The following is a 64,025-nucleotide window of genomic DNA, read 5'->3' on the forward strand; positions in this document are numbered from 1 at the left end:
CCATTTACCTTCGGGACCATCACCACATTGGATATCCACTCCGGCTATTGGATCTCGTGGATGAACTGGGCCTTCAGCAACTTCTCTGCTTCTTCATCTATTTTTTGCTGCCTTTCGGGGGTTAAAGTCCTCTTCTTCTGTTGCACCGGCTTCTTTACCGGGTTGACATTTAGATGATGCTCTATTACCTCTCGATCTATTCCAAGCATGTCTAAAGCCGACCAGGTGAAGACGTCAGAGTTGTTTCGGAGGAATGAGATGAGTTTTTCTCGTTGTTGCCTTGGCATTATAGCCCCGATCTGGAATTGCCGAGTGTTATCCCCCTCTTAGGCCTCAACTTGTACCAGATCCTCAGCTGGTTCCCCCCGTTGATAACTGGCGTCATTGCGTAGATCTTCTATCGGGAGCGCCTCGCCTGCCTTTTCTCTTCCCCACAAGGTAGTGGCGTAGCACCTCCAGGATGCCCCCTGATCGCCTTAATATTCACCGACACCGTTCTTGGTTGGGAATTTCATCTTGAGATGGGGTGGGGAGACGACAGCCTTTAGTAGGTTCAAACCAACCCTCCCTAGTATGGCGTTGTATGCCGAGGTAATGCCTACTACTAGGAAGTTGATCATGACTGTTACTTGGTGATCTCCGGTGCCGGCTCTTATTGGCAACTCAATCAATCCCTCCACTTTTACTGGGACGCTAGAGAATCCCTACAATAGGTGTTCGACTTTCTTCAACTTTCCCTCGTCCAGGCCCATCTTCTAGAAAGCCTCAAGGAACAAGATATCAGCTGAGCTGTCGTTATCCACTAAGATCCTCTTCACTCTGCAATCCACTATAGTTATGGTGACTACCAAGGCATCATCGTGCGGAGTGTGCACCCCTTCCAGATCGTCGTCTGAGAAGGAAATAACCATCCTCGTCCTCACCTTCTTGTTCGACCATTCAGCCACATGTACGCTTCTCGCATAAGCTTTTGCTTTCCTGACCGAGTCTGAACTTTATCCAGCTGCTAGGCCTCCACAGATTGTCGCTATAACCCTAGTTGGGCTCTTATTCTCATCCCAGAGGCGATGGTCAGCTTCCTCGGGTGTCCAGTCCCTTTGTCATTCTTGATTGCCTCTGCGGGCTGGCCCCCTTCTTTCATAGTGGCCTCTGCCATCTCTCCGACGGTTGTCCCTATGGTCATTACTGTCTTGGGCATCCTCCTTTTCGCGGTCCACAAATCGGCCTAGATATCCTCTTTGGACCATTCCTTCTATTTCTCCCTTGAGGTGCCAACAATCTTTGGTGTCGTGGCCGTGGTCCCTGTGGAAGTGGCAATATCTGTCTATATTTCATCTCTAGGGTGTCGTCTTATCTTCCCTGTCCACTTCATGGCTCTAGCATCCGGGGAGTCCTTTATCTGTATTAGTACATCCGTTCGTCTCCGGTTCAGGGGCGCGTATTTCTCGAACTTCCTTGGTGGACTGGGTGCCATACCACGCTCGGGCTTTCGTCTTTTGCTTTCTTCGGAAGGTTTGTCGTCGCCCCTTGAGATCCTTTTCCTTCCCGTCTTCCTTTCAGCTTCTTTATCGGCTTGAAGGGTTTCTTCCATCTGGATGTACTTATCGCACCGAGCTCTCAACTCGGCCAGGTTCCTCGGTGTATGCTTCGCCAAAGACCTTTTCAGCTCCTTATCCTTGACGCCTCCCAGCAAGGCTGTGAACTCTTCTTTCGGGTCCAGACCTCTGATCATGATCTTCTCTTGTTGGAAGCGCTTCATGTAGTTTCGCAGTGATTCTCCTTCATATTGCTTGACGTTGGTCAAGTTCAACTTGGTCTTCTGAAGGGGTTGGCTACTGGAGAATCCCTTTACGAAGAAGTAACTTAGATCGCTAAAGCTATGGATCGACTTCGTAGGCAAACGGTTGTACCATAGTCTTGCCGCTCCTTTGAACGTCAATGGCAGGGCGCTACACATGATGTTTTTCGAGACTCGATGGAACTGCATAGCGACCTTGAAGCCTTCCAGATGATCGATGGGGTCCCCAGACCCATCGTAGGTGTCATACTTTGGCAGGCGAAAGCCGATCGGGAGTGGGTCCCTCATGACCTCATCAGCTAGAGTCGTATCATTAGTGAGGTCTGGCTCAGGAGCTCCTGTCTGATTTTCTACCACCTTCTTGATCTCATCTTTCAGGTCCAGGATCATCTGCTTCAACCCTGAGTCCTCGTGTCTCTGTTCGTCTCCTTGGCGTGGTTCCCCATGTCGGTCCCCGGTGGCACACCGCGTCCTTCCCCTGGGTGCAGGACTTTCCCTCATTGCTCTGTTTCGAAGATTATGACCAGACCTTATCGATCCTGTACTGCTCCGGTCCTAGTTCGAGCTCTCTCGGGCTGGATATGGGGGCCTCGTGGTGTTCCACCGATCTTCTGAGAGACAGCTTTGGAGACCTCCTTCATTGCCTCGGCCATTCGGTCATAATTCTCCTGGAGGGCTTCGAACTGCTCCCTTGTCACATACTCCTGCACTCCAGGAGGGGGTGGAGGATTACTATCTCCGTGCATCGAATATCCGACCAAACGCTGGTACCTCACGGAACCTTCCTGATCATCGTTTCCCCTTGCTCCGATTTTCGTCGAGGGAGGGAGCCCTCCTAAAGGTTCCTCCTCCCCCATGTTTATATTCGACGCTGCTCTAGTGTTCTTACGATAGTAGGTTCTCCCCACCATTATTGTCGTCCCCACAGACGGCGCCATTCTGTTGTTGTTGAAAATTTGTATGAGCTGATCCTGAACAAATACAGAAGGCAGAAGCCTGGATGTTTATTCGGGGTTAGTCCTCCGACGCCCAAGTTAGAGATCGGCCGCACAGCTTTTCACAAGGGTAATGGTGTGGGTTTTTCTGCATACCTTTTTTTCTCTGTTCCGGCCCTCTCTTATAGTTCTTAGGGTTTAGGGTTTCTCTTTTCCTTGGAGGAGTCCTCCTCGGGTCCGCCTCTTTTTCTCTTCGAGTCCTACTCGAATACGTCTTATCCCCTTCGTGGAGAATATTATCTTCACACGGATGACGCGGTCAGACTCCTTGCAGCCTCTAACAGGTGAGCGATACGTGTCCTCTCCTTAGATACCACGTGTTCTTACCCTACTGGGTAATCAATTTGGTTGTATCACTATGTAAACAATTTATCAGATCCTATGACAAAACATTTGTCACAAAATGTATTTGAAAGACATGTTGAGAACATGGGACTAAAATACATAGGTAATTGGATTTGATGTCCAAGTGGGAAATTGTTGGAAATATATTCGTCAAATTTCTAAAGAAATTGTATATTTGTAATTTTGATTGCATGACATTGACAGGCTGTGGTTGTCCATAGGTTTTCACTTTAAATATTTTAATGACTAGGGGCAGAACTGGGTAGTCTATTCATATGATCATCATATTGTGTGTGCTCATAAATATTTAGGGACACAAATATGAGTGTACATTACGTGTACATTGAATTTGATCAAATAGGAATCTTGAATGAAATATTATTAGTTGTTGAAGGATAAGATTCTTTTTAGTAGTTTTTTATTGGTCTATAGACCTGAGAGGACCTTATCGTTGTAGGTAGGTATTATGAGTTTTGGTGCATCAACGATTGATGTCCTTCAGACTATATATCAGTACACTGGATTCGTAGTGTTTGACTATGGATGAAAGAGATGCTTAACACAAGATCCACTCCCATTTATTTGAGGAATACCAAGAGAGAGTATCTGGACTTGATTGGATGAATTTCCGGATCCGGTTCACATTTCATAAAATGTTTACAAATCTTTCTCTAAATTATTAATACATATTAATATTTAATTTAAAAATGTTTTCAAAACATTTTAAGATAACCAATCGGATGTCCAGATTCTCTGTGCGACATTCGGACAAACCTGGGCCATGACAGTTTTATTTCCATGTCTAGAGGTTTGCCATATGATATTGCTAAGTGGAGAGATTGGATCAATACTTGACTATCATAACTTTGGGAGGAGTAGAAATTATATTCACTGATATTGTACTTGTTGGTATATGTCTTTAACTGATATTTATTGACATTATTTGATCGGTAATTTTAGTGGATTTTTTCCATTGGAATCATACCTCTTCCCAGCACTGGTGGCCGAAAATTGTACGTACGGTGATTTCATTGTTTATAAGAAATTTATTAATTGTTTGATATATATATATATATATATAATGATAATAATAATTAATAATAGATATCGATGAAGATAAGCTAATTCAGTGGCTGAAGCCGTAAGTCAGTGAGAGAGTAACATTGCATTACTCATCTTATTTTAAGGACACCTCAACATGAGGTGTCATCATTAGCTTTTATTAAAAAAAAAAAGGTAAAAACGTTTTGCTCGCTGGTTTTTCTAAGTTTCTCAAAACAGAGCACTGCATGGGCTTACGGTATTGCTTTTGGAAGTTTTGTTTTCTCTCTATAAGAAAATAATAAATCAGTTTGAATTTAAAGAGTTGAACCTATTACAGACCGTTACGTGTCTTGGCCACAGTATTAGAGAAGGGCTAACCACTGACTCCTTTCTCTCCCATGACATCGGCTCTGCGATATCGATTGTTTTTGTTGATTAAAATCCTACTCCCACATATTCTACTGCCCAAAGTGCTTAGATACAACGGCCTTTAATTCGTGGTACATCTTAGCAAATTAAGAGGCAATACGTTGCCTGGCACGGCTAGCGACACAGAGTCACACATAAGCAAGGATTCCCATTGCACGGCCGAGATCAAACACTCTTTATGTTGACATTTGTCGAATTGTACAATCGTTTTTTTAAGTACCTTTTTGAAGATTCCAAATGAAGAAATCTTTTGACTTCCGTGTTTCGGTGCTTCATGGGTACAACATAGACCCTTTTAAAATTCCTTCTGAAGGCTTCTGATTGGCTAGAATTAAAATTTGAATATCTCCCTCAATACAAGTCTGTTTTGGGTGATTCAAAGTCTATGAGAAAATCTGTGTAAATTAGAGGAGAAGTTCCCCTCTCCTTGTGTGCACTCAATGAATGTAGTTACATCAAGAGAAGTTGTGTAGATCCATTAATGGACGAAAATGTTGGGTTTGTGTGTTTTTGTCTATTTATTGAAGCAGAAAGCCTCTCGTGGAATTGAAGTGGCTCCGTCTACTCCAAGCAAGATACACACGGTCCATTGATGATTATTAAGCTTGGTAGTGGAGGTGTTGTAGCTTTGCATTGAAAGAAAAGCAAAGAAAGTACAAGGGGAAAAAAAAAATAAAGAGGAAGAAAGGGTTTGCTTGTTTGGTTCCCCCCAAGCCTATGTTCACTTGAAAGCTTAAGTTCGCTAGTAAGGTGGGGTCGAAAGTTCCAATGACCAGTGGAGAATCACAAATTGATTTTGGGTTTCTCAGACACATCTTTGAGTATCTCATACAAGGGTTGTAAGCATTTTCTCCCTGTATTTATTTTCATATATCATTTGGATACATGTATGTATGCTAAATATATGAAGTTCATATAGTAGATCTATGCTAGCCTATGGAAAATTGTAGGGCAATTTGGAAAAACCCTTATTTGATTTCATTGTCTGACTAGGAGTGTATGCTCCCAGATAGTGGGTGTTGTCACTTGTAATTGACACTGTAAGTGTCCTCTCAGTTCTATACTGAGTAAAGATTGAAGAAGTCTTTCATGAAGATCAAGATTGTCAAGTTTAATTTTGATATATCTATAGAATATTGATGTTAATTCCACCCATAAAAGTCATAAAAGAACATAAACATATATAACTAAGAAACTAGGTAGTTTGACTCGAGAAAACTTGACTTTTTTATGACGGTCTTCCGCGACTAGTTGCTGTTATTCGAGCTTCATTAAAAATATTCTAAGTTAAGCTAACGGACTTATGGACGGTCATTGATGGATCTTTCATTGAAACAGAAGCAGTGGGTTTTTAGTCCCCTGTTTCACGTTTGTCCGTGGTGACATGTTATCTTTCATGAAAAGAAGCATTTAATGATCTGTACTTAGCAGGTTTGAATCATTTATTGATATTTAAATATGGGACTAGACTCTAACCAACGATGGGGATCTCTACGCATCTTAAATGATGTTTATGAGGAAAAAAATCGTCTGTAATTCCGATCTCATACAATTCCGTGAAATATCACCTTCAGGAGGTGACACGTGTATTGATACTAATGCAATGGTCCAGATCTGATTTAAATGTCTTTTCACTGATTTAATGTTTTATTAGTTGTACCAGATCTGGGCCATTGTATTGGTATCAATACACGTGTCACCGCCTGAAGGTGGTATTGTACGGAATTGTACGAGATCGGAATTGCAGACGATTTCAACCCTGTTTATGAGCTCCAAGAATGAGTTTTCTTGGAACCTAAATTATCTTGGTAATATGAAATGTTTAAATGCTTTCTATTATGATCAAACTCAACCGTTTTGAACTTGAATTTGAATATCTTTTGGTAAGCTCGACTTTAAATGGCTAGTTTATTGCTAAAAAGGGAATGAAGATGGCTTAAAAATAATCCTCAGAGAAATGAATTTTATTAAAAGAAGAATGAGCTTCAGTGAACATATATATCAGTTTGGAAATGACAGAGTAAACTTGTGAGACTCATGTTGAGCTTCAATGAAGAAGTCATCTTACTGCAAAATGTGTGAACTTGGAGTAGTTTACAATTGTTTTGATGAACAAGAAGGAAATCCTTGACCGATGGCCTGGGTACTCAATCCGATGGACTTTAATTTTGTATGAAATCCATAGCCTAGTGTGGCTTGGGTGCTCAATCCGATAGTTGTGAATAAGTTGAAGAAATCCTTGGCCTGATAGTTTGGGTGCCAATCCGATGGACTGTGGTTGGTTTTTATAAGGTTTGATTCTTGCCATTTGGAAAAGAATCCCTATAGTGGAAGAAGAAATCCTTAATCCGATGGACTTGGGTAATGGATGTTGTTGGCAGGAATCCACTCATGTAGCGGAAGGGATTGGATTGGGATCTTTTGCATTCGAAATCACTATACAAAAATTAACTACATGGGAATGAAACAGTTTACCTTAGAACCGCAATTGAAGTTTCTCCTCCAGATAATAGTTCTTTCACACTTGAGCAACAGTAGGGATCGATCTCAACACTCTGAAACTATGATCCACGTTCAATTGGAGAAGAGCAATCCACCATTAAAGCTTTCTCCTTCACACACACACTCACTTACAAAGGAGAGAAGGAAGGGAGAGAGAAAACATGAGAGAGAAGAGAGCAAGTTCCAAAAAAAATAAAATCTCTCTCTTCTTTGTCCCTTATATAATAAAACACCTCTTAGGGTTTTCTTTTTTAGTCAAATATTTGTTTCCTAAACAAAGAAAGCCAAATCTTGGTGGTAGAGAATAGTTTCCAGAATTGAACAACTACTTTGCTTCTAAAGTGGGAAGAGGTAGAATCTAAAAGGGATTGTTATCTTTCTTATCATGGGTGACAAATGTAATCAAATTATATTTTATCCACTACCATAAATAAAAAGAGAGTTAACCATTTAATATTCCCTAATCTTGTCATGCAATATTAACTCTTTAATTTATATATAAGACCTTCAAATTTTCAATATCCCATAATGAGCTATAGGACATTTAATTTAATACTGCTAACCCCAACTCATTATATATGTCTGCTTTAGAGATTCTATGAACATGATCGGACATTGAAAACGACACTGGAATATCGAGGAGAGAGAACGTCTGTGCTTGATCGGACAAAAATTTGGTACCAATGTCATTTTTGTAAATTTTTTACAAAATTATTTTTAATATAAAAAATAAAATATATTATAATGTGGGACCACATGTCCAACGTATCGGTATATAGTCCATTGGACGTCAACCATTGGTTTATTAAAACATGTGATACAACATTACAACAAATAGGATCCCTCAAGTCAAAGGTCAAGTGATAGGTATGAATCTCGTCGTCACACAACTGACAGTAATACATGTGAGATTCTTACTAGATTCTTTTTCTATACACACAGAGTATGTGTACTTACATTTATGCACTGGATTCACATCCCTGGTAACATATAATGTAACGAGCATATGAACAGGATGTCCAGTCCTATCCCTAACTGAGAATAATTTTTTGTGAAAACCCATGGAACAACTTACAAGCCCAATAAATAAATGACATGCATAAATGAAATTAAACCGTCTTATTCATAAACCAAGTTTGATGGACACACATATCCAACAAATGTAAGATCTTGGATTTGAATCACTCTAAATATTTGTCTTCTATTGTCTCTTACTCTATCTCTCACCTCTCCTCTACTTGCTTCTTTTATGGAAACTTGCTTTTGTAGACCTCACCTTTTGTTTGCAAGTAATTGAAACAAAGAGATAATCATGTCTCTGGCTTAAACCCTCCAAGAAGCTAAAACCTAGAGCCAAGTTAGTTTGTGGCCAAATCTTGTTAAGTCAATAACTTCCTTGAAAGACAACAAGTTTATGCCTCATTGCTTCCACGAAGATGAAGTTCAACATCCCTTGATCAAATCACACCTAGATATGCATTGTTTAAACCCTCCAAGAAGCTAAAACTGGAAGCCAAGACAAATCACGAGTAATTGAAACCAAGAGATAATCATGTGTGTGGCTTAAACCCTCCAAAAAGCTAAACCGGGACCCAAGTTAGTTTGTGGCCAAATCTTGTTAGGTCAATAACTTCCTTGAAGACCAACAAGTTATGCCTCATTGCTTCCATGAAGATGAAGTTCAACATCCCTTGTTGAAAGACAAATCACACATAGATATGCATGGTTTTAGTGTTGGACGATATCGTATTGATCGATATGTATCAATATCATTAGATGCGGATACAACACTAATTGTTTCGGTCCAATTTTTTTTTAATAGTGAAGTGTATCAATATGTATCAGTCGATGCACACTGATAATCACTGATACATACCGATACTCAAGATACATATCTACCAAATCAATTTCACTTTCAAAATAAAACCTATTCTTCTCTATGGCGATACTTACCAAAATTTGAAACACAACAATCAATCTCCCTTTCATTTATTGGACTTAGGGCTTTGAATCATTCATATAAAATGATAATATATATATATATATATCAACAATTAAATTGCTGTTTAAGAATTGAATAATAAAAAAATATCATCCATTGAAGCCAAACATAGTGCGAGGCACCTAGGTAAGTTGAAAAAAAAAAGAAGCAATATTTTATTTTGCATATAGGTAAAACAAATTAAAACATTGCATTAATTGCATCAATTTGTTAATAGATTTTCTAGAAAAACAATTGTGATCGAGTAGGGAATTAAGCATAATTATTGCATCAATTTGTTCATAAATTTGAAAATTTTCAAAAAAGTCGAAAAGTGTTTAAAAAACAATTGATATCAAGTTGGAAAACTTATATACATATATTATATATATCAGTATATGTAAGATACATCATCCTTTATAATATTAAACTTATACACATATATTATATATCAGAATATGTAAGATACCTAATCCTTTATAATATTTCAATTGAATGCACCTGTCGTATATATAAAGTATATCAATGTGTAAGATACCTCATCCTTATAATATTTCCATTGAATGCATCTATCTCGTTCTGCTACGTTCTCCATTTTAATGTTTATATGTGATACATGTTATATATTACTTATTTATAGTGTTTTTTTTTTCTTTGTCCAAAAGTATATTCCTATACATATGTTGATCATTTCTATGCGTATCTTACGTATCTCTAATACAGTATCTCTTAAAATCATCCCTCTGATCTGATACCCAATACTGATAAATCCTTGATATGTTTTCTGTCCCCTCAATACAATACCATACCTTTATCCTTGTTGGTATGTTTTCATATGTTTTCAACCCAAAAAGACAAATAGGCTAACCGTATACATCCAAACTAATAGAGTTCGCTAATCACAATGAAAGGAATTAGCTTGAAAAAGCTCACCCCCAATTCACTCCACTCTCGGGCGTTTCCATTCGATCCAACACAACCTAACCCACAAACTATGTGCCTATCAAGAGCGTAAGTGAACCTGTTCATCCAAAAAAAAAAAAAAAAAAAGGACTTAGAGAGCCAGGGCCCCACCCCTTTTATTTTTTGGTGGGGGTTGGAGGGTATGTGGGTTTGCAACACTGCTCATCTAGCACAATATAATAATTACCAAAAATAAATCAAAACAAAAGTCAAGTTCAAGAGGGCATCAACACCCCCACATGATCTATTTAGAATCATAGGCTTCAGATGGTAGCACAAAACTCCATGATCCTGAGCTAGTAGAAGGCTATCATTATTATGAGTTACAGCAAGTTATTACTTACAGTAAAATTTAGATGTGTAAACAGAAAATTGTCTTTACAGATTCACACACCACCACTTGTGTTACTGTAAACTGTGTTACACAACACAAGTGGCTTAAAAAAATGAAACCACGTTCTCAACCAGAGAGGTTCCTTTGTCTTCTAACGTGTAAACTTTGATGTTGGTTTACCTGTGACAATTGTTAATTTCATTTCAGTTCGTTCGATTCATGTAAAGAGAAAGAGTAGAATACCAAGAGCAAAGCTACAAGTAGATGCTTACCCAGAGCTGCTATTAGCAGGTCCCCCTTTTCTTTGATCGATATGAGCAGGTTCCCTCCAATTTGACAAGAAACGGACAACAACACAAGTAATGTTATCTGCACTTCCTCTCTGGTATGCTTCCTGCATCAGCCTTTTGGCAGCCTCTTCCGGATCCTCTATGGACTTGATCATAGAAACAGCCTCCTGAAATATTTCAAGGACCAAAAGTGTGGAGTCAGCTTTTGGATTAAGCAGCAAAATATTTGCATGTGACAGAAAAACGAAAGCGACCTTAATCTCAGTTCATATTTGTGGCAAGTATTTGGCCATGTTTTTATTGTGGCACATCCATCTATTAACCAAGATCATTCAAAGGTGCTCCAAGGTAGAACATAGCCTAAGTCCAGATTCTTAGCACATTGCCTCGCAAGATCTCCACATAACCATGCATTTTTCACAAGGCAACATAAAGCTTGAAAAAGTAGTTGAAAAATCAACTTTGACAACATTGGTTCAATGGCTGAAAATGCAAGGGTAGAAGTTCGAAATATTGTGGAACATAGTGTTGAGGATCAGACTACAAACTCGTCGTAAGATTTAACCCAACAGTACCTCATTTGTGACGACATCCCACAGTCCATCACTTGCAAGAATAAGAAATTCAAGGGAACTGTCAATTGCTTCTTCCTGCCAATTCCGTAGCAACAAAATTCATCAAATTAAACACCCAAAGTTTCAATCCCTACTAGAGGATTGACAGCATTCCTACATTTTCAGTAAAACCTATGCTAGATAACTTGGGAGTGACAGTATCCTATATGGTCACCAGGTGCCAGAAAATTTTTCTTGCAAGTCTGACAGGTGATTACCAATACAAGCATAACAATTTAAGTTCAATAAAAAATGGTATTTAAAAATATTAAAAACCAATTTATCAAAATAGTGAAACGAAAGGGATGATAAATACAGGAAATTCCCAGCATAAGCTAAGAAATTCATTCCCAGGACACCCCCACCCCCACCACCAAAAAAATGAACAATCTAATAAATTAATAATTGTAAAACAAGTAACTTTGGAATCCTAGAAACAGAATGACATTCCTGGTACAGTAGGCTTTTGTAGCTTTTCTTTAATATATCTAAATTGCAACATCTCCACATCTATACTATCCTAAATCTTTTCTCTACTACTAAAGTTGGTCAAACTCCTATTCAAAGTTTCAGTAAAATTACCAAATGGCATCAAATGGATATGAATATAAATTACAAAATGGCCTCTTTTTAAATTTTAGCTACTTTTTCTACTCATTTTAAGCTGAAATTGTACCGATGAGATGCTTGCCTGGTCCTCTATCACATGGACTAACCCATTCACTACCATGTGGCAAATAGTGAAGCGTTATACTTCACTAGGCATAGTGACGGGAAGGAAAACCCTATATTTTATTACAATTCATTTTCATAGCCAACTAAAAATAAGCATCAGTTTACTTCTCATGTAAACATTTCCTTATTTAGTTCTCAGTTGCTAAATTCTCTCAGGGGAAGAATCCCCCAGTAAGAACACTCCTACAGATGGAAGAGGCCAAGTGTATGACACTTATTCCAATCCAATATTTTAGTGAGAGAACTCACAGAGGGGAACTACTATTACCAACTTTCAATGTTCTAAAACCCAACTCACCTGGTGACCCGTTAAAGTATGCTACACAGTAGGTTATCTGTACAACGGACCACGTCAAAAGGGACAAGATGGATTTTATTTTTAATGGAAAAAAAAAAAAACAAGGAACACACTGCTAGCGTCAATGACTATTTTAGGTGTTCAAACCCACTAAAATATCAGAAACAAAAATTGTTTATTTTATTATTATAATAAATAAATTATATTTGAAAAATGTTTCAATTGTTTTTGGGTCCAATCTATATTCATGACATCTCCTACTTAAACGCAATGGATTCATATCATGGCGGTGATTTTTATTCCATGGTTAGGAGGCCCATTGCAAATGTTGGTAGTGTGGGGGAGAAAGTGTAACGAAAATACTTACCATTGGTGGTTTTCAGGTTACGTCTTTTGTAGTATCATCCCTTTCTTTGTACAATTAAAAACAACTTAAAGGATACCCTTTAGGATCACACCATTTGGCGTGATTTAGACTGTTAGATTGTAATCTCCTAACTTAGCTTTTCTATTTAAAGAGATGCTTTGAGTGAAACCTAATTTGCACTACTCATAATTCAAAGCTTGCCATTGGAGCTGCCATCTATCATATTGGATGGAGCACAATCTCAAAAAATGGACCCATAGTTCTATTTCCAGCAGATTTGGGACTATATATATTTTGATGTTCGTAGTAAGGCTTCTGTGGTCTGCTCTAGGTGTGTTGACACCCCAAGGAACATGCTTATTGGTTTCTCCTTGGGTCTCCCTCTCTCCTTGCTTCAGCAAACCTCACCCCCTTTCTGAGGTTTGGGCCTGGGTGTTTCTTTCCTGAAAATTCTTTTATTTTTCCCAGTTTTAATGGGGGCCTTGTATCATTCTATCCTTTTGGTAATGAATTTTTTATTCACCCAAAAAACAGATAAAAGAGAATAGTAGAAGAAATAGTAGGCAGCTAGGAAATCAAACCAACAATGTCACCATGGTGCTACGCCGGGAACAAAGCAATAACGATGGAGAAATTTCCCACATTCTTACTCCAAACCCACTCAACAGCACAAATAAGCTTGTTTACAGCCCTATTTATAGCCTCAAAGACAAAATCCTAAAACAACTAGGAAACTGAATCTTTTTCATAATAAGACTCCTAATTATTAGTAACACAATCAGGCAGCATCAATACTGTTCTGACAATTATAGGTTCAATCATAACCCCTCTCCCCTAACCACAGCCTCCCCTGATGTCTGCTTCGCCGGCGGCCTCCACCATCAGCATCCCTCCCTAATCCCCTTCCTCCTCCTCACCCACCCTTCCCTAGCAATGTGCTTACCCCTGCCTGCTCTCCCTCCCATCCCTCCCTTCTACCTCACCTGCTACCTCTGGCCCGTATCACCTCCCCCCACCCCCCGGCTCCAAATCTTGGGCAAATATTGCCTCCTCTCACTCCCATCCTTTCAGTGAGGGCTCCCACTCTCCTTCATTCCCCCATTCCCTACCGTGATTCACTGATTGGCTTCTCCCTGGATTCCGAGATTGCGAAATGGAAGAATTCATCATTGGTCATTTCTTAGGCAAGCGTCCTCCATTCCCCATCGTCAAGGCATCTCTTCTCAGGAATGGAGGGCATCAGGCATGCTGTCTATGGTCCTACTGGATAATGGAATCTTCATTTTTAACTTTACTCATGAAGAAGACAAAAATTACACCCGGGAAGGTGGTCCCCGGTTGGTTGGGAAGAAATCCATCTTCCTTAGACAAGGAACCAGCATCTCTCCCTTAACAAGATTGACTTCAAAACCATCCCAGTTTGGGTTTCCCCGCCAAATCTGCCCCTTCACTTCTGGTGTGCGCAAGGGCTAAGCATTCTGTGTTTGGTAATTGGTAAACCACTTTATTCGGATCACAGAACCAAACTCCTAGATCGACTGGCATTTGCCAGAATTTGTATAGAAATATCTGCTGAAGTGGATCCTCCAAGCTCTATTGCGATACATGCTGATGACGGCCTCTCCTTCTATCAAGCCGTTCACTATGACTGGCTGCCACCATAGTGAACTTACTGCAAATCCTTTGGCCATAAGCTCAGCTGCCTGCGCCCCCAAGAATTCCCCTCTGTCTGAGGCACCTGCTCCTCTAGTCGCCCTCGACACTGAGGCTACTACAGTTGGCCTGATCCTGCTGATTCTTCAGTAAACCATGGTGCCGATGCTTCTTCATTAGACCCTGATGCCGCTGCTTTGCCGATAAAGTCCCACGTTCGTGGTAGATCTCACCGCTGCATCCCCATCGGAATCGTAGTCTCATGGCGCTGCCCAGTCACTCTGCCAACCCCAGCTCCGCTGCTTACAGACCTAAGTCCCTTGATCCAATAGACTACTCCCCTTTACCTGTTGGTCACAACAGATTCAAGCTTCTTTCTATCCACTCCTGCTCTGATGCTGGAAGCCTATCCCCTCGAACCTGCCATTCGGCAGATCTTGCCGATCTCCCTGCCATTTCTGGTTCTGTCCCTCGATAGCCCCACTCTCCCTATCTTGTCGCCTTCTCTACTCCATTTCCTCCTTCCTCTGACATTTCTAGCTGCCTCTCTCCCCTCCTCTTTCTAACCTTTTATCCTCCCATTGTTCTGACCATATTGCCCTCACCAATCATTCTCTTCCTCCCCCTTCTCCCCCTTCCCTCTTCTGATCCTTTCCCCTTGCAGTCTTCCTTAGACCAGAACCAAATCCGTTTTTTGGAGCCTGACCCGTTCTCTCCTTCTCCTATCCGACGACCCTTATCCAGCCGCCCATTGACCCATCCTTCTCCGCCTTAGACCTTCCCCCTGACCCGGATCTTCTCTTCCTTGCCTTGACCCGTCATCTCCCTTACCCTACTACCCTGTCCCCTGTTATGACAACCCTCTTGTCCTGTTGCCCCTGCTCCTCCTCCCTTGGCCTCCCCTGTCAATCCCTGAGTCCCTCTGATGGTTCTCACGCCTCGGAAGGCATCAGATCCAACCCTCCTCACCCTGCTACTGCTGCCTGCATCTCCACCACTTCGCCGCCCATCCCTGCTATTCTTGCGGTCGCCTGTACTGGCCCTTCTGCCTGAGCATTCTGCTCCCCACGCCTTGGAAGGCGTCAGCACCAACACTTCCGTTGCCATCCGATATGTTGACTCTCCTCCTGACCCTCCGTCAGGCCTTATCAACACGAGTGATACTGTCCGAACTTCCAATCCTCCTCCTAGTCTTCCGCCAGGCCTTATCATCACGTCCCCTGCCTCCTTAGGCCTAGTCGAAGCCTGCTCAAGCAAGAATACAACCACCGCCACAGTTTCTCCTCCAGCTGAAGCCCGTTCTCCCAGCCTTCTGCTGGGGAATAGAACTTCCCACTTGCCTGCTTCTCAGTCAAAGAATCCTGCTGCCAACCTTCGGCACTCGAAGACCAGATCATCCCAAGCTTCTCCTGAGATCCTCCCAGCTGTTCTCCACAGGTTTGGGCAGGCTCCTCCTGCCCCTCCCCGAAGAGCTGCTAAGAACCCTGTTGATCACTATAAAGGCTCCCCTATCCCTGCTGCTGATCCTCTTGGCTCACACCTGGCTGCTGTCACTAACACTGTTACTGTCACCAACTCTGATCTACCCCCCCCCCCCAAAAAAAAAATTCTGATGAACCCCAGAACCAGCAAACCATCCCAGATTGCTACCTCTTCCTTCTTGTCCTCCCCACTTTTGGAATATCATCAAAGGCCGAAAAAGTCCTCCACCCGCTAGCCCCGTAGTCTCCGCTCCTCAGAGCATTCTGTGCCAAAATTCCCCCCCAAATGACCACGTGGAGTTTATGGAATGTGTGTAATCTTAATTGTCCCACCCAGCATGCTTCCATCCGATCTTCTCTCCGTTCTTCCCATGCATCTCTCTGTTGTCTCCTTGAAACCCGAGTTCTCGAGCCAAATGCCCCCCGTATAGCCTCCTCCATAGCCGCTTCGTGGTCCTTTCTCTCTAACTATGCCCATTCCCCAAATGGGCGCATCTGGATTCTTTAAAATCCCCTCCTGCTCAACATTTCTATCATCTCCTCTTCTTCTCAAACCATCCACCTTTCCGTCTCCTCTCCCTCCAATCCCTCTCCTTTCTTCTTCACGATCATCTATGCTCATAATTGTGCCCGTGACAGACTTTCCCTTTGGTCGTCCCTCCGAGCGATGGCCTCCTCCACTGCCCCCCTCCCTTGGGGTTTGGCAGGTGACTGCAATGTTGTCAGAGCTAGCCATGAAAAGGTTGGAGGATCCCCCATAGATCTTTCTTTAGTCGTCTCCTTCAATGATTGCATTAATGACATTGCCATGAACGACCTTAGATTGTTTGGTGCCAAATTCACTTGGCAAAACTGGAGGAGCAACTCTCTGCTAGAGTTGCTTGTAAGCTTGACCGGGTGGTTGTAAATGAGGCATGTTTTCACTCCTTTCCCTCCTCCCATGCTTGTTTTAACCTTCCTGGTATCTCTGATGACTGCCCCATCTCTCCTTATTCACCCTTTTTTCTCGTTTGGTCCTAAGCCCTTCAAATTCTTTGACATGTGGACCCTTCATAATGGCTTCCTCCCTATCATCCAGGATGCTTGGGTAATCCCCATCTATGCTTTATCCTCGCCCCTTGTTGTCTCGCGAGAAAGCTAAAAAATTTCAAATCTTCCCTTAAGATCTGAAACTCCAATTCCTTTGGAAGCATCACTTCTAGAGTCTCCTCCTGTAGAGACAAGCTGGATATTATCCAATCTCGCCGTCAAGCTGGATATTATCAAATCTCGTCGTCATCAGGATCTCCTCAACTTCTCCCATGCTGAAGAGAGAAAATCTATTTCTGAAAAGCTTTCCATTCTCTTGGCCCAAGAAGAAAGCTTCTTTAGGCAAAAATCCTATATCAAATGGTTGGAGCTTGGTGACTCCATTTCTTCTTTCTTCCATAGGTCCCTCAAAGCCAAAACGAATGCAAATTCAATCTCCAAGATCATTTCTAGAGATGGATCCCCCCTCTGCCACCCTGAAGATATTAAAGATGAGACTACCTTATTCTTTTTCCGATCTTCTTCACCCTCTTCCTTAACCCCTGCTCCTCCCATCCCCCTAACCTCCTTAATAAATTTGTCCCCCCCCCCCTAGATCTTCTCCTCTCCCTTTAGGCCATTCCTTCCAAGGAAGAAATCCTAGCTCTTGTTCTCTCCCACAAATCCAACAAAGCCCCTGAGTCGGATGGCTTCAGCATGAGATTCTTCTCCGCCTGCTGGAACATCATCCGTTCTGACCTCATCCTTGCCATTAGAAGCTTCTTTCTTAAACCCAGCCAGATTTAGAGGATCAACCACACCTTCCTCTGTCTCATCCCCAAGAAGAGGGGGTTGAATCCTTGTCTGATTTCAGGCCCATCTCTCTTTGTAATCTTTTGTACAAATTCACTGCTAAAATTTTGGCTAATAGAATCCAGAGAGTCATCGACTCCCTTATTAATCCCAATCAATCTGCCTTCATCGCGGGAAGGAGCATTGCTAATAATATCATTCTCTGCCAGAAGATTGTCAGAGGTTTTGATTGAAAATCCCATTCCTCTGCTGCCCTACTTAAGATTGACATCCATAAAGCTTTTGACTCTATCCATTGGGACTACATCTCTCGAGTCTTACTCCAGATGTCCTTTCCGCCCTATTTTGTCCATTGGGTCCTCTCTAGCATCTCCTCCCCCTCCTTTTCTGTCCTCATCAATTGCATCCCGGCTGGTTACTTCCCCTCCTCGGTTGGTATCATATAAGGTTGCCCCCTCTCCCCTTTCCTTTTCTCCATTGCCCTCGAGGTTCTCTCCGCTCTATCCAATCCTCCATTGATCTTCATGGCTTCATCTCATCTCCCCCATCCCCAAATGCAAACCCCTCCTCCTCACTCACCTTTCCTTTGCCGATGATCTCATGATCTTCTACAAGGAGGATCCCACCTCCATCTCTTCCATTATGTCCTCCCTCCATTTCTTCCAATCCCTCTCTAGCCTCCTATCAATTTGCATAAATCCAGCCTCTTTCACTCTGGTGTTTTGGATTCCACCCTCCTCCAAATTACTGGATTCTCCCTTGGCTCCTTCCCTATCAAATATCTTGGTCTCCCTCTTATCACCTCTAGGCTCTCTACCAATGTCTGCTCCCTTATCCTTGACCAACTGAGGAAAAGGCTCCAACTCTGGAAGCCAAACTCCTCTCCTATGATGGTCGTCTCGTGCTTATCCGCTCCGTTCTCTAATCCATCTATCTTTATAGGATTGGTATCTTTGTGCTTCCGTCCTCCGTCACCAAATCCATAGAGAATCTCCTTTGCTCCTTCCTTTGGAAAGGAGCTGAAGCCTCCAAATTCCTTCACCCTATGACCTAGGACCAAGTTTGTCTTCCCAAATCTGAAGGTGGACTTGGCCTTAGGAGAATTAAAGACGTCAACAATGCTGGCATTCTCAAGCACATTTGGAAGATTGACTCCAAGGGCAGCAGTATCTGGGTGTCTTGGGTCTACTCCACCCTCCTTAAAAACAACTCAATCAGGTCTCTCTCTCCTCCCCCCGATTCCTCTTGGATCTGGTGTAAAATTCTCTCCTCTAGGCCTATTGCCATGGTCGCTATCTCTTGCTCCATTGGCAAAGATACCACACCTTCCTCTAGATTGACCCCTGGCACCCTTCTGGTATCCTCCTTCCTCTGGTCTGTCCTAGGATTATCTACTCCTTTGGTCTGACCCGGTCTGACCCGGTCTGACACTAAAGGCATTTGAACTCCCCCTCTTACTGATCTCTAGGCCTCCCTCCCCCCATTCCCCCGGGCCATAGAGGTAGAGACAATCTTGTCCTCGAGACCCCATACTCTTTGGTGCAGTTCTCGTTGGCGTCTGCCTGGGACCTCATTCGGCTCAAAGCTCCTCTCATCACTTGGAGAAATATCGTCTAGTTTAAAGGTCACATCCTCGGCCACAGCTTCACTGCATGGCGTCCCTCTCTACTACCTCCCCACGCAGTCCTTCCTCCCCCAACGTCACATCCAGGTCCCCTGTGCCTACTCTTTGTTGGAATGGCATTGAAGATGTCGACCATCTTTTCTTCTCCTTCCTCTTCTCCTCCACCATCTGGAAGAAAGTCCTTAGTTCTTGGCCCTGCAGGAGACATATTCTCCCTCTTCATAGGGAATGGATTTAGATTGACATGACTTTTGGGGGCCCCACTATCTGTGACACTGTTGGCAAGCTTGCATTTTGCGCCACTATTAACCATATTTGGATGGAACGAAACCTTCATAGATGGACTTCCAATTCCCGCTCCTTCGACACGATTTGGAATGCCGTCTATTTTAAAGTTAGTTCTAAGCTAAAGATGATCTCTCCCCGGCCAATTAGGGACTCCCCCAAGAACAGCCTCATTGTTGTCTCCTGACCTCCCCCCTTCTATTATCTCTCTTCCCCCCCCCCCTTCTAATTAGTTTGTTGGCCTTTGTTCCTTGTTTTTTCTTTTTCTTTTCCCCCTAGGGGATGTATATTCCTTCTCTCTCTTCTTTGGTAATGAATTTTTTATTCACCCAAAAGAACTAATTATAAGGACATTTAAACTACATTAGAAATTACATAAAAATCATAATCTTATTAAACTTCCTAAAATAGAATCTTCTCGCTGATCAACACCCCATCAGTAAACTGATCATAACTCTTGTGATACAAGTGGGACTTGCAAGATCTTAATCTTGTTGGATGGGTAACTCAATAACCTAACAACCAACACCAATTTCATGTAAAATAGAGAAGTTTTGACCATCCAAAAAATACTCTTCAAGAACAGTCGCAGAAATAATACAATTTCCTGTGATATGATGCTCCCAAAAACTAATCGATGGCTTGTGGAGCATCAAAACCACTCAAGCAGGGCACTGGGGTGCTCCCCCAATCAATACCCTGTAGTTTTAGTGGTTAAAATGCACCCTGCTCAAATGGTTCTCCCTCAGCTCCTCTTTCCTTTCTTCTTCTTCTTCTTCTTCTTCATTCTCAAAGAGATTGTTCATAGGCACTTCTCACAGCACCATAACAGTATCTTCATTTTATCCTTTCCCTATTTTCTTTGACTTCTTTAAACCTTAATTAATCAATATCCCTTTTCCTACATCAGACAGCTTAAGCAGATGGTTGTCATCATAGTCATCAGACCTGAACAGACAGTTGTAAACTAATTGAGTATTCAACCACTTCATGGACAAGCTAATTCACACATCAACCCTTATTTATTTATTTTTGTCTGTGGATGGTTCGGGGATGTGTGGAGAATAGGATGATCTGGTTTCCATTGAGATGACATCAGTTTACAAATCAGGCTTAATCAATTCCCCAGCCATCAAAGCAGATCAATGCCCGGATCATGTCTAACAACTGACTTTAGCAAGCTGCCATATGGGCGTCTGGACTACCTATCATACAGCTGAAGTATCAGCATAGAGACTATGATATGTTAAATGTTTATAGGAAAATTTAAACCACTTGGCACTAATATCTTTGGCATCATATAAGTGACATCCTACCCCACCCCACCTTCACCTTTATTTTTTTTCTGTGTTGACTGTGAGTGAATTGCTTATTTAACAGACATAGACGATACTTGGAAACAAGCAGCTAAACATAAAAATAATGTGCTGATTACAGCATTTTTTGCCAATTCTAGAAATTAGGTGCATATGAAATTGAAACTCCTGAATAAATCTATCAATGGAAAAAAAAAAAAAATAGTATCAATAATATATATGTTTTTTCAGACCTGAATTTCAGGGTCAGCAACAACATACTGCTTCAAGAGCCTATCACCGAATGCCCTAGAGACAGCAAGAACACCGCCCACTCTCCAAGTGCCTGCATTAGCACTTTCGAATCACAGACATAACTCACAAAATAGATGCTAATAAGATTATTTCTCACCAGCCCACATCACAAATCCTCCAGCATCTTCAATCCGCTGCCGTTCATCAGTTTGATCTGGCTTGTGATCTCGTGACACAGCTATGGCTGCATGAAATTCAGTGGTGCTTTTATTATATGTGCATTCAAGGAAACAACTAAAGGACAAAAGAAAAGTGAAAAACCTATGGACATTCCCCCTTCAAAGAGGGTCAGCGAATCCACATAGCAGTGGCATGAAGATTTTAAGAGGGGAAGGGAAGAATATAAAATGAATGAAGATAAAAACCTAACGTCCGTCCTTAAAATTCATGTGGATAATCTGGTATACATAGTTGCTGCCAAGCCCAAATCATATGGCAGCTGAATTTTTAATTCAGTCATTACTACTTATAATCTACTAATTTACAAAACAGTAAAGGTAAATAACCTCTCCTAAAGCACCTAACCAACCAAGACAGTCCTACCAGCTATCAAAACTAAAAATAAACTACAGAATAAATTAAAATCCCCAAAACACCCCTTTTACCATATTACAAAACTACCACTGAAACTAAATTAAAGTTTGATGGACCATAATTACTTCCACTACAACTCAGACAGAACTTTTACAGGCCATGAGTTTTAATCTAACTGACCTATAAAAAAACTGTTTTAGCCCCTACTATTACTACATATTTAAGCATGAACAATTTCTATTGAAATAAACTTTGTTAAATGAAGTAATGACTTGTGTCTAACATGACACTATCCCTTTTTATTTATAATAATGGAGAAAATGTTCTAGGATATTACAAGGACCAATAAACCCTAAAGAACTTAAGGACCTGTTTGGATTCTAATATCATCCCTAAAACCCATTATTAGAACACTCCCTCCTAAAGCTGGTGCATAGATATCATATATGCCAACTTGCAGATAATAGGATGAAACATCTTATTGCTAAGACCTTTAGTAAATACATCAGACAGTTGTTCACTACTGAGAACAAAAGGCATTAAGTCTCATATCCAGTTTCTCTCTGATAAAGTGTCAATCGATCTTCACATGTTTGGTTCGATCATGCTGGATAGGGTTCAGAGCAATGTTGATGGCTGTTTTGCTGTCACAAAATAGCTTCATAGGAAGGGTAACAAGGACAGCCAAATTTGTAAGAAGACCATGAAGCCATAGAAGCTCATAAATGCCATGAGCCATAATACGGAACTCTGCTTCAGTACTTGACCGGGCAACCATAGCTTGCTTCTTGCTTCGTCACATAACAAGGTTACTATAAACAAAGGTGCCATAACTAGTCGTAGACCTTCGATTGTCAAAAGAACCTGCCCAATCAGCATTTGTGAAGGCCTCAACCCTAAGGTGATCATGAGGAGAAATAAGGATGTCACATCCTGAAGCAGATTTCAAGTAACGGATAATGCACAACACAACTTCCATGTGTGTCGAGTAAGGATCATGCATGTACTGACTAACAAGACTGACGACATAAGCTATGTCAAGGTGCAAAAGAAAGATAGATCAAACATCCAACTAATTTCTGATCTCCCCTTGTCCACAGAATCGCCTTCCTTGCTAACCAGGTGACCATTAGCGTCAATAAAAGTATCTGCTAGCTTGCACCCCAACATACCTGTCTCAGAAAGAAGATCAAGCATATACTTTTGTTGAGACAAGTAGATTCCATGAGAAGACCTAGCAACTTCAGTGCCAAGGAAGTAATGAAGCCGTCCTAGATCTTTAATGTCGAATTCCTCACCCAGGTATTTCTTGAGGGGAGAAATATCTGTCAGATAATAATACCCAGTAAACAATATCATCTATATAGACGATCACGATAGCAATCTTTCCACCATATCTTGATGAACAGAGTGTGGTTAACATTACTTTGAGAGAATTCTATAGCAATCATAGCCTTGTGAAACCGCCCAAACCAAGCATGAGGGGATTGCTTCAGCCCATATAATGCACGCTTCAATTTGCGCACCTTCCTTTGAATTTAGAGCAAGTGAGCCCAGGAGGAATGTCTATATACACATCCTCCTCATGTTCCCCATAAAGGAATGCATTCTTCATGTCCAATTGTTAAAGATCCCAACCTAGGTTAACAGAACAGGATAAGATGACAAGGATTGTGTTCATCTTAGCCACTGGAGCAAACTTCTCCTGGAAGTTAATCCCATAAGTCTAAGTGAAGTCCTAACAAGTCTAGCCTCGTAACGATCCATTGTCCCACCAGCTTTCTGTTTAACTGTGAAGACCCACTTACAACTGACTATCTACTTATGTGGGGGAAGACACACTAGGTCCCACATGTCTTTCTTCCTTAGAGTCTGCATCTCCTCAACTATAGCTGCCTACCATTGTGAGTCTACACTTGCTTCTTGCCAAGTATAGAGAATAGACATAAAGGACAAAGAGGACACAAAACTATAGTAGGCGGGAGAAAGTGAGTCATAAGAAAAAGTTTTAGTAATAAGATGTAAAGTACAAGACCTAGTGCCTTTGTGAACAACAATAGCAACTCAAGAGGGGAGTCTTCACCAACAACTAAAACATCAATAGGAGGGGAAAGAGAATTACCTGGGTCCAAGGGGACTTGATCAGGTTGAAGAGGAGATAATTGATGTGGTAGGGTAGGTGATGGATGTGCAGTGGCTTGGGTCTGCTATCCATGACCATTTACACACATCTCTGGCCAAGCTGGAGTGGAAGCATTAGTCTCCCCCTTAAAAGGAACATCGGAAAGGATAACAAATGGCAGAGTAGCAAGTTCAAGAGGTAGCACATCTTCTATTGTGGAAGAAGACTCCCCCTGAAGAGGTGGTGTAGTGTAGTAAGATGTAGATTCATGAAAGACAACATCCATAGTCACAAGCCAACGTCGAGTAGGAGGATGAAAACACCGATGGCATTTCTGAGTGCGAGAGTACCCTAGAAAAATGCACCGGATACCACGAGGATTAAACTTATTTTGAGGATGATGATCACGACTCCACAAGCATAATAGACATAGACGAACACCTTGGAAGGAACATGAAAAACAAAAGAGCCTTGGAGAAGATCTGATGCGGATCCGAGTTCCAAAAGCCAAAATCGGACTGCTTAGGGCCCACAATAATAACAAAAAAATCTCAATTTAATGCTTTAGTGGAATTCTTGTAATTTCAATAGCAATCATGTGCATTACTAATAGCATAACATGTGACAAGGACAACTGAGACAGAAAATTAGGAAAGGGGGTATTATGTAATTGCTACAGTAAGGGAGGAAATAACAAAACACACTTTTTAGGACAGGGGGTTTTCCTGTAATAACCACAAATTCAACTCTCTCAGCAATATAATAACCTACCATCTTCTTCCCTATAGAAAACAGGGTCAAGACGGTAGACTAGGGAGCAACTCTAACAACAAATCTCGATCTTTAGGGCTATTTGCGATCTGAGATTTCAGGTAATGAATCGCAGCAGGAGGACAGTTATGATCCAGCTTCGAAAAGCCTCAATGGTTCCCAAATCAGATCATTTGTGAAACCTACAACTGAATTTGGCGCTAGGTTGGGTTCAACTTTGTTGCAAGTTGATACGGCTAAACTAATTGCCTAGTCAGGTAAGAACACGTGGTATCCAAGGGAAGGGCATGTGCCACTCACCTGATAGAGGCCGCAAGGATTCTAACCACGTAAACCACGTGAAAAGAATATTCCCCACGAAGGGGATTGGACGTATCCGAGTAGGACTCAGAAAGGGTAAAAGGCGGACCCGAGGGGGACTCCCAAAAGAAAACCCTAAACCCCAAGGGCTATAAGAGGGAGCTGGAGAGGAGAGGAGAGGTAAGTAAATAGACCCACACCATTACTCTTGTAAAAAACTGTTCTGCCGGTCTCTAACTTGGGCGTCGGAGGACTAATCCCGGAGATACCTCCGGGCCTCTGCCTTCGGTGCTTGTGCAGGATCAGCTCATACTGATTTTCGACAGCAGCACAGGTCTTGTTCCTCACCACTGGAGAAAGGCTGAAACTCTAGGGTTCCGGTCGTCTAGGATAGAGGTTCTCACGCCCTAAACCTCTGGCTCATCTGAGGGTTATAAATGGCGATCGACTTCAACAATCGGGGCTGTTGGAGCTGCCCAGAAACAAGGAAGGTTAAGAAGAACAGAAACTAATAAGGATGAAGAAGAATAAGAAATAAAGAGGAAGTAGGAGAATGGAAGGGAAGAAATGAGAAAATTTCAGAGAGAGGCAGGAAGGGGGGAAGCATTCACGGCAGCCATGGTTTCACCAAAATACTCTTTCAATTTCATTCAATTCCAAGTTCTCAGTTGGGTACAATAACTCTATTTAAAGATTCAAAGTAGACCTACTTTCCTATTTGAAACTGAAACAAATATTGCATCTGATATAAAATAGAAATAAAATCTCACTCAAAGAAGACTACTACCAAACTAAATTCTGACTCTGAAAAAGAAAGCAAAGAAGGAATCAAATCAAAAGACATTTTAAACCCAACGCCCAATTGCATCAGCTCTCCCAGTCTTAAAAGAACTTGACTCCGTCAAGTTAGGTCGTGCTCCCAAGATACCCTAGTAAATCAACCAGAAATGAGGTGGGATGTATCTTGAAGCAAATAATGGGAACGTAACTCCGTGAAGAGGGAGAGTAGGTTAACGTGTCACTGGAGCAGGAGTCAATTGCCGACATGGCATGTCTAATAATGCGTTTGGCATCATTAAGTACGTACGGCCTCTTTGCTTTACCTTGATGGTGTTCCATGCACCATCATAGAGAATACAAGCATGTCGTTGCCAAGGTCACCCTAAAAGAATGTCGCAGTGCACCAATTAGGTGACAAAGCAAGATACATGGCATTGTAACAGCCCAAACTATAGATGTACTCGAACACCTGTAGCGGCCTCTTCAAGAGTTGTGGTTCCAAAACCTTGCAAGTGAATCTTCTTGAAAAGTTGCTTTTATGGAAGGTTGTGTGCTCGAACAAATTCAGCAGAGATAAAGTTTGCTTCTACCCCGGTATCAACAAGTGTATGAATATCCATAGGATCGGAACCGTGCAGGAGAGTACCCTTTTGTCTGAAAAGAGGAGCTTTATCAACTAGTCAATTGAAGAAGGATGTAAGACTAGCGGAATAAGCTTCGACATCATCATCATTATAGTCAATATCATCGGCATCGAGGGGACAAGGATGTAAATTAGGATCAACATCATCACTCTTCTCTATCGGTTGCTTCTCTGCTGCATTCACAGAACGAGTCCTATTGGGTCACTTGTTGGAGCAGTGATCTTCTCGCCACAATTATGGCATTTGATGTTCTTCACGCAATCACTATCCTTGTTGAATTCTAACCTTTTTCCTTCAACTCTGCGAGATCCAAGCTTCTTTTCCTCCATACGTGGTGGAGGTCTATAAACTGAAGGAGTCTTGATCATGCTCTTCCAATAAATGGACTTCTCTTCAGCTGTCATGGAATGAGCTACTACCACATCAACGGACCTAAAATCAGTGTTAGCCAATTCGAGTCGGATCTCAGTACTTAGCCCATTGATATATCGCATCACCCATTGCTGGTCTATTTCCTAAAGTCGACACCTTAAAGATAGTTTCTGGAATTCGAGGGTATAGGTATCCACATCCTTGTTGCCTTGTCAAAAATTAAGCAATTTATGAAACATCACCTTCTCATAATTAAGAGGAACAAATTTCTCAGTCAGAATCTACTTCATGACCTCCCAATTGGTAACAGGTCCAAGTCGCCTAACAAACCTTATATGCAGTACATCATCCCACCATGAACATGCATACCAATAAACTTAGTGAGGATGAGTTCACACTTCTTCTCGTTCGGAAGAGATTTATAAGTAAAAATTCTCTCTAATTTGGTAAGCCAGTCAAAAAATTCTTCAGGTCCCTTTTCACCACTGAACTCTAAAACCTCAAACTTTGATGCCATAATCCCTGTCAGAAAATTGTCAGGTAGCATCTTGGGGTCTAACTAGATCACGTTGTTGTCTGTGAGGTGTATCTTCAATCTATAAGGTATGAAACTGAGGAGGTGATGCAGATGGTCCTTCGTCAACTCGTGTTTCAAACCTCTACATAAAGGCAGAATCTTAGTGAGGGCACCTTGTGTCTCGCCCATGAGCTTGTCATATTTTACCTTTTTCTTCTCAACCTTGGCATTAGCTTTCTGTTGATTCTTAAGTACTTCAAGATACAATTTATACAACTCAGCATTGGTGATGTGACCGGTAATGGTTAGAAAATTTGCTCTGATACCACTTGATATGGATCCGGCTTCCAAAAGCTGAAATCGGATCGCTCAGGGCCCACAATAATGACAAGAATCTCAATTTAATGGTTTAGTGGCATTCTTGTAATTTCAGTAACAATCATGTGCACTACTTATAGCATAACAAATGAAAAGGACAACTGAGATAGGAAATTATAAGAGGGGGTATTCTGTAAGGGAGGAAAGAACAGAACACAATTTTCAGGATAGGGGGTTTTCTTGTAATAACCACAAATTCAACTCTCTACGCAATATAATAACTTACCATCTTCTTCCCGATAGAAACCAAGGCTAAAACGGTAGACCAGGGAGCACTTCTAACAACAAATCTCGATCTCCAAGGTTGGTCTCGATCTGAGATTTCAGGTAATGAATCACAGCAGCAGGACAGTTATAGATCCAACTTCGACAAGCCTCAACAGTTCCCAAATCAGATCTTTTGTGAAACCTGCAACTGAATCTGGCACTAGGTTTGGGTTCAACTTTGTTGCAGGTCTTGCTCCTCACCACTAGAAAGATCATTGGGGCTGAAACTTTAGGGTTCAAGTCACCTAGGATAGAGGTTCTCACGCCCTAAACCTCAGGCTCATCTGAGGGTTATCAATGGAGATCGATCTCAACAGTCGGGGGTGCTGGAGCTGCCCAGAAACAAGGAAGGTTAAGAAGAACAGAAACTAATAAGGATGAAGAAGAAGAAGAAATAAAGAGGAAGTACGAGAATGGAAGGGAAGAGATGAGAAAACTATAGAGAGAGGCAGGGAAGGGGTAGCATTCACGGTAGCCATCGTTTCACCAAAATACTCTTTCAATTTCATTTAATTCCAAGCTCTCAATGTGTACAATAACTCTATTTAAAGACTGAAAGTAAACCTACTTTGCTATTTGAAACTGAAACAAATATTGCATCTAATCTAAAACAGAAATAAAATCTCACTCAAATAGGCTACCAAACTAAATTCTAACTCCAAAAAAGATAGCAAAGAAGGAATCAAATCAAAAGATATTTTAAACCCAACGCCCAACTGCATCAAGATCCAGAGGGGAGCTGAAGCCAAGGACCATAGAAGGCATTTGGTTGATCAGAAAAGCGACAATGAGAACAACGTCACTCTAATATTGGGAGGGAACATGCATCTCAAACATGAGAGAGCGTGCTACTTCACACAAATGGCAATTCTTCCGCTCAGCAACACCATTTTGAGCCGGAGTATTAACACAATTGGTCTAATGGACCATCCCATAAGCAAAAAGATAAATTTGAAAAGACCCTTCGAAAACTAATGGCCATTGTCACTTCGAAGAATCTTAATAGTAGCATTAAATTGGGTCTGCACCATACAGTGAAACTGCTGAAAGCAATGAAAGATCTCACCCTTGCATGGTTTTAAGTATCGGTACGTACCATACCGTATCAGCCCTTACTGATATGATGCACATCGATATGATACATGGATTTCGTATCAATATGTATCCTACGATACATATCGATATGCACCGATACACCACTGATATACACCAATACGATACGATACGATACGCATCGATACGTACCAATACTCTATGAAAAAAATAAAATCGAGTGGAATGGACGTTTCAGTATGTTTCGGTACGTATCGGTGCGTATTAGTATGTATCGGTATGTATCGATCGATACATACCAATACGATATGATACATTCCAATACAATGCGCTACGGTCATATAATGGCCAAGTTGGATCATTTTTCAGAAAAAAAACTATTTTTTTAGGCGTCTTTGTTCCAAAGTTGCTGCCAACCATATTTCTCTATAACTAAAGTGGAAATCAAGGTTGGGAACAAGGATTTTACATTTATGGGACAACTGCAAACCTTGAATTCTTAGTATGATACCCTCAATTTAGTGTTTATCCATAATACATGTTATCAATTGCTTTTTTTAACAATTTTTTATGCAAAAGTGTATAAAAAAGTGTTTCCTATCCATTTATGTGTGTATCTTTAGCGTATCTTAATGTATCTCCGATACAATATGATACATATCTTAATTTTGGCCGACCGATATAGCGACCGATACCGATACTTTAATCCTTGAACCCTTGGCACACATCATATAAATACAAGTGGCTCGAGAATGATAGTGAATAAAAGAGACAAACCACCAAAAACTATTAACAGACACATAACGGGATGGACCCCAAATATCAAAATGTATCAATGAAAAAGGAGTGGCACTCTTATTACCAGAAACATTTGATTCAAGTCTGTTTGGCCAATACCCATGCCTCATAAAATAGCTGACTCGAATTACAATGGTCAAAAGAAGGAAAAGCCTAGCTAAAGTCCCCAAAGGACGATGTCCTAAACAACGGTGCCCCTGTACTAATTCAGAGATGGGAGGTGATGTAGAAGATATTTGTAGAGCCTGACCAAAGACAGAAGATTAGTCATCATCACATAGATTCTTCTTGTGGTTGCAATGTTGGTGCCACCTTTCAGTTAGTAGATCCATGAAGAACAAATTTCTTATGCAGTGGAAGGGTTGGATGGTGCACAAATTATCATCACGATCAAAAATTCCATTTTTTTGTTCCAACCAACATCGACCCAATTTAATAATGTGTTGAGGGGAATCAAACAATTCACAAAAAGCATCGTCAAAATATTGAGAAACAAAGAACTCAACGAATACATCATCCTCTAACTCAAAAATAATCTTATCGGTCTTTGACAACATATCTACAACAAATCTCAAGATGAAATTGTCGTGTTGCCTCTCGTAAATCAACAAAGTAGCAAGTTTTCCATTGGGCATTCAAACTCTGAATTTGAACATAAAGATTCCATGGCCAGATTTGAATTCCGAATTTCTATGGACCTTGCACAAATAAGATAACTCCACTAGGCAAGTGGGTGGCAGAATTGTAATGGAGGTTCAATTTTTTTTCTTTTTTTAAGGATGGCAGAATCGTAAATACTTGAGTGGATTAGAACGCAAAATGGAAATGTAAAGGGGGGATGGGAAAATTTGGAAGAAAATAACATATGGGAGCAAAAGGGAATAAAAGAGATGCGTAGGGCATTGTTGGAATAACAAAAAATTATTAAAAAGAAAAGAAAAAGGAATTGTTGGGGTTGGAGTTGTATCGGGTCGACTAAGGAAAGGTTTCTTATTGAGAGACGGAACTACCGGATCAGGGGAATTCAAATGTTGATGGGGAAGCAGCGAGCTTCCAGCAAAGGCAAGACTCCAAGGGTACAGCAGAAGACCAGGAGATTTGATGGTGGAAGTCGGCATCAAGGAGGTTGATTCTAGAGGTTATGGGAAGAGGTCGAGTGCGAACCACGTAGGAGGCATTGGCATTTGTAACCTTCGACAGAGAATGGAACCAATAGGAGGATGCGTCTTCAGCTGAAGAAGTGATCTGTAGCAAAAGGGTCGAACCAGGTATGATTTCTCTTCCCTTTTCTTCTGTTCTATGTCTCACTCTTTCTTCTCTTCTTCTTTCTGTTCAGATCAAGCTCTCTCGTTTCTCTTTCTTTTTTATTTGGCCGCTGATAGAACCTAGAAAGGAGGAGATGGGTTGATTGAAGTGGTTAACGAAAGGTGAGGACGGTGGGGTGAAACAGAAGGGATTTTTATTTTTAATGGTTTCTGTTGAAACCCTAGGAAGAAGGGAGTGTTCCGATCTAGGGTCAGTGGAATGGGTCAATGTAGAGTTTATGTAATAGGGGTAGTGTAGGAATATTGTCCTAAGTTGTATTTTTCCTTTTTCCCTTTTCACCTCCCTAGGGAGGTCTATGTAATATTCCCAAGACTTGTGTGAACATAATATATGTGGGAAAGAGCAAGAAGCCTTACCCATGTTTGCTCTCATTTTCCCTTCCCTTCTCTCATCTTCTCTCCTTCTTCCTTCCTCTCTTCTCTATTCTTCCCTCATCTCTAACCCTAGTCCTTATTTCTAACTCAATGGGAGTTGTGCTTGAAGAGGCACAGGGGTGGGGTTAGCCGGTCAGGGTTCAACAGGTCTTTTTCATTTTTTCTACTCCTCTGTTAGTAAATAGAGTCGATGCTCTTTTTCTTTTTTTCTTTTTTCTTTTTTTTTTTGGTTCAAACTCAGTTCTCAGCAAAAGCCAGAATAACATAATGGAAAGGAAAGGAAGAAGGTTGATGGGGAAGGAAGAGAAGGATAGAGGATCCTTCGGCTCTGATATCAAGTTGATTGAGGGTCGGTAGGGAAGGGAAGAGATGGGTCTCAAAGTTGTAGAGGAGAGGGAGAAATCGCACTAAGAAAAGGGAGGGGAAAGAAGAATTGCACATGCACGCAGGATCCACAAACATTCAACTCAATTCATATTTTCTATTCTCTGATTTGTCCAATGGTTATAATCATTATATAGGGAAAATAAAGACAAAAAAAGGGAATCAACTGAAATAGAAAGCTACCATAAATAAGCAAACCGACTCTACTAAGACTCTAAATTCTACGTGAACCCAACTTGCTATAATAAAATAAATCAAATCAAATCAAAGACAATTTTTCTAAATAAAGTAAATTCCTAAAATCCTACTAGACCCAAAACCAATATGGATTTGTCCATCTCTATCTGGAAACCCAAATGGGTATGGAATGGTTCATGGGTGTGCATCTGCATCATAGTTATGAAGGCGGGAAGGCGACGGAGGTGTTTGAGGGGCTTATGAAGCGCTTTGGTTATAGGGCAGGCATAAGTCGTCGCCTTATCAAATAAAGTGTTCTAATGTAGGTTTTATTTATTTTTTATTTTTTTTATGTAACCATTTTATTTGACACAAATAGCATATTAAAAAATATATAATTCTACTTATATGCTAAATAAAGGTTAAAGATTCATACCAATGCAGGATATTCATAAAAAAAGCAAATCAATAAAGTGAATAAACTAAGTTCATCTTTATCATAATAGCATATAATATAACTATGAAATAACATTATAAATATAAAGAAAAAAAGGCTGTTAAAATATGTAAGTATTTATTATACTTACCTCTATGATGCGAAAATGAGTGCCTAAGGTCATCTACTATATTTCTACTCCTGACAGTCTAATTAGGGCTGCAACTAAAGTCAGTGTCGCTGGAATTGGAAAAGAAAACCAGGAAAGAAGAATAAGAATGAAAGAAGAGAAGGGAAGTCTTGTTGGAATGGGAAGAAGAAGAATGAAGGAAGAGAAGAAGGGATTAAGGGAAGAGGAATAGAAAGAAAGAAGAAGAAAAAACAGATGAGAAAGAGATCTCCGCTCAGTAACAGAGAACTGGAAAAAGAAGAAGAAGAAAATAAGTAAAAAAGTACATTGCTGGAGTCGGAATGGCTTGAGGAAGACTCGCCGGAGGAAGACTCACCGTAGGAGAGTCACCAGAGCTGGAATCGACGGAGGAAGGAACACCGATGCCCAAGTTCTCCCAAACAAAGAAGAAAATAGCCAAAAGGGTTTCTCGATTTGTGATTTGTTCAACCAAAGTGTGGTTTTTTTACTTTATATAGACTTGATCCCATAGTTCTCAAGTGTGCAGAATTCCCATAAACTTGCCAATCATAACAAAGATATGGAATCTATGGTAATACATTAAAAATAAATAAATAAATAACAAACAAAAACATAAAAGTTGCCTGCCTTGGTCGTAAGGCACAGTAAGGCATCACCTTAGCCATTAAGGCACTCACCTTACGTGAAACCCATAAAGCGCAAGACTGCCGTAGTTCGCCTTAGGACCGCCTTGGCGACGCCTTAATAACTATGATCTGCATCAAGACGAGGACTCTCTTGCCACATAGACTCATGGGTGTGCATCCGCATCAGGACAAGGACTCTCTCGCCGCAGTCTATGCTTGAAGTATCCTTAACTGACTTAAACTCTAAGAGAAATAATAAAATAAAACCCAAATTGTGAAGGAGACTTTCTTGCACAGACCATACTTGGATGTCCTAGACTGACCATAAAACTGATTAAAATAAACAACTATGGCTGGACTCATAGAGTCCCTAATCCAGCCAGCTACTAATACTTCAATAGCAATTAAAATATATATATAAAAAAAAAAAAAAAAAAAGACTAGAAACAGCCCACAAGTTGGAACTTCTTGGGTAAACCAGATCTGAACCAATACTGAACCACATCAGGAACAGCAAGACCAAAACAAATCCTGGTCTTCACGCAGCCGCAGGAGCTCTTCAATCTCTCCTTTCATCTGTTGGAATTCTGCATCAGAAAATGGGTTGAATTTTTCATGAAACTTATGTGGATAAGGTCTACGATCCTACATAATTTCGAGTAATTTCTAGAATATTTATGTTTTTCTAATTGTTTGACTATTTTCGGCAAGGGGGAAAAAAGAAGGGTGGAAATTATATGAAAATGGGTTGGATATTTTTATGAAAATTATGTGGAGGATGAGATGTATATCATGGATAAAATCCATGTCTTTGAAAAATCTATGTTTTTATTTTTTGAAATTATTTAAAAATAAAATATTTGATGAAAATTTTGGTTATTTTATGAAAATAAGCTTTAATTATGGGGGTTTCTTAGTACATTCCATACTGCACTCGCGAATTGTCAGTAGCCAACTAACCATTGAAGTTTAAGAAAGATGCCAACAAAAGAGAGACAGCAAGACAATAATTGGCAACATTGTGAGAAAATAAGGGGCAACAGTTTACAAGATGCAACTTCTGTATTAATGCACATTGTGAAGGCAAAGTAATGAGAGTAACGAGACAGAAGGAATACATGGCATGAGGTATCCAAATGCACATCTAAGTAATGACACAGAAACAATACATGAGATGTGTATAAAGTGTCCTCCTGAATTGAGCACTACCATGAGAAAGCAAATGAAGAAGCTAAGAAGAGACAGAAGGGGAAGCAAAAAGCTTTCACACAGAATTTGATGAATGGGATCAGAACTGCAGAGAGTATGAAGAAGCAGAAATGGTAGGAGATGTAGAAGTTGACAATGACAAGGAAGAGGAATGTTCGTATGAAATACATGAATCGTGACATGAAGAAAGAGTCAAAGAGTGGAATAAGGAACAACTGAGAAGACTCCACTCTGCTTTACCACAAATTCAAGGTTCACACCTTGAAGTTGGTGGCTCATCCCCATCCATAGATAGGGAAGAGCAATGGTAAAACGAAGGCTGGGTTTGGTCAATCATCGAGTATTTGGGAAATGTGGGACCGATTTGGTAGCATCGAGAAGAATAAGAAGAAGAGCCAAGGCATCTGTGACATTGATCCAACTACGTATCGAGAGAGGGATGAAGACCTAATAGAGAATAGAGGAGAGCTTTCAGCCTAGACTCTTGAGTAAAAGAATAGGAAGAGCAACCACCAAATGCTTCCGTAGCTCAATGATTCCGGCCAACAAGGTCAAAGATCCACCATCAACGCCATGGTATGAGAGATGCAACAATGTGGGTTTCAGTAAATCCACTAATAGCATATGAGATTGCAAGGCCTTATGTAGATGACATTGTGCAAGATGCATGGATTAAAGTATCGGAAGGTTAAATTTAAGATACGTATCGGAGGGTATTGTATCGTATCGGAGATACGCTAAGATATGCTAAAGATCAAGGATTAAAGTATCGGTATCGGTCGACTAAATTTAAGATATGTATCGGAAGGTACCGTATCGGTATCGGTATCGAAAATAGGTTCATGGGACCATAGTCACTCCATATGGGGGTCAATTCTTGAATCCCTCAATATACTCATTTACTTCTTGCCATGTAAACGAGAATATTGAGGGGTTCAAGAAGTGACCCCAATATGGAGTGACTATGGTCCCATGATATTGCCCATCATCAACTTCCTTATATTTTGTGATGGCAGGACAATATTCCACAACCCTGTTAATGCATCCAATGCATCCAACCAGATAAAGGACTTTGCATACTTGAATAAGCTGAATGATGTGGCGGAGATTACGAAAGAATGTAATTCAGATAATCACTGATAATATGACAACTTACAAGATGGCCAGTCAGGCTGATGCAATCCGGGTCGGAATAAACTTTATTGAATCACCTCTGGGGCCACCCAAACAAGGAAACACTCAAGTCAAAAGTTAAGTGCCAAAACAGTAAATAAATCAATGAGTACATAGAGGGTGGCAATTCCATAAATAGGTTGAAGTTTATAAGAGAGTGGCAGGGTTGTAATTTATTAGAACATCAAAACACAAATGGATTGTAAAATGCTATTAGAAGGGATAAACTAGGAAGATGAGTTAAAATAAGGACAGAATAGGGGTTGATAGCAATATAGAGGGGCAATCCTAGAAATAAAATTAAAATAAAGGACAGAACTGAATAATGACATACGGGAGGGCAGTATGGTTAAAGAACCCCAAAAACATGTCTATCATGAAAGGATCTGTCCTCTTCCTTCAAATTCGACCAGAGGTCTAGAACCCAACAGAGGTTGTTTCAATCCCATGTGAGGAATCTCACTGCTTTGGCCATGGATTGATCTGAAATTTCAGAGGGAGAATCGCTGGACAGAACTCTCTTGAATGCTGACATCAATCAACTCAAGTAAGGCATGAAAAAGGAGATGCAACTTCTGCAACATGTTCCAGCGGTAGAACAGTGACCAGACTTGGTCCCATGTTGGATAATCCACCTGAAAGGAGGATCGGGGGCCAGTACTCCAGGCTTTGGGTCGCCCTAGAGTGATAATCCAACCCTATAATTTTCAGGTCATACCAACTCCCCACTTGAGAGTTCAAAATAGTTCTTTAAGAACTGGCATTACCTCCCATTCTAGAGCAGGGGAGGGTGGAAGGTGATACCACAGAAATAAAGGCTAAGAAGATGAAATATAATAGGGGAGAATATGGGAAAACAAAGTCATTAACCGAAGTACTTACCTTGGGAAGAAGAAGAGAGAATGGAGGAAGAACAACACACAACTGGTTACTAAGAGCAAGAAACAACTGTGGTTGCCAGGTCCAGTGCAAAGACAGAATTTAGAACAATGTAATACAGAGTTCATGAACACTTATGGTTAACAAAGTTTGTTCAGGAATTGGGAGTTGATACTAATGGCTCTATGAGATTACATCGTAATAACAAGGCTTCATCAACATAGCCCAAAACCCATGCAACATGATTGCACAAAGCACATGGAGGTTCACCGACACTTCATAAAGGAGAAGGTCTGATGGTGACATCAAGACGTATAGCCGAAGGAAGAAGAAGACCCAACCTTCTTTGTGGTTGGAGGATTAGAAGAAGGAAGAAGAAGAAAGAAGAAGAAGAAAGGAAGGCTCGATCCAGCCTTCCCAGTGCTGGATCGAGTCCTCTCCTTCCAAAATTTGCCAAGATTGTGTGGCCCCACCAAATCTGATAGTTTAGTAGTTTTATTTCCTAGGATTTTGTTTATTTGAGTCTTTAAGTTAATTAGGAAACTAAGTGATTATCCTATTGATTTCTTTTTAGAAAGCTTCTTTGTTTATGAAATAGCACTCCTAGAATAATCTTTTCTTTTTAGTAATTAATCTCTTATTTATGTAAGGCCATTGGCCACGGTTCTAATTAATGAATGAGAATTGAAAAACAGCCAAGGAGCAAACCCCCCACCCCTCTCACGATTCTCTCTCTTTCAATCTCGTCTTTCTCACTCACTTTCTCGCCTTTTCTCTATTTATTCTCTCGGTTCTCTCTGCTCTCTTCTCTCGCCTCCCTCTCTCTCTTCCAATTCCCTTTTACTGCTACTATTTACTGTCCACTGCTGTTGAATGTTCTCTGCTGCTGCTGCTGTTTACTGTCTACTACTGTTGGATGTTCTCTGTTGCTGCTGTTATTCTCGGTTACTACTGCTGCACTATTGCAGCCTCTGTTTGCAACAACTGAAGGCCATACTACGTGGATAGATCATCACCTGGGCTGCTACTGATCTCCTTTCAATGAACGGATTACTGCTGGGCACCATCTTCAAATCTGGGCTGTCTTCTTTACTCTCAGACTTGGGCAGCAGATAAGTATAGAATAAACCCTCCCATTCCCTCCATTATCCCCTCATTATTTACTCTGTTACTTCCATTAAAACCCACCCCCCTTTTAGCCATTGCTTAACCTTTTTATTTACCACATTGTTTGCCTTAAGTATTACTGGTCTTCTTATTACTAGTATAACTGATCTTAGAGCATAAAGCATGGGATTTCTATATACTTTTGATGCTTAATAAACTAGTGCTATAACCTAATTTTGATTGCTGCCATGTTCCCTACCCCATGTTTCCTCTTGAAGCTTGAGTGAGTTTATGTGTTTTTCTTCCTAGATTATTATTGTTTTTTGCTACTTTGTCTATTAGTCTCATTCTATGTTGCATGTTAAATCTTGTTTGCTGAGTTTCTTTTGTCCTGTTTACCCAAGTCCCTTGAGTTAACCCTACCTAGTTAGTTAATCTTGTAGGAAACCTAGTCACCTAGGAACCCCCTACATCAAGGTCGCCTTTGGGGTATCTACACATCCTTTGTGAAGACAGCAAATCAATTAGCTGATGTTCTAACAAAAGGACTCAACTCCTCAATGTTTAAAAGGCTTTTGAGCAAGTTGGGCATCTACAATTGTTGTAATAATGGGTTCTATAGGTTATTCTAGAGTCTAAACGAACAGGTCCAAAGTCCATTAAGGTTTTATGGTCCTTACAATATTCTAGAATATTCTCTTCACCATTATACTATGAGACACAAGCTCAAATTCCCAAATCAACATGGCATCAAAGCCATGAAGAAACCCTATACTATCCTACCCTAGCTGCTGCCACCTACACCGCTCGCCTACCACCACTGCCATCGACCAGCACCTCTCTCCATCACCACAAGCACCAGCATCTCTTGCCACTGCCAGTGCCTCCCACCGCCGCCGCTAGCGTCTCGTGCCTCTTTTGTATTGCGCCGCCTTTCTCCCTCAATGGTTGAAAGTGATTTTTCGACCAAGGGCTGTTCATCTTGTTGTCTCTCTATGAGATGATCTGCGCCAGGAGTCTGTTGTGTGCTAGGAGTCTTCTCTTTAGTTGTTGAAGATTAGTGCTATTCTAGGGACGTTGTCCAAGACCCACTTTCTGATTAGCAAACATGTCTAAGATTACTACTACATCACAAGATCTGAAGGGACTACCCCTTTGCATGTCCCTTCAACCCTCCCTAGCTCCATTAAACTTTATGGGAGCAACTATCTGATGTGGTCTCATTCATGCTTCTTAGCTATTGGAACTCGTCTGGCTGCACAATTGATGCTATGAAAAAGCCTATTGTTGCTGATCAAACTCAAACCAAATGAAAGAAAAACAACTTTCTCATTACACCATACCTCATCAATTTCATGGATCCAACTATTGCTCAGAACTATCTCTTATTGGATACTACTACAAAGATCTAGAAGGCTGCCAAGACACCTATTCTTCTCAGGTTGGCAATGATGCCTAGTGTTACGAGTTAAGGAAACGGATTCTTGAAACCAAACAGAAGGAACTCTCTCCTTCATAGTATGACTTTACTCTCAAAGGTATGTGGCAAGAGTTGGATTTTTATGATGACATTGCTCTTACATGCGAAACTGATGTTGTTATCGTTGCACAGGAAGAAGATAAGATTTTTGTGCATGTGTTTCTTGCTAGCCTCAATACCGAGTTTGATCAGACTTGAGCCCATATTTTGAGTAGGGGTTTCATTTCCCACTCTAGCACAAGCTTATGCCCTAATTCAATCTAAGGATACTCGTCGCGCTTCTATGCTTTCAACTGATATACATGATCGCGCTACTCTTTACTCTGGTTCAGAGAATCACACTAGGGATGCCCCTCCAAGACCCACCGAGAAAGAGGTTGTAAAGTATGATTATTGTGGAAAGGAACGTCACACTAGGGAGTCAGGGACCGTTAATGGAAGTTACATAGTAAACCAGCCAATACCTATGTTTATGGATAAGGGCAGTCCAATGTTATTTCCAATCAGGCTTTTGATGACACTCCCACGAAATCCTCTGTCTCCTAGTAAGTGTTACAGACCTTACGCCAACTGATGACCAAACTCGACACTGCTTCGTCCTCTGTGAGCTTTAGCTACTTCCCTACCAACTTCCTCTGGCCCTACTTCGAACAAAGGTATTCCTTTTGGTGGCCATTGTGCTTTGATTGAATGCCCTTCTTGGATTATCGACTCAATTGCCACGGACCATATTACTAGCTCAAGTGCCACTGACCACTGCTGGTTTGTGACTTTTATTGATTGCTTTACTCGTACCACTTGGGTTTATTTATTGCGTCAGAAGCGCGATGTATTTCCTTGCTTCAAGCAGTTTCACAAGATGGTTCAGACATAATTTGATGCAAAGGTCCGGATACTTCACATTGATAATGGCACGATGGGGAGTTCCAAGTGTACTTGGCTGATCAAGGGATTATCCATCAAACAAATTGTGTGGATATTTCTGCTTAGAATGGAGTTGCAGAGAGGAAGAATTGCCACCTGTTGGAGGTGGCCCAGTGCCTAATATTTGAGACTCATGTTCCCCCACAGTGTTGTAGTGATGTTGTACTTTCTGCCTCTTACCTCATTAATCGGTTGCCCTCTCGAGTATTGGCATCTCGTTGCTCTGTTGAGGTCCTGAAAGGTTCTACTCCTTTTGTTGTGCCTCCTAAAGTGTTTGGGTGCATTGCCTTTGCACAAAACCATCAACAACATGGGAAGTTTGACCCCCGTGGACACTGTTGTATCTTCCTTGGGTATTCTCCCACTCAGAAGGGGTATCACTGTTACCATCCTCCCACAAGGAAATTCTACTTGGCCATGGATGTTGTGTTCCATGAATTTAGTGCCTATGATCCTGTACCTCTTTAGGTAGAGTCTCCTAGAGCGAAAGATGTGCCACTGATTGCTCCATTGGAAATAATAGAAGATGTGTATTTGGAAGAAGGTGTCACAAGTCAGGAACAACAGTGACCCATTTCCAGCAAGGGGGAGCAAGAAGCCAAGAATTGATTACTGTTCAAGGGAAGCCGACCAAGTTACTCCAAGTGTATGATCTTCAACCTCGTAAGCGAACTCACCTACCACCACTGCACCAAGCCAGTTGCATGCTCAAGAACCAAGTCCTACTAGTGAGTCCCTTCCATCTGATCCATCTTTTGATTTACCAATAGTAGTTTTGTCTCAAAGGGAATGTACTAAACCCCCCATTTCTAATGTTTTTTCCTCTGAACGTCTGTCTCCTTCTATTTCTTTGTTTACTTCCTGACGTTTGTTTTTGTTCCCCATAACTTGCAGAAAGGTTTTGCTGATCCAAAGTTGAAAGAAGCAATACATGAGGAAACGAGGAGCGTTTGAGAAGAACAATACATGGGATCTAGTTCATCGTCCTTCAGGGAAGAAAACTGTTGGCAACAAATTGATCTTCCTGATGAAACAGTCTGCAGATGGATCTGTAGACAGATATAAGGCATGACTGATTGCAAGAGGGTTCACTCAAACATATGGCATTGACTACCAGGAATCATTTACACTAGTGGCTAGGATGAACACCGTATGAATTATCATATCATGTGCCGTCATCCACGGCTGGGATTTACAACAGTTTGATGTGAAGAATGCCTTTCTTTATGGTGAACTGAAAGATGAGGTATATATGGATGTTCCTAATGGTTTTACCACTCAGCATACTCAGGTTAAAGCGGGCTATATATGGATTGAAGCAGTCTCCACAAGCCTGCTTTTACCGGTTCCACAAGGCAATGATTGTCATAGGCTACAAACTGAGTAATGTAAACCATACTATGTTCATCAAGAAGTTAGGAGAGCACATTACTATACTTATAGTGTATGTGGATGACATAGAAGTTGTTGGCAGTGACACACTGGAAATTGCACATCTCAAATCTTATTTAGGAACTGAGTTTGGAAGCTTAGATATTTTTTGGATATTGAAGTAGCCTATTCAGCTCAGGGTATCTTTCTTTCCCAACGAAAGTATACTCTTGACTTCTTTTCTGATACAGGTTTATTAGGATGTAAGGCTAGTGACACTCCATTAGAGCCTAATTCTCAACTTAAAGAGAAGGATGGAGAACTAATTGACACGAGTAGTTATCAGAGGCTAGTTGGTCGTCTCATATCTCTCCCACACTCGCGATAGCATGTGGTTTCAGTCTGCTAAGTCAATATATGCATGATCCATATTCCACTCATTTGGAGGTAGCATGTCGCATCCTGAGATACTTAAAGTCAGCTTTAGGGCAAGGGGTTCTATTCTCTCTTCATGGTCACTTGCATGTGTAGGCATTCACTGATGCAAACTAGACTGACTGTCCTGATGATAGGAGATCTACATCTAGGTATTATACCATAGTAGGAGGTAATCTTATTACATGGCGAACCAAGAAGCAAGCAATGGTTGCAAGATCTAGTGCTAAAGTAGAGTTTCGAGCCATGGCAGAAGGCATATGTGAGCCTACTATGGCTCCAGGGTCTTTACAGGATTTATATATCTCTATTGATTTGCCTAAGAGACTCTATTGCGACAACGAGTCTGCTATCAATATTGCCCATAATCATGTTCAACATGATCATACAAAACATGTAGAGTTCATTAAGGAGAAGCTAGAGCAGGGCACGATCTGCATTCTGTTTGTACCTTCCGAGACTCAGTTAGCTGATATATTCACTAAGAGCCTCAGTAGTAAATTGTTTAGTACTATTGTTGAAAGTTGAAAGTTGGGCATGTTTGATATGTATGCGCTAACTTGAGGGGATTGTTTAAATAATGGGTTTATGGGTTATTCTAGAGTTCCCAAAAAAAAAAAAAGATCCTAAGTCCATTAAGGTTTTATGGTCCTTGTAATATTCTAGACGAAACGGTGGAAGGAATTCCCAATTACTATTGAGCTACTCCAAGGATCGGATCTAAGTCTGTATTAGTTTGTGATCATAATAGATGACATAACCAAGCACTTACAAAACCTGGTTCCATTGTGTATGCTCTTTGCAGATGATATTGTTCTGATAGACGAAACGATGGAAGGAATTAATACTAAAGTGGAGCTATGGAGATCAAACTTGGAATCAAGAGGTTTTAAGATAAGCAGAATGAAGACAGAGTATATGATGTGCTCCTTCAATCAGACTAGAGGAGGGGAAGGAGTGGTGAAGCTTGGGGAATGGGAGCTACCCCAGAGTGACGGTTTCAAATACCTGGGGTCCATCTTTAACAAAGAGGGGGATATAGAGGATGATGTTGCCCATAGAATTAAAGTGGGATGGATGAAATGGAGAGGTGCGTCAGGAGTAATATGTGACAAAAGAATGCCTACTAAACTTAAGGGAAAATTCTACAAGACAGTAGTACGACCAGCTATGACATATAGAGCGGAGTGTTGGGCAATTAAAAAGAGTGATTTGACCAAACTGAGTGTAGTTGAGATGAGAATGCTAAGGGACTGTGCGACAAGACCAAGAGAAATAGAGTAAGGAATGATTGTATAAGAAACAATTTGGGGGTTGCACCAATCCAAGACAAGCTCTGCGAGAACCGGTTGAGATGGTATGGTCATGTGTAACGGAGACCTATAGATGCTCTAGTAAGGAAGATTGAGTAGATTCATTTGGAGGGAACCAAAAGAGGTAGGGGTAGGCCTAAAATGACTACTACTGAAGTGGTGAGAAAAGACATGCATATGGTGGGGCTTGATTTTAGTATGACCATGGATAGAGTTTTGTGGAGGACGAGGATCCAAGTAGCAGACCCCATGTAAGGGATGATCATGTGATGCATCTTTGATTTCTTCCTTATCTGATTCTCTTAGTCCCTTTTCACTTATTTTTCCTTATTTTGTTGCTTCTTGATTCTCTTTTTTTCATATCAGATCCATGCAGCCGACCCCATTTGGTTGAGATAAGGTTTTGTTTGTTGTTGTTGTTGTTGTTGTTGTAATATTCTAGAATATTTTCTCCTCCATTATAAATAAAGAGGGGTTGGTCCCTATGAGACAAGCTCAAATTCCCAAATCAACAACAATATCTACTCCCCAGCTTGAGGGGGAGTGTTAGAATAAGGGTATTTTGGGGAATATATTTAATGCTGTTTTATGGGGGAATACTTAAGACTATAAAGGTATTTCTGGTGTTTGAGTTTAAAAGAGTTTTCAAGTAAAAAGGCTGAGGAGATCATCATTCACTTAAGTCTTCTGAAACCCTCTATTGTTTCTCTCTCTTCTATTCCTCTTCTACTTTCCCTAAGAAGTGCTCCTTTTGTGATTCACAACTTAAATAACATTACAGGGACATTCACCTATCATACCCTGGGGATGAGACCAAGTTTTATAAGATATTTGAGAGAGGACGTAATCTATTTCTCCTTCAGTGTTGAACTGAGAGTATGAACCTATTCATGTTCAGATACTAGGGAACAGTCCCCTCCCATCTTTAGAGATCCCAACAAGTTTCCTTGGTGGAGCCATAGCCTGTCTTCGGCCAGCAGCAGAGTTAGAAATATTTCCAGTCTTAAATAGAACTGGCTAATAAGGACCCCAGACATAATATTTCAAACAGGAGGTACCCCAAACATGGTTTTCTTAAACATTGGGTACCTCAGCTGCAATTTACCCTAAAAAAAAAAAAAAAAAAAAAGAGATCACAAAATGAGCCGGAGTAGCGCATAGTTGTCACTGTCAAAATAAAGCCTAAACAACCACTGATCAAGTAATTAACTATAATAATCAGATCAATAGTTCTATCAGTCTTAGTTAATCCTGTCTTCTCTTGTTTATGCATGCCTTAATGAAAGAGATAACTGAAACTTTCAAAATTAAACAGAAAAATAAGAAGTAATTGTGAATAAAAGGTTCCAAAATATTTTGGAAAGACCTCATAGAACACATGTTCCATGAGTTGTTAATGTAGCAATCTAAATTTCTAGCAACCGGTAAAACTGGCAACTGGTCTCTTTTGAACCTGTTAGTAAGTGTCCACCACGGCCACAAAAGGATAGGGTTAAAAGGAACAAAGGGAAGGAAACTTTCCCAATTCTGGTAATAATAAACAGTACATCCAGAGGGAACAAAACCTGAAAAATGGATTTTTGGAAATCACAAGTCAGTACGTGCTTTATACAAAAATCGGAAAAAAGGTCTTATGGGAATAAGAAAAAACTAATTTTTTGAGGCTCACCATTTCCACCCCTACAAACAACAGCTCTGGAGTCACCAACATTTGCAACTAACAAACGATCACCAACCAGAACAGCAGTGGAAGCTGTTGAGCCAGCATCTCTATTCTGATTATTTTCTGATTTGAGAAATTCTGAGTCTGTATGATTGTAGGCATCAGCTGCAGAAAAAATGAGCGATCAGAAAAACCTAAAAGCAGCTTCTTCTTTGAGCATTAGATTAATATAATTTTACTATACACATGTAACAAAACCAGGAAAAGCACCTATAGCTGACTTGGTATCAGAGATGAACTTTGGATGCCTGATCAAATTACTAAAGAGGTTTTGTTTAACGTATTCTGCAGCTCGAGCACCCCCATGACCTAAAACAATTACATACATATGCAGAAATTTAGCTATTTTCAGCAAGACATGTCCAGGGTGCAAATTTAAATATTATTCAACTGGACTGTTATTAAATTCAAATGTATTTTCAAGCAATAATAAAGCGAAAATTAATAGCACCAGAAATTTTATGGGCTGAAGGCATTCATGCATTACAAATGTATTCTTGTTGTATATTTTGTGATTTTAATGTATTCAAATGTACTTATTACCACAGAAAATAATAAAATATGATGATAATGACAAGAACAATGATATTGATAACAAAGATTATGAAGACAAATATTTCATACCATCAAATACTCCGAACAGTCCAACTATCTCCCCGTCAACACCATCAATTCTGGTCTCGTAAAAGTCTTCCATTGAAGACCTTTTTCCAGGAGAACTTGCATATCCATAGCTGAATTTTCCATTCTGACTATTGCAAGAAAACAGGTATCAAGTTATTACTGGAGTCAACCTGTGATATGACATGTAAAACCAACAAAACTTCCAATGGGTACCTAAAACAATTAAGATTATTAAGTCCTCATGATCAAGTCTCTAAAATCAGATTATATGAAAACAATATTGCACTGATCATTAGATGATCTCAACCAATGCAATTCTTTATATTAGGAAGGTGGAAGAACGTGAACAAACACTTGGTACAATAAATAACTCACTCTGTGTCACATACTAAATTTCCTACTATATAAGTCGTGGTGGTTACGAACCGAGGATATTGGAGAGCATACAAGTACCATAGGTTTTTTTGTGTACTTGGTTAACAAGAATGTTGCTCAAATGGCACCAATTTTACAAAAAGTGTTCGCTACTGTTTCACCAAAAAGCTCGACTTGTTAGTGAAAGGAAGAATCAATGTATACATTAGCACTCCCCCATCACATGCAGGCCAAGATCCCATGGCCCTTGCATATGGAGCTCACACGGCATTTCTTCACATGGCACCGAGGGAAGTATCGGCCCTTACCCAATTTTTGCACTTCCTATTTTAAGTTAGCTTCCCTTTTTAGTTTGTTCCTAGATTGTAAGGCTGTGCCTAGCCAATTTAAAGAGACTTTTATAATCAATTTTAGGAGATTGGATGAAGAATGATTTAGAGATGGCTTATTCTATTGTGTTGCGGGATGCAATTGGGTGAGAGACCCTAGATGAGATGCCTAAACTTGAGGGGTGAGATACCCGAATCCTATCCTCCTCCTTCCTCCTCAACCCTCCATCGGTTTCTTTTTTCTTCTTTCTTATTTTCTGTAATGTAGGACTAGATTTGATAAGTCAAACTAGACCCAAACTGCAGGAAAGTTTAAACCAAAGAACAACCAATAACCACCCAATACCAGACAGCAACAACAGTCCAGAAGTAATCAGTCAACAGTCTTTGAAAAACCAGAATTGTCAAGTCCAGAATCTGGAATTTCTGAAAACAGAGTCTACACCTACAAGTAGACTATCCAGCAATAGAAATAGAGTATTGAATAAGGTACGATCAGAATCAAAACATCACAGGAACAGATAAACCAAATCAGAACTCGATTCTGGACAGCAGGTTCTGAAATCTGGCAATCGATCCTAATAACTTCAGGAACTTCAATAGCAGATTATTAAGGAACAAGTAAACAAATCTAATTTCAAATCAGAAGGTCCAATCCATCGGGAAATAAAGGCAGCAATCAACATCAATAGGCATCACAGATTAGACAACAATTTCTGGGCAGGAAGGACTATAGGCCAGCACTGAAGAAAATTCCTTTCAAACAAATCCATGGTCTGATCAGCATCAAGTTGGGATTGAGTCCCCTTCTGGTTCATCCTAACACTCGACCAAAATCATAGGGCCATCGGATGGCCAAAACTCCCAAAACAGAATAGGCCGACAGCAGAGAAAACAGAGAACTTAACCCAGAAATTCTGCAGACAGATTAGAGCACTTACCTGGCTAGCTGAATGAGATCATGAACAATAAGAAAACCCGAAAATATGAAGATCCACTCAGACTTCTCGCAGCAGAGTGTCGACTGGATCAAACACCAGTCCATAGGCCTTGATCAAACACAAGGAGCAACCATAGAAGCCAGCAGCAGCAACAAGAAAATTTTGTCAAACATAAATCGTGGGCTGTAGTGTGCCCTCCTCTTTATTTATAATAATGATGGGGTATTGTTTACAAAGTAGAAACTTAAAAGCTTCTAAATATTGACTTACTAAACTACTAACATGTAGTTATTAAAACTGGAAATTGTAAACAACTGAAATTAGAAACTAACAAGGACTGAAATTAGAAACTAATTTAGGACTTGAAAATAGAAACTAAATTATGACTAATTAAGTAACTAATATAACTCCATCAGTAGCCCAACCGTGGGCTATCTTGGACCAGATCTGGTCGACCCTCTTGTTCCTCCTAGTGTAGACCTTCGGTACTGCATCAACTCTCCCCGGCTTGAAAGCATTCGTCTCCGACGAATGGACAAGGGACATGTAGCGCTCATATAAGTCGGGATCAAGACTCTTGAAGTCATCAGCATGAATCCAAGCACAATCACTATGGGGACGGCCCTTCCACTTGACAAGAAAAGTGTGATAACCAATGCCATGGCGGGAGGTCTTGTAATTATCATCCAAGACATCTTCAATAACTTCAGAAGTAGGTGGCTTCAGTTAGGGCAGCCTCAACATTTGTTCCGTGTCTCCATCATCTGAATGGTGCCCAATATAAAGGTGAAGATCAGCCACATTAAACACGTTGCTTATGGTCATATCATCAGGCAACTCAAGCATATAAGCATTAGGTCCTATATGTTTCAGCACCTTATAGGGACCCATCTTCCGTGGATGTAGCTTGGTATTGACACCCGTCTAAAACCGTTCAGGATTTACTCTAATCATCACCATGTCCCCGGGTTTGAACTCTACATAACGCCAATGACGATCAGCAGAAGCCTTATACACCTCATTGTTCAAGGCAATACGTCGTTGGACGTTGGCATGCACCTCAGTAATATGACGCAAGAAATCATCAACCTCAATACTAACTCAAGCTTGGGGTGGGAGTGACATAAGATCAATAGGTCACTTAGGCTGAACTCCAAGCAAGATCTCAAAAGGAGTACGACCCGTTGTCCTATTCACTGAGCTTTTGTAGGAAAATTCTGCAATATCAAGAATGAGAGGCCATGTCATCTCATAATCTCTAACCAAACACCTCAACAAGTTTCCCAAGCTATGGTTCACCACCTCTGTCTGCCCATCTGTCTGTGGATGATGCAGTTGAAAAATTCAACTTTGTATGTCTTCAACCACAATGTCTTCCAAAAATAACTCATGAGCTTAATATCATGGTCAGACACAATACTAGTTGGCAGCCCATATAGTCGCACTACTTCCTTAAAGAAGAGCTTTGCAACCTGATAAGCATCAAAAGTCTTGCGACAAGGAATAAAATGAGCCATCTTAGAGAAACGATCCACAACCACCATAATGGAATCATATCAGTCCCTAGTAGGGGGTAGTCCAAGAACAAAATCCATGCTAACATCAAGCCACAGTGCATGAGGAACAGGTAGTGGAGAGTATAAACCTGTGTTTTGTTTTTCTCCTTTTGCCAACTGACATACACGGCATCTCTTGATCACATGATCGACATCCTTTACAATGCATGGCCAATAAAATCGATCCATCACCTGTGCAAGAGTCTTATCCTTCCCAAAATGTCCTCTTAATCCTCCTCCATGTAACTCCCGTATGATGTGATGACGTAGGGAAGAGTTTGGAATTAGGATCAGATGCGTACTCACCCCGTATCTGATCAATGCTAATAACATGTGCTGAAAAAGTGTTAAGTGTGAGCACTTTCCGGCTAAATGCATCAGCCACTGTGTTCTCTTTTCCCACCTTGTACTTCATAGCAAATATAAACTCCTCCAAGTAGGATACCCATTTGGCATGCCTGTGATCAATCGACTTCTGTGAGTGAAGGTGCTTCAAGGCCTCATGATCAGTGTATAAAATGAACTCCTTACCAATGAGGTAGTATCTCCAATAGCGTAGCACTTGAACGACTGCATATAACTCCAAATCATATGTCGAATAGCGCTTCTAAGCCTCATTTAGTTTCTCGCTATAGAAAGCGATGGTGTGTCCTTGCATTAACACTCCTCCTAGCCCAACATGTGAAGCATCTGTGGCTACCTCGAATACTCGGTCAAAATCTGGTAGGCCTAGAATGGGTGCCTTTGTCATCTTCCTCTTCATAAGAGCGAAGGATTTGGTCGCTGGTGCTGTCCATTCAAACTTCCCCTTGCCTTCATACATTCAGTGATGGATGCCATAACTGCACTGAAATTCCGAATAAATCTCCTATAGAAGGAAGCCAAACCATGGAAGCTATGGACTTCTGTTAGTGGCTACCTCGAATACTCTATCAACCCCTTTTGATGACACTATAAATCCAAGGAATACAACCTTGGGCATCATAAAGAAACACTTCTTGAGATTGATGTATAACTTCTCTGCATGGAGTACTCTCAAGACAACTAGAAAGCGACCAATGAAAGGACGAAATACCTGTCATAACTCGCGTGAAGGTGTTAGGTGCATTCGTCAGACCAAAAGGCATAACTTTCCACTTATATAAGCCATCCTTCGTCTTAAAGGCGGTCTTCCACTCATCTCCAGAACAGATGCAAATCTGATGATAGCCACTCCTCAGATCTAATTTGGAAAAGACCTTTGCCCCGGACAGCATATCCAATATATCATCTAGTCGTGGTATAGGGAACCTATACTTGACTGTTATCTTATTGATAGCACAGTTATCCACACACATACGCCAAGAACCATCCTTCTTTGGCATGAGTAAAGCTGGTACCGCACAAGAACTTAAACTCTTCTCAATGAAGCCCTTATGTAATAACTCATCCACTTGCCATTTCAGCTCAGTATGTTCAGTAGGGCTAAGTCTGTAAGCGGGATGCTTGGGTAAAACCGAACCGGGTACCAAATCAATAGCATATTGTATGTCTCGCAGGGGAGATAGCTCATCTAGGAGATCATCAAGGACTAAGTCAGAAAAATCAGATAGGAGCTCTCCGATAGGTGCACTATGCATTACCTCAGGTTAGGGAGTGACTTCTCGAGTAACAAGAGCCATAACCATTCCAGTATCATGACTTGTACGTAAAAACTGCTTGCGAGGAATAGCTAGCAACTCCTTTGTGGGCATAGCTACTACCTTCTTCTCAATGTCAATGTCCTTCTGATTTGATCTTAAGGATCTCTGTCGCTGTATTTTAGCCAGCACATTTATCGGATAGAAAGTTATAGGAACATCCTCATTAGTGCCTTCCATGTCAGAGTCATATCCTCCATCATCATCATCATCATCATCTAAAGGGTAAGGGTAAAGAGTTGATTCATCTTCCTCATTGGAGTCTTCAACTTCAGCCACTGCATTAACCCTCTGCTTATGTGGGTAAGACTTAGCAAAGTGTCCTACCTCTTGGCAATGGAAGCATGGTACCTTATTACTAACTGTCATGGGTGCTTTTCTTTTGTAATCAGCCCGTGGAGGAAAAGTGGACTTTGGGGGTGCTGAACTACTAGGTTTAGTGGCTGGAAAATTTTTCTTGACCTCCCCAGCTTGAAAACCAAACCTTCTACCTAGTTGTGCTATAAGCCCCTCTGCCCGTAGGGCCTTGTCAAAGCAATCCCTTACTGAGTACACATCAACCACACCAATCCCCCTGTTGATTTCAGCTCGTAATCCCAGTCGAAACCGAGATAATAGTTGCCTTTCATTCTCCCTTATGCCTATGCGAGAATAAAGTGCATCAAACCTATTCATGTACTCCGCAACAGTCATAGTCCCTTGACGAAGAGAATTCAGCTGGTCTTGTATATGAGCTCTGAAGTTGCGTGGCAAGTATTTGTCAGATAGTTCAAGCTTCATCTCCTCCCAAGTGGTAGGCTCCCTACCACGGTCTTCTAATTCTCGCTCATAAGTCCACCAATCACGAGTAGCCTCAACTAGCTTAGCACGAGCTAGTTTCATCTTTCGTTCCTCAGATAAGTCATAATAGTCAAAATAGTCATCCAAAGCCACTACCCAATTATAGAACAGTTGGGGGTCATGTCTCCCATCAAACTCCTTCAAGTCAAGCTTAACCTTCTGTGAGTCTCTAGAGTACCTCTACTGTACAAAACGTTCAGTCTCAAAGTATCCCCTTATGTGTTCTTCAAAAGTGGGTCGCTCTACAAGAACCCTCTGTGGTGGTCTCAAATTAGGGACAGGTCTCCTGTTAGCCAACTGAGTAGTTACATTCAATGGGGCTTCCACCTCAGGTGGTGTATAAGAAGCACGGGTATGTTATTGTGATTGGGTCTCCATAGCCAACAACCTTACATTCAGTTCAGTCCGCAAAGCTTGCTGTTCAGCTTTCATCTCAGTTCTCATATTATGTAGCATCTCCATGAGAGAAACTAGGGTATGGGTGCTCTGATACCACTTAATGTAGGACTAGATTTGATAACTCAAACTAAACCCAAACTGCAGGAAAGTTTAAACCAAAGAACAACCAATAACCACCCAATACTAGACAACAACAACAGTCCAGAAGTAATCAGTCAAAAGTCCTTGAAAAACTAGAATTGTCAAGTCTAGAATCTGGAACTTCTGAAAACAGAGTTTACACCAACAAGTAGACTATCCACCAATAGAAATAGAGTATTGAATTAGGTACGATCAGAATCAAAACATCACAGGAACAGATAAACTAAATCAGAACTCGAATCTGGACAACAGGTTCTAAAATCTGGCAATCGATCCTAATAACTTCAGGAACTTCAATAGCAGATTATTAAGGAACAAGTAAACAAATCTAATTACTAATTAGAAGGTCCAATCCATCGGGAAATAAAGGCAGCAATCAACATCAACAGGCATCACAGATTAGACAACAATTTCTGGGCAGGAAGCACTATCGGCCAGCACTGAAGAAAAATCCATAACAAACAAATCCATGGTCTGATCAGCATCAAGTTGGGATTGAGTCCCCTTCTGGTTCAGCCTAACACTCGACCAAAATCATAGGGCCATCGGATGGTCAGAACTCCCAAAACAGAATAGGCTAACAGCAAAGAAAACAGAGAACTTAACCCAAAAATTCTGCAGACAGATTAGAACACTTACCTGGTTGGCTGAATGAGATCAGGAACAATAAGAAAACCCAAAAATATAAAGATCCACTCGGATTTCTTGCCGCAGAGTGTTGACTAGATCAAACACTAGTCCCTAGGCCTTGATCAAACATAAGGAGCAGCCATAGAAGCCAGCGGCAGCAGCAACAAGAAATTTTTGTCAAACATAAATCGTGGGTTGTTGTGTGCCCTCCTTTTTATTTATAATAATGATCGGGTATTATTTACAAAGTAAAAACTTAAAAGCTTCTGAATATTGACTTACTAAACTACTAACATGTAGTTACTAAAACTGGAAATTGTAAACAACTAAAATTAGAAACTAATTTAGGACTTGAAAATAAACTAAATTATGACTAATTAAGTAACTAATATAACCCCATCAGTAGCCCAACCGTGGGCTATCTTGGACCAGATCTGGTTGACCTAGTCAGCCACTTAGGTCGACCCTCTTATTCCTCCTGGTGTAGACCTTCGGTACTACATCATTCTGTTTTAGCCTTTGTGAGAGAGTGTTTGAGGTAATTTGAAGATTTGAAGTTCAGCCTATAGATCAGTTCAAGCACAGCCAAGGAGATCATAATCGATTGCAGCCATTGTCAGGATTTTGGAAACTCGGATCGAAGTCCAAATCTCACAAACCAGCCAGCAGTTCAAGCTCATCTTTTGAAGGATACTTACACATGTTAAAAGGGATCTGCATTCCAAATTTGAGGATCATACAATTCCAGGAACCCTAGTTTCTGAAGAGTGGTCACAAGTTTCCTAATTCATGTCGACAACCTAACTCTCAATTCAACTATCGGAATTGTCTCATCTTTTGAGGGTTTGATCAGCACCACAAGAGAAGCAATTGACCAGAAGTTGAGCCCCATCAGAGCCTCCTACTACCAGCTGCAAGTTTCCCCAATTCTGCCCAGGTCTAGACTTTTGCTCTAAGTCAGATTTCAGATTCCCTAAGGATTGGTGAGTTATTAATTGGAGTTTTGGGATCTTAACTGGGGTTGGGTAGTACCTACCTAGCCTTATCTCACCCATATGGCTGATATGAGACCGTAGCATTCCACTTACTAGGGATGCCGCTTATACAACAACAACCGATAACCTTATCCCAAATGAATGGGGTCGGCTACATGGATCCAATGCTGGAAAATATAAAGTAAAGAAGTATACAAGATAAGTTAAAAAGAGAAAGCATGGGGATAAGTTAAGAGGGTATCGCAGAAAAGAGATACGCATCATGGGAACATCCCTTATATGGGGTCAGCAATACGGGTTCTTGTCCTCCACAAAACTCTATCTGAAGTCATACTAGGGTTAAGCCCTACTAATTGCATATCTTTTCGGACTACTTCTTTAATAGTCACCTTAGGCCCACCCTTAACTTTTCTAGCTCCTTCCCAACAAATCTAGTTGCACCGATCCAAGACAAACTCCGTGAGAGCCGATTGAGGTGGTATCCGATAGGAATTCTCAAGCAATTCATTTGGGAACTTTCACAACATGATTCAAACCCATGATTTCTTAAATATAAAGGATCACAAACCTTTAACTAACTTCTAATGCTTCCTCTTAACAGAGTCAATGTGAGCCCAACAGAGATTCTTCAGCATGCATTATGCATGTTGAACAGTTACGGCTTTCCAAGAATGAGCTTCCTTCATCATGCATGGATTCAGATTAAAGGAAATAGCATGCAACCAGATGAAGTACAGGTAATCCAATCAAATACAAAAATGATACATATAAGGTGATCATATGGCCAACCAAATGTATGTCCATGTTAAATGGAAAAACACCTGAAACTTCATGTATCATAATCAAGTCAAATTCCTTAAGCAAGGATTAAAGTATCGGTATAAGTCACCGTATCGGTCGGCCAAAATTAAAATACATATCGGAGGGTATCATATCGTATCAAAGATATACTAAGATACACTAAAGATATGCGTATAAATGGATAGGAAACACTTTTTTAAACACTTTTGCATAAAAAATATTGTTAAAAAAAACTATTAATAACATATATTATGCATAAACATTAAATTGAAGGTATCGCACTAAGAATTCAAGGTTTGTAGTTGTCCCATAAATGTAAAATCCTTGTTCTCAATCTTGATTTTCACTTTAGTTAGAGAGAAATATGGCTGAGAGCAACTTTGGAACAAAAACCCCTCAAAAAATCGTGTCTTTTCTGAAAAATTATCCATCTTAGCCATTATATGACCGTAGCACACTGTATCAATACATACCGATACTCACTGATACATACCGATCGATACGTACTGATACCGTTACGTACTAATACTCAACAATACGTACCGATACATACCGAAACGTACATTTCACCTCAATTTTATATTTTCCATAGAGTATCAATATGTATCGTATCGTACCGGTGCATATTGGTATGTATCGTAGGATACATATCTATACGAAAGGAATTAAAAAATTCCATGTATCATATTGGTGTGTATCGTATCGATCGGCTAAATTTAAGATACGTATCGGAGGGTATCGTATTGGTATTGGCGATTCTTTAAACCCTGTCCTTAAGATGACTACAATATTTCTGTTTTAATTCCAAAGAGAATGGCATGCACTAAGTTTAATGTGTTCACAGAAGAGTAAAGGAGACAACACACAATCAGATGCATAGAATAATCAAATAAGAAAATAAATATCCAACCAAAATTGAAGTAGGGACTGACCGTTGCCTGAATAAAATTCTGTTTACAATAAATCAAAACAACCTCAATGATGCATGCATTCTTTGAAAAACCAAACTGTTCTGTCAGAAATTTCTTCTTCAAATAAAAATGGAGTACACTACAATGATTTGCCTTCATCATGCATACTGTCTGAGCACAAGAAATAACATGCACTTAGATCTAGGACATGATAATCCAGACACTGCATAAACATAGTGATGACAAATAAGATCAAATAATTTTCTCTTGCTGTTGAACAGAAGAAAACTCCTGCATCTGCATATTTAAGTACCTTTCTTTACGTATTTCCATAGTTGTCACAGCGCCTAGGTGAACCAAGGAGGTTGAGGGGAATCAAAAATTAAGGTGACACCAACATGGAGCTGCCTAGGTGACCAAGGCCCCTAAACGAAAACAAAAAAAAAAAAAACAAAGTGGCCAGATCGCAAATGCCTAGGTGACACCTTGACAACTATGTGTATTCCTGTCAATTCTTTCCTTTTCTTGAGTTAAGGTACACAAGTCTGAGAGTGTGCTCAATATATCATGACCAGAACCCATTGGATTGTGATTAAAAAAATATTTCTGCTACAAAAGAACTCAATCACAAGCGCTTTAAAGTGCATATCGGACAAATTCCAGTTACAGAGCCCCTTCATATTCTATATGCTTCTACGATTATTTGACATGCAAAGAGGGATTGCTCTAAACATAGGCATTAGATTTTCATAACAAAATAATAACTACATGCAAACCAGACACAGTGACCAAACAAAATAAATAATAAATATGGCCAGGGGTAGAGACAGTAAAGAATCACCTCAGACCCCCACCAGAGACCGGGGCTTCATCAACCAGAGTTCCAATTGAGGACAACACTGAATTCAGATAACCCATGATATCAAGTAACTCTTTTTATTAAAGGGGGAAAGACAAATTTTCACAAAAAGTTAAAGATAAGAGTCTTATAGTGCATGCAATTAGAGGCTAGAAATTCCGCTCAGTCATTCCTCATCATCCCCATTCACCATACTTTAAACCTAACCTGCAAATAGAATTTCCAGATTTAAACTTAAATTGCAGACAGAAAACGATACAAATTGGTCCAATTACACCCACAACAACATAAATTAAAAACAAGAAACACCAGGTGAAATAATATATCAGATTACAATTTAAGGCTAACTAATCTCATAAAAAAAAATAAAAAACCCTTGAGCGATCAACATAGGTGCATGATTTGTTGTAATCCAATATAGAAAAAGAATCTATTAATCTACAAATACAGATACAGAGAACTTGAAGAGGACATAAGGAGAAGGAGACAGAGAGATTACCTGAAACGTAGAGACGAGAGATGCCATGAGAGGGAAAAGTTTCAAGGAGATTAAAGGACGAAACAGAGGACAGAAGGAGAAACTCGGGCGGCGTGTTTGTTATGTTCTTATGGTCTCACGTTTCTGGTTTTGTTTGTTGGGGAAAGACCGAAAGGAAGAAAAGAGAAAACGGAAGAAAAACTTTTGCCAATAATTATTATCGTCACAGTGCTCACTCAATTTTCCGAATGTCACAAAACATGTATTTTGCCACGTAGAGCGATGATATGTCTGTTCCTACCGTTGGATAAAGAAGAAACAATTTTTATCAATTAATAAATCACACGTCAAAATTTAAATTTTAATTCAATTAAATAAATTTGGGATCTGGCTCCTCTCCTTAGTACCCATCGTCCAGGTCTAGCTATAGCTACATAGGCGGCCATCACGTGGCGAAACAATGATCCAATATTTTGAGAGGCACAGAAAATAAGGTGGAGAATAAGGCATTAAAAATGAAGCGCCAAGAACCATTGGATCATCACTTGGACATATGGCGCTCACCAAGATAACTATGGACAAAACCTAGGCAATGGGCGCTAATGAAAGGAGTCGAATCCATAAATTGGGTATGCATCTTTTCTTTTCTTTTTTAATGCATTTGGTGTATGGTATGCATAAGCATATGTACACTTTTATTTTTGGGTAAAAGCAGACTATTCATTAGAGTTGTTACGTGTGAATGGGGCATGGCTGGTTGGTTACATAGATCCAATGGCTATGCAATGGAGTTGGCCCAAACAGATGCACACATGAGCATCTGAGCTTTTCCTTGCTAGAGAATCAATTACATGTTTAGATTCTGTAGGGATATGCAAAAACTCGTAGGATACAAATGGCAGTCAAGGCATTTGAAGGGGGAGTAGAGTCTATCTTTTTTAGGTGAGAAATCGGCTCCAGATAATTCGATTCAACTATAAGGTTGCCGATGCCTATATTTTCTAGCAAACCTCTATGCATGGCCAGGGCTTTGCCAACATGGATTGAGTCAAAAGTACTTGGTTCCGAAATAACACCAACAGGATTCCCTTTAGCATCTTGGATAATGATTCGGATACCTCTGGAATGTGAGGAACAATGGGCTAAAGCATCATTGTTGAGCTTGAAGAAAGTTGGAGGTGGGGGGTCCAAGATGGAGGGGTGGGAGGAGTGGGGAGAGGGGGGAGAGGGGGGAGAAAAATGGGATGAGTGGTGTCAATTGAGTTGGTTTGGATGAATTCAGAGTGAGATTGAGTAGCAAAGAGGACAACCTATTGGGGACTCAAATGAGTTTGGTCCATGAGGAGTGATTTGGATCACACCAGATGTGATACCCTACTTTTTAAAATCGGTCTAATTACGGTTGACCTGGTTTAACCATGCAGGACCCGAACTAGAGTGGGATAAGGCGGGTTCCTTATGGACCATGATGGCAAGGGTGACTTTGAACACAGGTTGGCCAGACAAGTCCGAGTCAGTGCCAGAGGAGACGGGTGTACCCAAGCCGTGCACATGCACGTATCATAAGGCCATGTACGGGTAATGCTAGTATGTAGCCGTACCCTAAAGTCCATACGTATAATATACCTTGTGCCGAGAGTCGAATTCTATCAAAATCCCACTTGTTGACCAATTTTCGGCCCTCAAATGGGTGGTCACAGGCGGGCGCACCCGCCCACCTGAGTGACCCACCTATGTGGTTACTAATTGTTTAAAAAAGTATAAATAGCATTATTGTGTTTTTCATTTTCTCATTTATTACATTAAGGAGTTTGGTGAGAAGAGTAAAGAGGAGAGAGAAAAGAAGGGAGAAAAGAGAACGAAGAAGAAGAAAGGGAAAGGAAGAGGAGGAAGGAAAGGATTTAAGCGGCGCCAAGGTTTGATCTTCCCATTACGATGCCGGAAGAGTGATCCCCAACGCGAGAGCTACGATTGGAGGTGAGCAAAGGCTATGCTTCTTAAACTTTCACCAAACCCAAGTAAAACCCTTGATTTGGGTAGAGTTTCTTGAGATCTTGTAAATCCCACTTGGGATGATGAATCTAAGGTCTAATAGAGGGTCTATGTGTTGATTTTGAAGGATTTGAAGAAGTGTTTACCAGATTCGAGAAGCATTGGCGATTTCTTGAGCAAGGAAGTGATTTTTGGGATTTTGATAGAGCTCTTGAGCAAAGAAGGTAAGATAGCTTCTCAATCCTTAAATCTAACTTAGATCTAGGTTAGAATCATCTTATAAGACCTTGAATGTGTAGAAAATGTGATTGGAAAAACCCCATTTGATTTCCCAAAAGTTGAGAAAAGTTTCAAGGAAGAAAGTAAGTTTCCACCCTCTCAGGTGGGCCGGGACTGGTGGGTCGAACAGCCCGCCTGAGGGCACCTGCCTGAGAGGGCAGGCCCTGGGTCCCCATCGGTGGGCCGATCGCCCGCCTGAGATGATCGACGGGCCGATCGATGGGCCGACCTGCCTGCCTGAGAGGACTGACCCTCGGTCCCCATCGGCGGGCCAACCCGCCCACCTGAGAAGACCGGTGGGCCGTGACAGGTGGGCTATCTGACCCACCTGAGAGGCCCCCAACGTGATTTTTGTGTCCGAATGGACCAAAAACGGACATGCAACATTCTTTTATGATTATAAACATGATTTTACCATTAAATCTTGTTAGTTTTGACCCCAAGGTGGTGAAATGCTAATCCCCTTCACTTATGATAAGTTCACAAAAATTTACGTTTCTCGCGTCGGATCTCACCCGTACCGGGCGTGAGTCCTTGTACACAACAAGTAAGTGGGGAGAGGACGTTTGACCTTATTTTAAGGCTTGTTTGGCATCATTCAATTGTATCTAGACTATCCATGTCATCATGCAAATTATGTGTAGCTTAGTCATCCTCATATGATTATAACATGTGTGTTGTGTTTTACTTTCTTAATGCTAAATGATTAATGTGCTTATGTGATGAATGATGGGATCACTGTGCATGATGCATTATTAGACTATATGCCGTAGTCGGCTTGGAAACGAGTGCATTGGTGGCCTGTGGAATGGGACGCGATGGCACTATGCAATCGTACTATATCATATAGGAGCATGCGGTTTAGGGTTATCATCTTTCCCGTGCTACGACCCTTCCCAACAAGGGTTGAGGTGTTGGGTTATCACTTGGAGGGAAGCAGTGGTCGCGGGTGTCAGATCACTGTGACGGTTAGACATACGCCTGGCAGGTCATTAGGACAGTCGGCAATCTCAGTGGTATATTTAAGAGGGCCAATCGTACTACTTTTAAATTGCTGGAGTCAGCACCTTTACTTTCTGTCATTTATTTTTATGTTGAGAGCTGGTAGTCGGCATGCTTTACTTTTTTGAGTACTAATGGTGGGCCTTCTCCGACAGCCCTATGGGCGTATCAGGAGATGGAGTTCGTGGCTCGTACCCGGAGCATAAGCGCACTATGGTTGTAGTAGAACCAAACCAAAGACTTAGTAATGCTGTTTAGGTGGATGAGATTTAAAATGAATTGCATAGCATATAGTGCATATGGATGTGATTGTTGTGTGGATTGTTGTGTGGTCCTTCTTTTCACTTACTGAGCTAGTGAGCTCATCCCACGTGCGCACCTCTTTTAGATGATTTTGCAAGTCACCAGCCTGAAGATCAAGGGTCAGGCCCCACAGTTGAGTTTCCCGATGAGGATTGATAGGTCCCCAAGGAGTATGAGCATGATACGGATTGCACGTGCGAGGGCTATGCTGCGGGACTGCAGTATTGATGCCGTACAGGGTTTTACTTTTTTATTCTTTTGGTGACCCCTTTTTTTGTACTTGATACGTGAATTGTTATTCTTTTTGTGTAAATATCATGCCTGCGGGCCCACATGTATTTATCTATATACTATAATTTGGGTATCAAGTATATTGGGGGTCTTTACAGGTAAATTAAGTCTTCCACTGAACTTTTGAACGTTTATCTTAGATGAGTGTATGCTGTGGTTGGGTACTGTATCAGATGATCCTGGCAGGTTTGGGTTAACCAGAGTTAACCCGGTCACCAGTCCGGTTCTGTGTGAACGGGGTGTGACAACGGTCGTATCAGAGCGTGATGCTCTATCCACTCACAGCATACCATTTAAACCCCATAGAATCTATAATAGGAAATGGGATTGGGTAAATGTAAAAAAACTTTAAAGAGTTAAAATCCAAAAAAAAAAAATGGTTGCATATAATTATTGCATTTTATGGCATGTATGAGAGAAAGTTTGTTTGAAATAAATAAAAGATTAGTTATTTGATTTCATAACCCATCGAGTACGAATTTAACGAAATTTTGGCAGCATAACGATGCTAAAACAAGATTTCCCAAATTTTTCGTACATAAGCACCTGATAGACAACATATATATACAAATAAGCATAATCGATAAAGGCTAACTAATGTTATTACAACTAAATTACAATAAGTTATTTAAGCATACAAACTAACCACAAGTCACCAACAACATCATAACACCATACTAGCAAGTCCAATTACAGAGAAAAGTATAAAAAAATAATAATAATATAAACAACATAGCGACAAGTAAAAAGCTGATTTAGATAGGTGAGCTAAGTCCTCAGAGACCCTCGTCATCGTCTAGCTCTACTACTCCATCCCTCCTAGGCCTCGATCTAACATTGATCCGACGGTCGTAATAATCAAACCTTGAATTCACTAGTTGTACATCTCTCCGGAGTCGAGAAAAATCCACTGAAATAGCGTTGGTCGTTGTGTCCAAATCTTCGCCCAATATTGGGAAGGAACTCTCTAATGTAGCCTGCCTTTCTAAGATATTTTCCCCTCTAGTGGCACTCTCATGTAGTCTTCTCAGAAGCTGATCTTGCCCATCTTTCAAGGCCCTCATACTAGTCATCATACTCTCAAAGTCAAATGCACCACTCTCAGGTGGTGGGGCTCTATGCTGTGGGCCTGCAGCCCTCGCAAAGTCAGGATCAACATCTCTCGAATCAAGAGGCTCCTCCTCGAATTGAGGAACATAATCCTCATCCTCCTCACTAATTTCCTCCTCCTCCATGGGGACATCCTCCCTATGGGCATTTCCCCTATCCCTGCCTCTTTGAGCTCCTGCTCTCTGAGGTACATCCATAAAAGCTTGGAGACCCATCATTTGTAGGTTTCCCCTGTCAAATTTGTCCGTTGGAGTCTTTCCCTCCTCACCACTCAAATCCACCCTAAATAACTCGAAGATCCTGGTAAGGGTCCTATCATATGGGAAACCTCCGTCCTCAGGGTGTGTGGTATGATGCTCCATAGCCTTAAGTATAACGTAGGGCAAACATAAGTTCTCGGCACCTCCCTCCAAGGCCTTATAGATGCAGAAGGCTATGTAGGCTGCCATGAAGCCTACTTGGTTGCGGTGACCTCCTCTAGGGAGTAAATTAAACTGAACCAAGTGAGCAAATACATGAGCCTCTGGGTAAAATGTAATCTTGAAATCCGTACGTACCTTGCTACCACAAATGGTCTCGTAAATGTGGTCCTGCGTCTCCAAACTTAAGGATGGGTCCGCGGGCTTACTCCTTGGGGGACTGTAGAATTGATGCCAACTGATGAAATATCTAAAATACTAGCAAGGGTGTCCACAGTCAAACAAATGTTCACCCCCTTCACCATGCTGGTGATTGAGTACTCCACATACTGGTAAGAGACCTCCAAATTACAGTAGAATCTTCGAACCAGTTGTTCATAGCATGGACGATCGATGTTAAGGATGGACTGCCAACCCAGTGCAGTAAATCTCTCTTGAAGTTGAATCTTGTTGAAATCACTAATTACCACGGTCTTCTCCATCATCACAGACCTCTTTAGAAAGGTCTGCCAATTAGTTTCCGCCCTCAAACTCCGAAAGAGTCCCTCATCATAGTCTAACGGATCGATGGGGGCATGTCCTCGTTGCCTTGTGCGAAGGGCTGGGGAATTAGTCCCTACACTTTTTCGTTTAGAAGTAGTGGCCCTACGTCGATTGGAAGAGGATGCGGGTTCCTTGCCCTTGCAAGAACACATCCTAGCAAGAAAAGAGAAGGAATGATGATAAGTAAGGATGTTGCATAACAAAGGAAGCAAATAGGTGGGTGAGCAAGCATATGTAAATGCACCTAAATATATAATGTGGATTATTATAGAAAGAGAAGTGGATAAACCATGGAGAAATGAAGAGGGGGAAGCCCCCAAAACCTGACATCCACTAGCATGTTGCAAAATAGAAACGTAACAAAGGCGTATAAAGCATGGCAAGTGAGAAGTGGGGTAATTAGTGTCAAATGATGGAAAACCCCAAATCTCAATGTGCAAGTTCAATCTAAGAAAATGAAAAGTCCCATAATAGTGTAAAGGTTGAAGCTTACATGTCAATGAATGAAATGCCTATCATTATACAATCAAGAATATGAAAGGAAATTTTTATTATGACATTGAGGTGCAATTAATGATAAGTGATTCAAGGTTGTTCACAAGCATGGAATGATGTGAAGAGAATCATAGAAACCCAAAAAAAAAATTTTCCCAAGGAACCCAACACAAAAGAGATGGATTTTCATGAAGAAGAGATGGATTTTCATGGGAAAGAGATGGGATTGCAAGCATATACAAGTTACCATGATCTCTCCAACTTTGTGAGTTCAAATCAAGGATAAGAAATCTCATTGAGTTGTTAGTTGGGGAGAAAAGGGTAGAGATAGAAGAAAACCCCAAATTGGAAAAATTAGGGCATGGTTTAGGATTTTCTCTCATAGATTGGGTAGTAAAGCCCAAAACTATGAATGAATCACAAAGAGAGTATCATATTCTCATGGAATGATTGTTCTATGGAAGGAAACATGAAAAAGATCAAGTTTTGGGAGTATAAATGGATTCAACCTCCAAAATACATGTTCTAAGAAGGGACATGGAGAAGGGACTTACTTGAGAGTGAGAGGAGCTTGGATCTTCCAAAATCCGCGAAATCGTTGAGTGAAAACAAGAGTGGATGCACCAAGAACCCTCCAAAAATCACCCTGAGTGAGTAAAGGGGAAGAAATGGGAGAAAGAGGAGAAAAACAGGGGCTTAAAAAGCCCCTGTGCGTATTTGCCTCGAGTTGGACCGGCGGGCCCGACCCGAGCTGCCCATCGGTGGGCAGCCCGCCGGTTGGGAGAAAAACACAAAAAAAAGAGGTATTATATATGTATAGGATATTGATGAAAAAAAAAAAGAGTCGAGTGGGACCATCGTCCTACTTGTCGAAGCACTAGCACCATATTTTCGGGATTTAGCTATGGCTAGTTGCAAGACTTCATACACTATAATACCCCGTGTGTTGGCATATGGTTTATGTGCCGATGTAAACTCTAAGGTACTTAACTAATGTTTGTGTATGGTATGTTCCAGGTGCAAGGACACGATGGTACGTACTAGATCCGGTAACAATGCACGAGGTACCTCACGTGGTCCTCGTCCGGTCGGTCGACCACCAAATCCCAGAAGGTCCCGCTCGGTGGGGCAAACCCCACTCCCACAACCTCAAGAAACCTTTGATCAGGGTGTGGCACAAAGGGACCCACTTGTGACTACACTTCTGGATCCTCCACCGGTCATCACTCCGGGTGATGTT

At 40.8% G+C, this 64,025-nt stretch overlaps 1 protein-coding gene across 1 annotated transcript; it reads right to left on the reverse strand.

The window, feature by feature from the left end:
- Positions 1-10,266: 10,266 nt before the first annotated feature.
- Positions 10,267-56,559, reverse strand: LOC122064280 (probable protein phosphatase 2C 59). Its single transcript, XM_042627989.1, has 10 exons — positions 56,373-56,559; positions 55,856-56,080; positions 45,418-45,545; positions 45,004-45,102; positions 44,740-44,898; positions 21,267-21,353; positions 21,109-21,200; positions 11,257-11,331; positions 10,664-10,848; positions 10,267-10,571 (listed from the first exon to the last, which is right to left on the reverse strand). Exons 2-10 carry the CDS (start codon positions 55,930-55,932, stop codon positions 10,568-10,570), a joined length of 906 nt encoding a protein of 301 aa, XP_042483923.1. The 5' UTR covers positions 55,933-56,080; positions 56,373-56,559; the 3' UTR covers positions 10,267-10,567.
- Between the last annotated feature and the right edge of the window lie 7,466 nt (positions 56,560-64,025).

Source organism: Macadamia integrifolia, unplaced genomic scaffold (genome assembly GCF_013358625.1).
Source record: "Macadamia integrifolia cultivar HAES 741 unplaced genomic scaffold, SCU_Mint_v3 scaffold1599, whole genome shotgun sequence".
Lineage (NCBI taxonomy): Eukaryota > Viridiplantae > Streptophyta > Magnoliopsida > Proteales > Proteaceae > Macadamia > Macadamia integrifolia.

Coding starts and splice junctions, on each gene's coding strand:
- LOC122064280 (XM_042627989.1), bottom strand. CDS start 55,932: ATGGGTTATCTGAATTCAGTGTTGTCCTCAATTGGAACTCTGGTTGAT. Junction 45,103..45,417: donor ACTGTTCGGAGTATTTGATG/GTATGAAATATT, acceptor TAATTGTTTTAG/GTCATGGGGGTGCTCGAGCT. Junction 21,201..21,266: donor AGGATTTGTGATGTGGGCTG/GTGAGAAATAAT, acceptor GTGCTAATGCAG/GCACTTGGAGAGTGGGCGGT.